We start from the raw sequence: 72,089 nt of genomic DNA, 5'->3' as shown, positions 1-72,089 counted from the left end.
GTAAGCAGGGGCCCGGGTTCAAATCCTGATCCGCAGTTAATTTTCAAGTTGCTCCATTGATATAAGTCAGTGCGCACTGGGGTATGATGTATGTAATTCTTTCGTATCTCTAAACTGTTTTATTGGTATTAAACCCTCAATCCACTTCCCCCACTCTGCTAATTAATTGGGATCAAGGAAATCTCCTCAAACCTTTGTAGCAAGAATCTGGACTTGGGACACGTACAGTAATTCTGTTGGAAGATGCCATCGCTGTCGGGGAAGACAGCAAGCATGGAAGGATGCTAGAAGACAGCAATATTGTCCACGTAGCCCACAGCTGTCTCGGTGCCTTTGAGGACTACCAAAGATCTATCGGCCTGTGTCCATGACACGGCGCATGTTTCGACCAGTTATTCACCTGGATGACGGAATATCCAGACCAGACCTTCGACCTGGTGTAACAACGGACGTGTTTCACTCGACTGGGATACACGTCCTCATAGATTCGCTATCCAAAATCGAAGATTCTGCCTCCACTATACTCGTAATTAACGTTGTGTTTTGGTAACAAAGAAATACTTAGGGGTCGTCCAGGGGGTACATTCCGGCTTATCGCTAACTGCTGTGATGTCACTGGGGAGACTCGGCGGCAAATCGGCTGGCTGCATCCACGAAGTAGTATTGGTTTCATGGACTGGTAGTGCTTTGATTTATTCTGTGTTTACTGCGTATCTACTGAATATTAAATTGCGATGGGAAAAGTAAGAGGAGGCGCAACTGTGCCATTGTTCTATCGAGCAATTCTGCGCCATCTTTGCTGATTGCGTTATCGCTATTGTTATCAACAATGGACATATATTTTTCTGACATGTTGTAAAAATATGAAAGAATAAAAATTTCACAAAAAACGTTAAAATTTCATATGTTAATTATTATATTTAATAATTGTAATTTACACGATGTCAAAGCCTGTTTTACGTCTATTAGGATGCGCAAACTATTGGTCGCAATTCCTTATGTTTTCCTGATCGCGCATATCACAGTAAAAATTCCTGTAAATTTTCCACCATAAAATTCGAGGAAGAGAATAACGAGGATAAGGTTTATACACTCCTGGAAATGGAAAAAAGAGCACATTGACACCGGTGTGTCAGACCCACCATACTTGCTCCGGACACTGCGAGAGGGCTGTACAAGCAATGATCACACGCACGACACAGCGGACACACCAGGAACCGCGGTGCTGGCCGTCGAATGGCGCTAGCTGCGTAGCATTTGTGCACCGCCGCCGTCAGTCTCAGCCAGTTTACCGTGGCATACGGAGCTCCATCGCAGTCTTTAACACTGGTAGCATGCCGCGACAGCGTGGACGTGAACCGTATGTGTAGTTGACGGACTTTGAGCGAGGGCGTATAGTGGGCATGTGGGAGGCCGGGTGGACGTACCGCCGAATTGCTCAACACGTGGGGCGTGAGGTCTCCACAGTACATCGATGTTGTCGCCAGTGGTCGGCGGAAGGTGCACGTGCCCGTCGACCTGGGACCGGACCGCAGCGACGCACGGATGCACGCCAAGACCGTAGGATCCTACGCAGTGCCGTAGGGGACCGCACCGCCACTTCCCAGCAAATTAGGGACACTGTTGCTCCTGGGGTATCGGCGAGGACCATTCGCAACCGTCTCCATGAAGCTGGGCTACGGTCCCGCACACCGTTAGGCCGTCTTCCGCTCACGCTCCAACATCGTGCAGCCCGCCTCCAGTGGTGTCGCGACAGACGTGAATGGAGGGACGAATGGAGACGTGTAGTCTTCAGCGATGAGAGTCGCTTCTGCCTTGGTGCCAATGATGGTCGTATGCGTGTTTGGCGCCGTGCAGGTGAGCGCCACAATCAGGACTGCGTACGACCGAGGCACACAGGGCGAACACCCGGCATCATGGTGTGGGGAGCGATCTCCTACACTGGCCGTACACCTCTGGTGATCGTCGAGGGGACACTGAATAGTGCACGGTACATCCAAACCGTCATCGAACCCATCGTTCTACCATTCCTAGACCGGCAAGGGAACTTGCTGTTCCAACAGGACAATGCACGTCCGCATGTATCCCGTGCCACCCAACGTGCTCTAGAAGGTGTAAGTCAACTACCCTGGCCAGCAAGATCTTCGGATCTGTCCCCCATTGAGCATGTTTGGGACTGGATGAAGCGTCGTCTCACGCGGTCTGCACGTCCAGCACGAACGCTGGTCCAACTGAGGCACCAGGTGGAAATGGCATGGCAAGCCGTTCCACAGGACTACATCCAGCATCTCTACGATCGTCTCCATGGGAGGATAGCAGCCTGCATTGCTGCGGAAGGTGGATATACACTGTACTAGTGCCGACATTGTGCATGCTCTGTTGCCTGTGTCTATGTGCCTGTGGTTCTGTCAGTGTGATCATGTGATGTATCTGACCCCAGGAATGTGTCAATAAAGTTTCCCCTTCCTGGGACAATGAATTCACGGTGTTCTTATTTCAATTTCCAGGAGTGTATCTACACCAGACGAGGCGCTACCAAGCGTAACCATGCAAGCAACTTGCGTAGCCGTCCTACCTTTGCTACACCCAACAAAACAGTTTACTATGGAAAATTTTACGTAACTTGTGTCCAAGTTTTATTCGTTTCCAAAAGTTTCTCCTCAATTTTTGCCTTTTTGCTTTACTCGCTCCCCATCGTGATTCATGTGAACAGAAAAATACAATTTTTTTTATGACTCCTAACAATGTGATACAAATTTCTTACTGTAACAATAGTTAACAAACCCTACTTACAACAGGTGCCCTGAAGTAATGGCACTCATGTCGCCAGCTGTGTTGTAATAATAAAAAAAAGATAAGAAGTATAGATATGTCAATGGAAAAAATTTGAAGGTTAGCACAATTGCGTTGTTAGAAATGTTCTGCTAGTACGAATTTACGCCATTCGGACTTCCTCTCTTACATTGCAATTGTAGAGCAGGCACCCGACTTCAACGACACCAGCGCGTATCAAAAATAAGAAAATCCTCCTTACTTGGTTCCACTTCACTTCAATAAAAATACTTAATACTGTTGTTAAGTATTGTCTTATTCCAACACACACACACACACACACACACACACACACACACACACACACACACACACACACACACACACTCAACACATTTCACACAACACATAACACACATAATACTTCATACTATAAACTGTACATCTTCATCATCCTTGTACAGGCCGAGCGGTTCTGGCGCTACAGTCTGGAACCGCGCGACCGGTACGGTCGCAGGTTAGAATCCTGCCTCGGCCATGGATGTGTGTGATGTCCTTAGGTTAGTTAGGTTTAAGTAGTTCTAAGTTCTAGGGGACTGATGACCTCAGCAGTTGAGTCCCATAGTGCTCAGAGCCATCCTTGTGCATACGAGAGAGTGAGAAACAAAACTATATACAAATAAAAGTGAATCGTCATTTTTACTGTTTTCCGTCTTATCCTTTAGTTGCTTTAAATTCGTGGAGGTATGTGCCGTCCATGCAACTAAATGAAGGCAGTTTGTTTGTTGCCATACGCGTTTCGCTTCATTTATTTGGGAAGCATCATCAGTGGCCTGAAATACATGTTTCTTTTTACATATACAATAAGCGTATTATCTGCTAGATATAATAGGTTGATATTTTACATTTTGTCGGGTTTTTTAGGTTAGAAGCAACTTTTGTAGCACAAGTTCCGTAAAATGATGTATCTTTCGTTTTACTTACGATTTCCAGCACTGCTAACACATATATGTGTTTCTGGAGATGTATTTGTTGGTCTTCATGCTCCAGTTAGCCGAATAAGGTGTTGTTTAGCCACTTGTCACATCACATTTCACTTTCACTGCCATTTGGCGATCAACATATGTGTGTTTGCAGTGCGTAGTGTTGCCAACTGTTGTTATGTGTTTGTCTTTTGTTTCTGTTGTGTTTTGTGGTTTTCATTTGTTGTATGTCTGTGTGTGTCTGTGTGCGTGTGTGTGTGCAATCTTCTTTTTTTTTTCTGTGGTTCATGTGTTTGTCTGTGAGTATGTGTGTGTGTATGGGGGGGGGGGGGGGTAGGAGGGAGAGAGAGAGAGAAGAGGGGAAGGATATTCCCAAATAAATGAAGCGAAACGCGTATGGCAACAAACAAACTGCCTTCATTTAGTTGCATAGACGGCACATACCTCCACGAAAATAAAAGTGAATGTTGATTTTTTTTTCATTTGTCCGCGCCTTACCGCACATTCTTAATTAAAGTCTCTGCCGATGCTTATGGTCGATCGCTGTTTCATTTCTTGTTTTTCATGAATTTTAACTTTTGTACATGCACACCAGGCAATAATTATAAGACACACCACCCGCACCTTGTCTCCATGACTTCTACCTCACCATTCACGACTGTTCCATCCAGCTATCTAACACATTGAAATACCTTTAACTAATCTAGACTGGAAACTAACGTGGAAACCTCACCTACTAACCATCCAACAGCAAGCCCACAGTGGACTTAAGTTACTAACCAGCCTAGTATGTGGACTGCACCCCTCCACTGTCCTTCAACATACAAGTCGCCGATACGCCCAACCTTTGTTACGCAAATATTGCATGGACAGCTGCCCCTCCCAAGTTCTACAAGTCTCTACAGATTCTCTAACGCTATGCTCTCCGCTTCGGTTCCGGCATCCACTTACCTTCCCCCATAACAATCCTTTACCAACTTATTCTCAACTCTCACTCACATTGACACCTCCGAGTAACCTAAACCGTCCATAAACTCAACAACCAATACTACTATTATGTCACCTCTCCTTTCCAGTGCTGCTGCGCCTCTACCTACATATCCTATTAACCCTCCACCTGCAGGGACTCCACGTCCTCTCCCAAAGTAATTTCAACCATCTCCCTCTCCCGGACCACGAACTCCACCCCACCATATACCAATTCGACCAACTCTGAATCACCCCTCCCTATCCACTCCCCCAAGAGTTCCCTCCTCATCCTCTCCCCAAACCACATGTCATTTATCCCTTCCTTGTCGCCCCGCACCCTCTACTCCTCTCAAATCTATTGATCCCCATACCAGATATGCCTCTCTCCTTGTCCCTCTCAGCTACCTGTGTCTCGTAATCACCTCTTACCACTCCTCAAATCTCATCACCACCACTGTCATGTTTCCTTCAATACCCAACTTTCGTTTCATCAACAATCTTCAATCCTATAATGGGTCCTTTTCCCGTTGTAATGAAAGTGCATGGTTCTCTGTTTTTAATTATCAGTGTATCTGCTGTCCTGATCAGTGTTTGATAATTTTTTTTACAAGTGTTTCTAGCTGTGCTGTCTGCCAACATTTTTATCAATTTTTTAAACAGTTCACGAAGACAGCATTACTTACATTCTTCCATTAACATCATCTTTTACAGTAACTTTAAATTCATGGTACATATGTCTCCTTGTTTGTTTGTTTTAAAGTCTCAACTAGAGACTAATTCTACTGGCTGGAAAGCGGGTTGTTCGTATCGTTGCCAGCCCATTCCACCCCACACTGGGCGAAGGAAGATGAAATAACGATTTAAAAATATTAGAAAGATAAATTCCACTGTTGAACCATGAAAGGAGGTTAGCGTACTGAAGGAAGAAGTTGAAATCACTTCTTCCTTTCAACATTTTTTTCTGATGCTGGTATCTCACATGTTAGGACATTATCGTATCCAACAAGGCACAGATTTCTAACACGATGTAATGTTCCGAAAGGACTTGATGCGAAAACCAATTGCAGGCTCTTCGCGAAATTGCAGAGGACAGGCACCAAGGAATTTTGAAAGGCACTGGAACCATACCACCGAACTGGACGAGCTTGAATCAGCGGTCTGTGCGGCATCTGAATCCATTTCAGTTGAAGCGCTATAGGATCTTACGCTGAATATCAGTGTTCGTTTGCGCCACCTCCGTACTGCTATTGCTGGACACGTCGAAAAGTCTGTGATGCGATTGCGGAACCAGCATACCTATGACGAGTTTAGCTATGCACTCTGACACTGTACGAGATGCACAGCATACAGCGCCATTCGTTAGCAGCTTTTCCGTATTTCGAAACTTCTGTATCAGTTCCGAATAAAATTCTTACAGCCTTCGCAAGAAACGTACCGTTTATTCCCCTCGCCTATTGATCTTAGTTTTCGAAATATTTAATTTCGAATCAGGGATTCCCTTACTGGTCACCCTGGAAGTATGCGTAAGCTAAATAAATTTATTAATGTGTTACCTTCTTGTCGATGTGTGGTTGTATTTATTGCCACCTCATCTACTGGTGCAAAATGCACTTCTCAAGGAAGTCTTCCCATTTTTTCGATATATTGAGTTTCCTCGGTTAGTGGTACAACTGAAGTATCTTCGTTTTATTCAACACCGTTTTCTCACTTTTCCCAGTGCGACGTAGGCGTTATTTTCACACATTGGCATAAACTTGTAGTAATATTCCGAGACGTCTCTGGAATATGAAAAGTAAATGAAACATCATCCTTAAGATAAACCTCCAGATATGGCATTGACTTCTTTGTCACGGTCATGACTTATAGCAAAACGAGTTCTTCGTCTAGCAGAAGTTTTCATGAAATTAGCAGTTACAATAACGGGTATATTTTACCTGTACTACACTGTCACGATAACCAGGGTTTGAGAAATAAATTTTATTTGTGGGCAGCAGTAGCTGCTTCCATACTTACAACATTTTTGCTCCCATGTCGCAAGCAGAAGCTGCACTGTGTAGTCCGGATTATTCCGTTTCTTTTAACTGTTCCTCCTAAGAGCTCATCAATCATTCTGTCGTCGTCGCGATAGTATACATGCTGCTTACCTGTCCCAAATAAACCGAGGGTAATCTTTATCTCAGATATCACTTCAGAAGATGTTACTTGTTCGACCACCGATATAAGGGTGGTTGTGGACTTGTGACATGTTCAAGTTTGGGTCGGTCCTGCAGGCGCCCTCGGATAGGCGAAGTGGTTAAGGCAGCGGCTCGCGATAAGCCTCAAATCCCCCTTCGAGTCGCGGTCTGGCATAAGTTTTCATGTGTCTCAAATAGCTGACGACAATTCAGATTCGCAAAGTGCTAATCATTTTCGTAATATTCACTTCTTCGAAGGTAATGTCAGATACCTCATCTAAGGTTTCAAACAGATTTACTCAAGCTCTAATTCGGATTGTTACTTCTTTTACTACTCTCAAGTCGCTTCGTTCTTCTTTGGAGCGTTCAACTGCAGGACAAATGATACTTCTGTCTCCTCAACTAATGCTATGCTATGGATAAACTGCTCTTTACTTAAGTAACTAGGAACTTGAGCAAAAAGTCCAACGCTGAGATTACGAAAATTTTGTTTCCAACCAGTCATGCGTAAACCCAGGCGCTAAGTTTGGTGAGTAAGACAAGCAATTATAAAAGAAGAAGCAAAAAGAACTACCTTCTAAATTATTGATGTCAACAGTTCAGTATGTCTCACTGAAGATGTGGCGGACAGAATTTGGCCTTGGTTCCAGATGCAACAACATAAAGTTCACCTGAAGGCAAACAGTAATTTTTTCAGTCTGCTCCAAAAAAAAAATCGTGTGATGAGACTGGATTACTGTGATTTCTAAAGAAGGTCCCACACATCAAACAGCTGATTCTCTGACTGTATTGTTACAGTTCGAAAATATTTTCGTAACTTTCCGCGGAGGGAGAATTTCCAAGTGCAAAACGGTGCAGTAAATACCTAAACATTCTCAGTACATCAAATTCAAGAAAAACCTAAAACTTGTACTTGGGGACAAGGGCTGTCATCCGGATCTTCAGTGTAAACAGGAAGAGCACATCGGTGACTATTTTAGCATTCAAGAATAAACATCTTCCACTAATATCGTTTAAACCAGTGGCTCCCAATCTTTCTTAGACCGTTACCCCTGAGTGCAATCAGAAATTAGCTAGTACCTCCACCACCTCCCCTTCCCACTTATTAGCATATTAGCATTAACTTTAGCATATAACTAAACCCTGGAATGAACGACAGTTTTTGGAACATTTTTATTTCTAAAATGACGAAAAATGTGAAAGATGAATGAATGATATTTAGTGCGTTTGTATGAGTATGTATGTGTGTGTGTGTGTGTGTGTGTGTGTGTGTGTGTGTGTGTGTCTTAGAATGAATGACGAAGGAATTCGTGGTGCTTCTTAAGTGCTACTCACATCTCCTTCTCAAATAAGAAAGCTACGTATCCACAGTGAGGGTAGACACTTGGTACAAAACATACTTCCGGCGCGTTACTCCTCTGCGTGTCGAAACTTGCTAGAGCTGCACACTGCAACGCCATTAAAATCAAAGAAGTTAAAATATATGCACTATACCTGTGGTTCGTAAATCACTTGATTGCTGAGTTCGTAACTTCTAAACTGGCAGAAATTGGGAGACTTCAGGTTGTTAATGCTTTGTGTCTGACGACAGCCATTAACAGTAGTAGTAGTAGTAGTAGTAATACTAATAATAATAATACTGTGCACAGCACTACAGTAGCCCTTCTGTAGTACCTGCTGTTAATTCGTTTATCTGTTTCGAAGCGAGTAATGAAGTCTGAGGTGCCTTGTCACGGCCCGTGCAGCTTCCCACGTCGGAGGTTCGAGTCCTCAGTCTGGCATGGGTGTGTGAGTTGTCAATAGCGTAAGTTAATTTAAGTAGTGTGTAGGCTTGCGTACCGATGATATCAGCAGTTTGGTCCCGTAAGACTTTACCACAAATTTCCAAAAATGCAGCAATTTCTGGACTACTGCAGGTACTATCTACAACTTGGAAAAGACATTTTCTTGAGATACTCAGCATTTGTCACGTATGCGTCTCACTTTTATCATCAGCGATGTAGTGCACAAAGCACAACATAGTCGTATGTGCATAGTGGGTAGATTATGTGAGCAACCCGTAGCTTCCATGGCATGAATGGTACTAATTGAGAAAAAGTAATTAATTACTGATAACATTTTATCAGTATTAGAGTCTTACAAAAGTGCGATAATAGTAATGATGTTTTGAAAATAATTTAGTTTCATGATTGAAATAGATTCGAATCGTTTGATTTTCACCTCTCAGAAAATTTCACTTTGCGTTTCACGGGGTAATTACGCTCAGGTTGGGAACCACTGCTTTAAACCAAAAGTTTTTTGCCTTATCAGATGTGATGTGAAAAAATGGTTCAAATGGCTCTGAGAAAAATATGGCTGGTTCAAATGGCTCTGAGCACTATGGGACTTAACGTCTGAGGTCATCAGTCCCCTAGAACTTAGAACTGCTTAAACCTAACTAACCTAAGGACATCACACACATCCATGCCCAAGGCAGGGAGCAAACCTGGGACCATAGCGGTCGCGCGGTTCCAGACTGTAGCGCCTAGAACCGCTCGGCCACACCGGCCGGCTGTGATGTGAAACATAACTTTGATGGAAGTGATATTCATACAGATCTAATAACTATTTTAATAATTAAATGTGAGCAACTACGTGAGATGCAACAGCTGCGTGTGTAACGTTCTGCTATTTCGAGCAGTGTAATTCCTTTTTTTAACCATGCACTGCTGTCAGTTTTACTGGTTAAAACAGTTGTTGTTTTAGAATGTAAATGTGACTGTCCAGGATTTTCACTAGAAATGACACAGAAACATCAAAGTTCGCTCTTACAGAAACGGAGATCTGGAGCCCACGGCATTGCTGTCTGCCCGGTGACGTCAGTGGGCGCTGAACAATGGCAGCGCACTAATCGTGACTACCCTATCTGTTAGATTTCAGCAATTCGCATCTTCCTGTCGACTCTTTGCCATCCACTTTTCACTTCCAGCTTTTTATCTCTCGCACCAGCTGTCATATTGTGCGAGAGTACAACTTCATTCGCAGCTCTCTATCGAAATCAATAATCCAATAACCTACCTCGCTACTGGACCGTCATACTGGTACCTGATGTGAATGGAGCTTCTACCGTGCCGCACATTCATAGTGGAATATTCAGGGAAATGTGAACTATGAAGAGTTTGTAGCGCTTAGTGAAGAGCGGTTTCTCCACAGCATAGCATTAGTTGAGGAGACAGAAGTAACCTTTCAGCAGCCGTACAAACGCTTTAAGTATGTACTGTAAAGATTTAAAAGTAGTGAGGAAATAAAAAAGAGTAAACGAGATCTTCAGTGCAATATTGTTGTAATCAGCAACTGCTCTCGGTGTAAAGAATAAACAAGTGGCAGGAACAGAACCCCTTAACTTAGACGTTAGTTACTGTTATGAGCCGCTTGTCTGCTCGCAGTTACCACACGGACTCGTCGCAGGGCCAAACACGGTTAGGCAAAATTCATTTCGAAATGATGGCGAATCAGACTAGCTGCAATTTAGAATAATTCTGTAATTGACTGTTAATACACATAGCTTTAGTATGAAAATCGCACGTGGCAATTAAAAATTCGCATGTCTGGATCGTTCTTTAACTCTTATCTAGCCCTGAATCAAGAGAAGGACAACTACGATCACTTATAGACTGTCCAGCTGGTTATTCTTGGCGGCAGTTCGACTACAGACACGGCACTGATGCCGTGTTGAAGTGCGGTGCCGTTAATACTGGGCCATACTGCATTCATGCAGATCTGATAGTGTTTCGAGTGGAGCTTTCAATCTTTTATTTTTTGTCTTTCCGTAATTAAAACACATTTTATTTGTAACTGAAAACACTGTTAAAGATATTGATTTCTTAAATTTATACCACAGAAAATTGTCTATACAAATAGTTTTTGTGAAAGACTTTTCCAGACGATGTGTAAAACGCATTAATGTTTCCAAAGTTGTGTAACTCTGTAGCTCTTAATTATAAGTCTAGTTAACGAGAATCAGACTTTTCTAAATACCTCCAGTGTTACAGCTTGATGAACTGTACAGCGATACCCGCCAAGTCAGTCGGTTCTTAGGGCAGTTTTAGTCATGTCTGCGGGAGTTTGTTTGTACTTTTAGATTTACGGTATGCAATTAGAAACATTGCCTTATTAAACTAAAGTATGACAGAGGGCAACGTACTGTTGATAGGTTTGTCAATTGATTGGGCGAAGGGGACCAGGCAGTGAGGTCTTCGGTTACATGACCTAAGGTAGCAGAAACCAAAGGCAAAACTACACAAACAGCACAGTCTACTCAAGGGAAAGGGAAAATGGGCCAAAAAAAGTGGTAAAAGGAACATCAGGACGGCAGGAAGAGCAGACAACGTGAGGGAAGTGGGGGAAGGGAACGGTCAGAGCAGGGACACAACAGAGATGCGTGTTGAGCACCAGGACCACTGATGACACTTCCCAGTCTCTACACCATACCACAGTCACGACACAACAGGGACCAGAGCAAGAAGATACAGGAAAAGGGGAAAACAAAACACAAGGCCAGACAAAATGAATGGAAAAGTGGGGCGGGAGTGGGGGAGAGAACTTGGCAGCTATGGAAGCAAGGCCAAGTTGGCCTTCATAACCAGCATCAATGCTAACTGAGGGACCCCAGTTCTAGAGGGAAGTTCAGGTACCGAAACCTGGGAGAGCAAACCACTTTCGTGAGGAAAACTGAAGACAGACATAACCATGTGAGGGTCGTTCACTAAGAACCCATGACAAGAAAAGTGGGAAGTCGCATGTAGTGCAAAGGCTCGACAGGTGGGGACATTCCATAAAAATATGGATCACTGTGAGGGAGGCCCTGCTCACACAAAGGAGTGGGGGGCTCATTGTGGAGTAAAACCCATGAGTCAACCTGGTATGACCAACATGAAGACTACAGAGGATAGATTCCCGCTGAGAGGCAAAGGAAGAACGACACAAGGTGGGATTTTATTTATTTTTTAATTGCGTGGAGTTTATTATACATGGGGTAGGAAGGCAAGAATCGGCCCACATTCGAGCAAAACGGGATTTGCCATAGGGCCACAAATCCGACCCCTCATGGATCAGGAAGCATTGAAAATGGTGGATGGGGGGGAGGGGGTAGATGGCCGCCTCCCCACCCCCACCACACAGATCGATGAGTTCATTACCTGGCCAGAAAACCCAAGGAGCGTCAACCAAACAAGCAGAAGTTCCCTGGTCAGTCAGTGGGTCGTGGATGGTAGACACCAAGCGACAGTGGGGAAAACAGCAAGTGCTAGCCTGAAGATCACTCATTGAGTCTGCATATAACAAAATTCAGGTGAGGCAGTACCGTATAACAAAGCAGAGGGCCCAGTAGTTGGACTTCAATTCTGAGGTGAAAACTACACACATGGCAGCCAAAGAATGGTGTTCTTTGCCGACAGGAGATGTGAAAGCATATCTGACTCGGTTGGTGGATTTAGAGCCATTGATATAGAAAAACATTAGCATCCTAAAATTCCTATAAGAACAGGCAGAACAAAGAACAAAACATCATTAGAGTGATGGGGCTATTGGATCCTGGAAGAGATCCATCCGAGTCTGGGGCTAAGAAACTAACTGACAGAGGCATCTAGAGAACATGGAGAAGGGAACAAGGAGGGGAAATGGAAATTGCGGCAGAGAGAAGAGAGGTGGAGACCAACTGGTAAACCCACCTAAGGAGGGTGACATCCTGAATCCGTAAGAAGAATAGAACAGGAGGGCTGAGCTGGGGAAGGAAACCAGAGGCTGGGACTGCTGGACTGAAAGGGGAATGATCCCAGTATCGACCATAGGACTATCGTCAGGGTTAATAGTCCAGACGAGGCAGAACTAATGACTGATAAAGGCAGAGAAGTGTCAAACGATATATGCCCCAAGAGATGTAGGCATGGAAGCAAAGGACACTTAATTTACAGAGCCTAATTTTGGGAAAGCGGATATGCCGCAACAAAGTAAGTTTTTTGTCAAAAAGAATACCCAAGAAATGGAATTAGCGGACCATGGTAAGACATCAGGCATCGAGGTAGAGCTCCAGATCAGGATTAATCGTCGTGTGGCGACAGAAATGCACCAGCCTCGACTTAAGTGGAGAGAACTGAAAACTGTGCGAGAGTGTCCATGTAGAAGCGCACAAAATGCCACCATGGAACTCTCACTCTGCAGAGACCATTGAGTGTGAGCTAGCCCAAATACAGACATCGTCCACATACACAGCAGACCCATTTTCAACACACAGGCACCATTAGCACGTCTGAAAACGTCTGCACACTTACTCGCTGCACCGTACTCTGACATGAAGAGGCGAGTACCTCTGATTATGTGGACTGCTGCCAGCGCCACCGTGCGACGACCACAGGTCAAATGCACCTCGTGGTCATACCTCGAGGTGATTTAAACCCACGAACCACCCACCACAATGTTGTTTCACCTTGTATCAGCATTGTCGTGTGAGGAGAGTAATGGCATGTTGAGGAAAGTGCAACATTTATTCTCAACTTCAACATTCTGTAATTATCCGAATATATTCTTACAGGCTGTATCCGTCATACGGTTCGAGTGTTTGTTCCCAACCCAGTCCTACGCTTTAAAACACAAATATTTCATCATACGTCTATGGCATGTACTGGGAGGGCTCTGCGTCGAAGTTGCAGAGCCGAACTCACGAATCAGGCGAACCTTGAACACGTCCCCCGAAACTTATAAACTGCTCTGGGGATCACGTAATATGGAATAGTAAGTGCGTGGTCTGTAACGAGAAAAAGTAAAATTCGGAAGTTGAAAGTTATGAGACTCACATACTATGGCAAAGCTAAGAAGCTTCCAGAGCTATGCTTCCTACGGCGTTTGCTACTCGTTCTGCTTCGGCCCTCATGAAGCCAGACGCCAAATGTGATGCTTGCAGACAAATTCCGAACATGGACTCAAGCAGATGTGCGGCGGAAACAGCTGCACTTGAATCCGAAACCATTCAGAAGTCGTCAACGACAGGCTTGTAACCTCAGCCACATTCCTCTGCATACTATCAGAGGCTAACTAAACTTTCCCATCGGCTCGTACCACAAATGAGAAAAATAGTCAAACAGAAACTCATTCGAAATCGAAGAAATTGGCAGCTAAACCATAGGATCAGAGATCACTCTACCTTCCTGACGGTGATAGTGTTGTCGAGGATATTGATATCCACATGGAGACCCAAAGAGCCGGACACTGTCTTAGGTTGGCCCCTGACCTCTCAGGTACATCAAGACCGCTGAGTGAGAAGGATAAGATCAACCCTTGCCAGTCAGTGGCTGCAATAAAGACTTCTGCGTTGCAGTGGAACTTCAGCGGATACCGACAGCATTTGGAAGAAGTGCATCTCCTGATTCATGAGAGACCGATCTGCATCTGCTTACAAGTAACTCCTTTAAAAGCCACAGATACAACCAAAGTTAGTGGGCGACCACCCCTACAGGATGGTCGACCTAACTCGAGTGAGGACTAATGGTGAGGTGCTCGCTTTCCGTGATAACAGATGTACACCGCCCCCCCCCCCCCCCCCCCTCTGTCCCGAGTCTTTTACCGTTGCCGCATGAGCAGCTGCAATGGAAGTTTTCACAACGGTTGAAAAGCGCAATGTGTGCCTTCGTTCTCATGATCCGTTGGCTGCAGATGCACTGTGAGCTCTTACTCATCCGCCCTTACCTCCTCGTGCGTGACTTCAGTGCACACAATATGCTACGGTGTTCGGCTACCAATGCTCCAGGAATCAAACTATCGAGTGCCTCGTCCATTTACACAGTATCTGTCTTTTGAACTCTGGTCATATAACACGGTTTTCTACAACTACAGGGTCATCTTGAGCCACTAACTTTTGTTCTTACCCACCATTCTCACAGACTTCGTTCTGCTAAATACACTCCTGGAAATTGAAATAAGAACACCATGAATTCATTGTCCCAGGAAGGGGAAACTTTATTGACACATTCCTGGGGTCAGATACATCACATGATCACACTGACAGAACCACAGGCACATAGACACAGGCAACAGAGCATGCACAATGTCGGCACTAGTACAGTGTATATCCACCTTTCGCAGCAATGCAGGCTGCTATTCTCCCATGGAGACGATCGTAGAGATGCTGGATGTAGTCCTGTGGAACGGCTTGCCATGCCATTTCCACCTGGCGCCTCAGTTGGACCAGCGTTCGTGCTGGATGTGCAGACCGCGTGAGACGACGCTTCATCCAGTCCCAAACATGCTCAATGGGGGACAGATCCGGAGATCTTGCTGTCAGGGTAGTTGACTTACACCTTCTAGAGCACGTTGGGTGGCACGGGATACATGCGGATGTGCATTGTCCTGTTGGAACAGCAAGTTCCCTTGCCGGTCTAGGAATGGTAGAACGATGGGTTCGATGACGGTTTGGATGTACCGTGCACTATTCAGTGTCCCCTCGACGATCACCAGAGGTGTACGGCCAGTGTAGGAGATCACTCCCCACACCATGATGCCGGGTGTTGGCCCTGTGTGCTTCGGTCGTATGGAGTCCTGATTGTGGCGCTCACATGCACGGCGCCAAACACGCATACGACCATCACAGGCACCAAGGGAGAAGCGACTCTCATCGCTGAAGACGACACGTCTCCATTCGTCCCTCCATTCACGCCTGTCGCGACACCACTGGAGGCGGGCTGCACGATGTTGGGGCGTGAGCGGAAGACGGCCTAACGGTGTGCGGGACCGTAGCCCAGCTTCATGGAGACGGTTGCGAATGGTCCTCGCCGATACCCCAGGAGCAACAGTGTCCCTAATTTCCTGGGAAGTGGCGGTGCGGTCCCCTACGGCACTGCGTAGGATCCTACGGTCTTGGCGTGCATCCGTGCGTCGCTGCGGTCCGGTCCCAGGTCGACCGGCACGTGCACCTTCCGCCGACCACTGGCGACAACATCGATGTACTGTGGAGACCTCACGCCGCACGTGTTGAGCAATTCGGCGGTACGTCCACCCGGCCTCCCGCATGCCCACTATACGCCCTCGCTCAAAGTCTGTCAGCTGCACATACGGTTCACGTCCACGCTGTCGCGGCATGCTACCAGTGTTAAAGACTGCGATGGAGCTCCGTATGCCACGGCAAACTGGCTGACACTGACGGCGGCGGTGTACAAATGCTGCGCATCTAGCGCCATTCGACGGCCAACACCGCGGTTCCTGGTGTGTCCGCTGTGCCGTGCGTGTGATCATTGCTTGTACAGCCCTCTCGCAGTGTCCGGAGCAAGTATGGTGGGTCTGACACGCCGGTGTCAATGTGTTCTTTTTTCCATTTCCAGGAGTGTAATTATTGAGACGTTCCTTGGTGAGAAGGGTGTGTATGATTTAATATGTGACTGCGGTAAATCAAGATTATGGTGAAAAGTGAACTACGTTCTAAAAGATATTAGCAAAAAGCATCATTTAGAAACAGTATACGATGGTGGTTTGAAAAGTATCGAAACGGAATAGAAAAGAAGTACTTCCATCACTGAAACGTTATTTATTTTTCAATGTACTCTCCTTGTAGATTTATGCACTGGGCCCAATGATGTTCCCATGCCTTGATCCCATTTCGAAGATGAGTTTCCTTCAGGCCTGTAAAATAGTTGTCAGCTCCAGCTATCAGTTCTTCGTTTGAAGTGAATCTTCGTGCACCAAGAAAAATCTTCAGTTTTGGAAAGAGATGGAAGTCTGATGGAACCATATCAGGTAGCTAAGGCGGGTGTGGCAATAATTCGTACCTTAGTCCGTGTAACTGTGGCATGGCGACGGCACATGTGTGCGGGCGCGCACTGTCTTGATAGAAGACGACTTTCTTCTTTGCTAAATCTGGTCTTCTTTTGCGTATCTTTCGTTGCAATTTGTCCACGATGTTAGCATAGCATTCTCCAGTAATTGTTTGCCCAGTGGGGAGATAAACTACAAACACAATCCCCTTCTCATCCCAGAACGCTATGCTATGACCTTTCCCGCCAATGGAATTGTCTTTGCTTTCTTTGATAGTCGAGAATCAGCATGTTCTACTGCTTTGAGTGTTGTTTTATCTCTTGGGTATGGTAGTGCACCCAAATTTCACCTGTGGTCACAAACCGGTGCAAAAAATCTTGTTGGTTTCTCCTAAAACGGGCTAAACATTGTTCCGATATGTCCATTCTCGTGCGTTTTTGAGTCGCGGCACCCATTTTGCATATAATTTTTTCATTTCTAATTCTTCAGTTAATATGTTACATGCCCTTTCAACGACATCTGGCAAGTATGAACAATTTAACACACTTACAATCGGCGATCGTCCATAACCATTTTGAGCACTTTTGCAATGGTTTCTGGAACAGTGACACATCTTGGCCGACCATTGCGCGTACTATCATCTACGTTCTCCCGACCAAATTTAAATTCATTTGTCCACTTCGCAATAGTTGAATATGAAGGATCAGAGTGTATTCTGAAATCGATGTGAATGTCCTTTGCTTCCATCGCTTTCTTTACGGAGTACTTAACCACTGCTCGAATCTCTATGTTTTCCATCTTCGCAAATCACTACACGGGAACAGCAACAGAGACACGTCACCACCACAGCTCTCTTCCAAGTGCACTGACGTGGCAAGTTTTTACAGGCAATAGTCCAATGAATATCATATCAACAAACCGTTGCGCTAGCGCTGGCCTCTCATGTTGATTCCGAAACTTTTCAAACCACCATCGAAGAAAGGTAAGGGACATTATAACTGGCTCCCTGTTGAAAGGCTGGTCAGGTTTGGTCCCTATAAGTAACAGGTGTTTAGAGTCCACGCATTGCGGCCACTGCATATGTGTTATACAAGTGCACGACACATCTTGAATCGTTTTACTACTGTATGAGGTCTGCCAGACATACGTGCTCCAACAGCATCGAATGGTGACATGAATTCTAGAAGTCGAGAACAAAACAAATCCTTGTTTTACGCTCCACAATTTTAGTTACTAGACGAAAGAAATTGTGTGCCTCATCGGTGACTGCAAGCAAGGTGTTCTTTCCGTCCGACAGTTGCAATAGCCGGAAATTGCAGCAACTGCAGTGGCGTCGGTTTGCCTCACACTCCACTCCTCACCCCTCTTCAGAGCTGTTGTTGATGCAGGAAGTCGGAAACTAACTCTGCTCTAGCAGACTTCTCTCTCCAGGAAATTCAAAGTTCTGCCAAACTCGTAGAGCTGCTTTAAGTTAATGAGTCTTTCCCTAGTTTAACGCAGCAAGCACTTGCAAATTAAAAGCTCATTTTCTGCAGTAACTACGTACCCGTACACTTTTTTCCGATCTTCGCCTTTTCATTGTTAATTCCCAAAGTGCTCAGAGTCTTCTCTCCTGCTCAATCTTCAAGAAAAAATAATTGTACTATACATTTTGTTATCGTACCTGTTTTCTCTCGTTGCACTTATTATTTTTCTTTAACAACTTCAGCCCACTGGTTCGTTTGCAGTAACCCTATCCCACTGTTCTCATCTGTAGCGCGTATCCTCAAATGGTTACGTCAGGAACCTTCATTCATTTGTTCAACGTATTCCTACCTAAATCTTCTCCTACAGTTTTCTCCCATCACTGTACCCTTCAAAATTATTTTCACTATACTTCCATGTAATAAAATGCGGTATTTTCAAGCTACTTACCACACTGTATTCTGCAGGTGTATTTGTGTTCCGATGCAACACATTACACTTTCGACAAAAATACCTTCAAAATTGAACGATAGCATCGCAAGGCTAAAATTATTCTCCTTTATTTCTCCGGATGTTTTCTGATAACTCAAGATGTTGGAACATAAATTTGTAAGTTCTCATAACCGCAAGTTAAGATACCTTCCAGAACCACGAAACGTAAAAGTGATAACGTATGCGTTAAATTATGCTCCGTAAACATTGTGGCATGAAATGTACAGCGAGGGTACGAGGTATTCGGAGAACGGGCTATGAGTCATGGGTGACAATTATTGTGTGAGCTTTCCACAGCTACCGGAATGCAGAACCTCCAGTCTTTGGTTCATCGTTTGAGATGGGTTCGTATTTATCTGAAATTCGCAAGTTCTGATTGGTATCTGAGAAATGTATAAAACTTGTTTCGACATCAAAATGCATAAACCTCAGTGCACAGTAAAAAAAACTGTGAAAAAACTTATTTTGAGTGGAAATATATGAAGCACGCACTACACGATGCGAAATCATATGCTAGCCGGTACATTGAACAACTCGTCTGCGAGAAAGTAATCCGTTTTCAATGTTTTTCGTATATTATGTCTCTACGAAAACAATACGATTCAGATTAAAGATGTTGGTCCTGATTATAGCTAATATTTATCTTAGTCTTGTAAACAATAGCTGTACCTGAATTGTTTTGTAATTACAGAGCAAATGAACATAAAAATTTAACGCATCTAACTTATAAAACTGTCTGAAAATTCACAAGACACCAGTTTACTGCGCTCTTACCCTGGTATTAATCCTCCTCTGAACAGATATACTATTTTTACAAATAACAGTCTAATAATCACTCTGCCTTAGAATGGACGTGAACAATGATGGTAATTAAATTATTTGGCGTACCTGTATGCACGCAGCGCTCATCTGTTACTATTACGATAATGATGAGACTGACAAAAATTAAATTTCATTTGCTGTTCTTACTTGCAATGTGCAATGCAAGACAATATCTTACCAATTTTTACAAAATACTTCTCAGTACACAACTCGCGATTTGCAGTGCGAGTATATAAACACAGTCATGAGAGTAAGGAATCAAAAATGAGAAATTTAACTTAACGACTGATAAATGGGAGCTAAGACTCCAAGTACAAAACAATGGTTCAAGTGGCTCTGAGCACTATGGGACTTGACATCTGTGGTCATCAGTCCCCTAGAACTTAGAACTACTTAAACCTAACTAACCTAAGGCCATCACACACATCCATGCCCGAGGCAGGATTCGAACCTGCGACCGTAGCGGTCACGCGGTTCCAGACTGTAGCGCCTAGAACCGCACGGCCACACAGGCAGGCTCGAAGTACAACTATGCTTCATTAAGCCATGATAACGATACAAGTTTTCATAAAGTTTACGCACCTACAAATCTTAGCAAAATACACTCCTGGAAATGGAAAAAAGAACACATTGACACCGGTGTGTCAGACCCACCATACTTGCTCCGGACACTGCGAGAGGGCTGTACAAGCAATGATCACACGCACGGCACAGCGGACACACCAGGAACCGCGGTGTTGGCCGTCGAATGGCGCTAGCTGCTCAGCATTTGTGCACCGCCGCCGTCAGTGTCAGCCAGTTTGCCGTGGCATACGGAGCTCCATCGCAGTCTTTAAGACTGGTAGCATGCCGCGACAGCGTGGACGTAAACCGTACGTGCAGTTGACGGTCTTTGAGCGAGGGCGTATAGTGGGCATGCGGGAGGCCAGGTGGACGTACCGCCGAATTGCTCAACACGTGGGGCGTGAGGTCTCCACAGTACATCGATGTTGTCGCCAGTGGTCGGCGGAAGGTGCACGTGCCCGTCGACCTGGGACCGGACCGCAGCGACGCACGGATGCACGCCAAGACCGTAGGATCCTACGCAGTGCCGTAGGGGACCGCACCGCCACTTCCCAGCAAAATTAGGGACACTGTTGCTCCTGGGGTATCGGCGAGGACCATTTGCAACCGTCTCCATGAAGCTGGGCTACGGTCCCGCACACCGTTAGGCCGTCTTCCGCTCACGCCCCAACATTGTGCAGCCCTCCTCCAGTGGTGTCGCGACAGGCGTGAATGGAGGGACGAATGGAGACGTGTCGTCTTCAGTGATGAGAGTCGCTTCTGCCTTGGTGCCAATGATGGTCGTATGCGTGTTTGGCGCCGTGCAGGTGAGCGCCACAATCAGGACTGCATACGACCGAGGCACACAGGGCCCACACCCGGCATCATGGTGTGGGGAGCGATCTCCTACACTGGCCGTACACCTCTGGTGATCGTCGAAGGGACACTGAATAGTGCACGGTACATCCAAACCGTCATCGAACCCATCGTTCTACCATTCCTAGACCGGCAAGGGAACTTGCTGTTCCAACAGGACAATGCACGTCCGCATGTATCCCGTGCCACCCAACGTGCTCTAGAAGGTGTAAGTCAACTACCCTGGCCAGCAAGATCTCCGGATCTGTCCCCCATTGAGCATGTTTGGGACTGGATGAAGCGTCGTCTCACGCGATCTGCACGTCCAGCACGAACGCTGGTCCAACTGAGGCGCCAGGTGGAAATGGCATGGCAAGCCGTTCCACAGGACTACATCCAGCATCTCTACGATCGTCTCCATGGGAGAATAGCAGCCTGCATTGCTGCGAAAGGTGGATATACACTGTACTAGTGGCGACATTGTGCATGCTCTGTTGCCTGTGTCTATGTGCCAGTGGTTCTGTCAGTGTGATCATGAGATGTATCTGACCCCAGGAATGTGTCAATAAAGTTTCCCCTTCCTGGGACAATGAATTCACGGTGTTCTTATTTCAATTTCCAGGAGTGTATTTCTTAATAACTATCCCATGCACAGTTACCTTCCTTGACACTTGTATGTACTATAGAACAAAACTAAATGTTGCATTATAAAATTTCTGCTCCAGACTTCAGCCATATGCCATGTTCTAACAATAACAAAATGTGCAGTTATTAAAATATTTAAAACAAATATGGAATACCTTAAAATTGCACTTTTCGAATTCTTCTATTCACATGATCTCGTTCTATTTCCTCAAAATGTATTAGCACAAAATCCCTTTTAAGTAATGCTGCCTCCACTACATGGCATCCCAGCTTCTATCCTTTTCAAACTTAGTACATCGACTGCTACTCCTACTGTCTTGAAAGGGAGTAAACTCACTGACCAACATTTGTGGTCCCTAGAACAGAATTAAAAAGAATATCCAAAGAATATCGTTATATCGGTCCACAAAGGTTGAGTTCATTTATCAAATTCAAAACTTCCTTTAGATTTATAGTCGAAAACTTCTTGAGATTCGTAACGGAAATAAGACAGCTACCTTTCACGTTCCCACGTAGCGATATAGGATACACTACGACTGACCATAGAATGAATCAGGCTTTCCGTCACGGCTTGCGAGACTGACTTACATTCGTGAATAAGTGGCCTCTGGAGACGAACAGTGGTAAACGATGGCGGTTTTGGAACATAGTCCTTCAACCTAAAGTGCTACATCCATATTCAGACTGAAGTCTCAGTTTGTTGAAGTTACGCATTACAGGAAAGGAGCGCACACACACAGCTGCAGAGAGTAATCGTTACTCAACGGAATCGGTGCAGTAACTGCAACCAAATGATGCAGCACCAGAAGATAGCACTCTTGCTGCCACAAAGCCTGCATGTGAAACTGTATGAAGTTTGGACCACTTAATCCGATAGTGCTGTGTTTCGTCACTTGCTTTAGCTTTCCCTTACTGCTACCGGACGTTTTCTCCGTCCTGCAGTCTTTTTCACGATCATAACGTGGTATTCAGCTTCAGCCAACCTCACACTGACTGTTTCTGACCTTTAATCTGCCAATTATTTGGCCACACATAGTATAATTCAAATTTTTTCGTCGTGCCGTCTTATTTCCCTGCGACGTGAATACTGCTTGTCAACACTCATAATAACCGTCAATGTCAATAAAATCCACCAATAGCCGTATACTTTAACGTATTTTTAATTTTATTCTGAAAGCAACCAGTTTCGGAATTTCATTATACCATCTTTAGGCCCCTACATCATAAAAGAGTACACATGTAGTATATAAGGGTGTACAAAGGAAGCTTACAAAAAGTGAAGGGTAATCGTAAAATCACTTAAGCTTAAAATGAAAGTAGTGACGTTATATCAAATCTTTGTGTGCATCCAAAACAAAAGACTACAACATGTGTGCACATTGGTTAGTAGCGTTAAGCCAAATCTCTGTGTACATCCAGCACAATATACTAAAATATGTGTACATATTTATTAGTCATAGAACTATTTCAAACCACAGATTTACAAAGAAACATGTAAATACAATACATTAAAAAGATCAGCACTGGACAGTATACAATCAAGAGCATATATAATCCTATGAAATTCTTATAGATGAGGAAGCGCCTAGTATATATGAGGATCAATCTTCATTTAAAGTAAAATGTCATACACTAGCTAGGAAATACGACAGTATGCATATTTACAACATACACTATTGTACCTCATAGCTTACTGCATGACATTTTACTTTAAATGAAAAAAAAATGCTCTGGCTGGTTCAAATGGCTCTGAGCACTATGGGACTCAACTTCTGAGGTCATCAGTCCCCTAGAACTTAGAACTACTTAAACCTAACTAACCTAAGGACATCACACACATCCATGCCGGAGGCAGGATTCGAACCTGCGACCGTAGCGCCTAGAACCGCTCCAGCCGGCCTTTAAATAAAGATTGGTCCTCGTGTATACTAGCTGCTTCGTCATCTATGAGAATTTTATATATATATATATATATATATATATATATATATATATATATATATATATATATATACTACTAACCCATGTGTACACATGTTGTACTCTATTGTTTTGGATGCACACAAAGATTTGATATAACGTCACTACTTTCATTTTTAAGCTTAAGTGATTTTACGATTACCCTTCCCTTTTTCTAAGCTTCCTTTGTACACCCTTATATAATACATGTGTACTCTTTTATAATGAAGGGGCCTAAAGATGGTATAATGAAATTGCGAAACTGGTTGCTTTCAGAATAAAATAAAAAATACGTTAAAGTATACGGCTATTGGTGGATTTTATTGGCATTGACGATTATTATGTGTGTTTGACAAGCAGTATTCAGGTCGCAGGGAAATAAGACGGTACTACGAAAAAAATTGAATTATACTATGTGTGGCCAAATAATTGGCAGATTAAAGGTCAGAAACAGTCAGTGTGAGGTTGGCTGAAGCTGAATACTACGTTATGATCGTGAAAAAGACTGCAGGATTGAGAAAACGTGCCAACCCCCTGTCTCCAGCGAACGAAAATGTGGCCATCATTTTCAACCAAGAGACCTGGATTCATCTGAAAACACTATTTGATGCCATTCCTGTCCCCAGTGACGTCATTCCGTTCACCATTGCCACCTTGCATGTTTCTGCACTTTCGTCAAAGGTAGACGGAGAAGTGGACGACGCGCCCTAACCCTTAAGTGATGTGTGATGACGGATTGTCTCCCCTGATAGTGTTCCACTCTTGTGCCAGAGCCGAGGAGGAAGCATATCTGTCCTGCATTGCCTTTCGGATGAGGTGTCGATCATCTCTGGATGGTGCGAACTGATCCATCTCGTTGTGTTCTTACGGTCTTCCGTGAACCATTCAGCACGTACCTGTTGCACTGACGAAACACTTCGTCCCACATGAACAGAAATTTCCCGGACGTATGTATCACATTCTCCCATGCCAATAGTGCGCTCGCTCTCTTTCAAACTCAGTGATTGGACGGTACAGTTCGCATATACGTCTTCGAGGCATCCTGCACGTTTGAACAAGTCACAGTGATCCATTACCTTCCAGTTACAGCTACAACGAGAGCCGCAGGCAAATTTTACAGGTAATTGGTGTTACGCTGCGATATCGATGTCGACCGTGAACCGTTGAGCAGACGTAGTTCAAAGTTAATCATTTCTGCAGAACACAACAATGTACCTGTCCTGTGAATATGAACTTCCTATCGATAGCCGTGCAAGGTGTTTTGTTTTCGTTTCTACTCGTAAATTTCGAACTGGCCCCAGGAGAGACACGTGGAGAAGATCTCATAGAAGAAATAATTTGGACACTTAATGCGGGAATACAACTTTGAGAAACATAAATATGTTTTCTAAAACATTTGATTTTGTTTCCTTTTGAAGGCTCGCGTAAAAGTATTTGAGTATGCGGCCGTTGGTTTCACAGATTCTCGATTGTATTTCAATCCGGGGAGTTTGGTGACCAAGGGAGTAAGTACAGTAAACTCACCCTCGTGCTCTTCGAACCACGCATGTACTCTGCGGGCTGTGTGACACGTTCCTGCTGGCAGATGCCGTCGTGCCGAGGAAAAACGAACTGCGTTTTAAGGGTAGACATGGTTCACGAGGATAGGTGCATATTTAAACCGGTTCATTGTATGTTTAAGAATGACGTGATCACCCACGGAACCGTATGAAAACATTCCCCTGGCATGCTACGGCATGCTACGGCCTAGATCCTTTCGACGATTGTTGAAGGGAGTTTTCTTTCAAACATTTCAAGTCTACACGTCAACGATCATCTGTCCGTTAGAGCATAACATTGGTCTGAAAGGGCCTCTTTTCGTCACTCAGTGGAAATGCAAAGCGGTACTGGCGTGAAAATTACATCCTTCCTCAACGATGTACAGCTGACAGCGTGGGTGAATTAACCAAGTGTCTACTGCAGAGGGCCATACGCAGCAACGATAAGTGACCGGTCGTTGAGGAGACACTGTTGGCAGTCACTTGGTTCATTTGGCCGGTCAGTTGCTCAACTTTTGCACGTCTATTCGCTCGTACACATTGCTGCACCCATGGTTCATCCCTGCCATCTATGACCACAGCTATCGTCTATGACCACAGCTACCTCGGCGCCGGTTTTTGACAGCGTCATTTTGTCATGCACGGTATATTTTAAACATAGCGGCACGCGAGCAGTTTAAAAACTTATCCGTTTCGAAAATTCTTCCACCGTTGGCCCGAAAGGCAACGATCATGTCCGTTTGGAAATCAGATAAATCGCTCCGTTTCCGCGTTACGACAACACCTGCATTCTTCTCTGCGTACCGCCTACAAGCTTTATATACCCTTCGCTATTAGTGCTGCCGCCTGTGAATTGTTAGTGAGTGTTGACGTCGAACACAGTCGGTGTCACATTAATGTGACTGGACAGTATATATATTGTAATTATCTGAAACCTACAGCAAATGGCTTATCAACGTTTATGTAACTAGAGGATCTGAATGTCTCACATCTGTTAATAACTTCATGAAAAATCAACTTCGCATCAAACTGAAACATTTCGTTGTCATTCTATTAGATTTTCTTGCTAGAAATATGCCTCCAAGGGTACAACACTCCATTATCAGGATTCCCAGAACAAATCAAATTAATGATTCTCATGTAGTCCACATGCATTATATCCTACAAAGTGGCACAGAAGTTTTATAAAAGGGTAGGTGGTTCTTGTGTCTTTGCCATGGAGGGAGGAAGATGCATCGAGGTGGAGACCATAGGCATCATAATTTTAGCAACTCTGCCACAAGCGGTGGTGACTATCCCATGTGACCACTGACGACGCAAGTTGAACTGCTGGGGAATTAAGAAGTTAGCAGCATAACCGGCCGCATAACTGGAGGGTGTCAGTTCTCTTTGGGCTGCCACCTCAATCCGACCTCTGCCAACACCACTGGGCCGCCACCGTCTCCGGCACGCCGCTAGACCCTGATAAGGAGTCCATAAAGAAGAAAAGAAGAAAAAACTTGGAAAATGATCAAGAAGATGGTATACAGTATGGTGCAGTGTGCTTCTGAGAGACTAAAAATAAAAAATAAGCATATATTAAGTGAGTTACAGTCTTTTGAAACTTTAGAAGCCGTTCCTGAAAATTTACATTTTCTGTTGCATTTTTCCATAAATCTCAGAAACCACTTCCAGTATTCAAATTTTCAGGGAGTCCTAACACACATATCCTAAGCCTGCTGAACTAAAAGAAGAATGACAGACGGAAAGTCAACGTTTTGTCCAATAGTATTCGCTTCCAGAAAATTGGTGCGTTGCGAAAGGTCGTACATTACGACAGAACAGGGAGCGCTGGCAACATCTGGGATCTCCGGAAGTTTAATTTCGATCTCTTTGGAGCCTGGACAATGGTCTATTGTGACCACCAAGCTCTGACGAACCTGTAATTTATAAATTAATGCATTCCAGGTTGGCAAGATGGATTTTGGCACTGAAAGAATACAATTTTAAAATCGTATATACGCCATGTAATCAAAAGTATCCGGACACCTGGCTGAAAACGACTTACAAGTTCGTGGCGCCCTCCATCGGTAATGCTGGAATTCAATATGGTGTTTGCCAACCCTTGCCCTTGACAAGCTTCCACTCTCGCTTGCATACGTTCAATCAGGTGTAGGAAGGTTTCTTGAGGAATGACAGGCCATTCTTCACGGAGTGCTGCACTGAGGACAGGTATCGATAGCGGTAGGTGAGGCCTGGTGCGAAATCGGCTTTCCAAATAATCCCAAAGGTGTTCTATAGGACTTAAGTCAGGACTCTGTGCCGGCCAGTCCATTATAGGGATGTTATTTTCGTGTAACCACTCCGCTTTAGGCCCTTCATTACGAACAGGTGCTCGATCGTGTTAAAAGGTGCAATCGCCATCCCCGAAGTGCACTACAACAGTGGGAAGAAAAAAAACATGCTTAAAACATCAATGCCACGCAAAACAAGGACGGCAAGCCCTCTCCGTGAAAGACACGACCACACCATAACACCACTGCCTCCGAATTTTACAGTTGGCACTACATGCGCTCGGCAGACGATGTTCACCGGGCATTCGCCATACCCACACCCTGACATCGGATCGCCACATTGTGTACCGTGATTCGTCGCTCCACACAACGTTTTTCCACTGTTCAATCGTCCAGCGTTTCCGCTCCTTACACCAAGTGAGGCGTCGTTGGCGTTTACCAATGTGATGTGTCCTTATCAGCAGCCGCTCGACCATGAAATCCAAGTTTTCTCACCTCCCGTCTAACTCTCATATTACTTGCAATGGATCCTGATGCAATCTGGAATTCCTGTATGATGTTCTAGGTAGTGTCTCCCTATTACACATTACGTCCCCTCTTCAAGTGTCGGCGGTCTCTATCAAACAACAGACGAGGTCCGTCTGTACACTTCTCTGCTGTACGTGCACCTTCAAGTTCCCACTTCACTATAACATCGGAGACATTGGAACTAGAGATGTTTAGGAGTGTGGAAATCTCGCGTACAGACGTATGACACAAGTGACACCCAGTCACCTGACCACGTTCGAAGTCTGTGATTTTCATAAACCTCAGAAACCACTTCCAGTATTCAAATTTTCAGGGAGTCCTAACACACATATCCTAAGTCTACTCTCGCGATTTCTAATTACTACTGAGGTCGCTGATATGGAGTACCTGATAGTATGTGGCAGCACAATGCACCTAATATGAAAAACTATGTTTTTGGAGGTGTCTGGATACTTTTGATCACATATTGTATAACTGTAATGGAGAATATAGTAGCGGATGCCTTACAGAGACTACCCGAAGGATTAAATCTCGAAAAAGCTGCAGATTAACAGATGGGCGTTATAGCTCGCTTGTTGATACAGGATCAGGTAAACTGAAACTTTTCTGGAATATGGCTGTCGGTCGGAGTGGCCGTGTGGTTCTCGGCGCTACAGTCTGGAACCGCGCGACCGCTATGGTCGCAAGTTCGAATCCTGCCTCGGGCATGGATGTGTGTGATGTCCTCAGCTTAGTTAGCTTTAAGTAGTTTTAAGTTCTAGGGGACTGATGACCTCAGTAGTTGAGTCCCATAGTGCTCAGAGCCATTTGAACAATTTTGGAATATGGCTGCCGGGTTCATGAAGTGACAAGAGGCCAGGAAAGCTGCTAGACATGAGTGTGTCATTAAGAATACTAGAGCGCTGTATCGACTTCTATTATGTCAGATTTCGCAACAGTAACATGGTGTATCTTTATTCGGCTCGATGTAGGTCAAATGCTACTCCTGAGCCATGTTTTGCACTAGGTTGTATTCCACGTACGTCTGTTGGCGAAGGCTTGTTCGGTTTGTTTGTAGTGTGCGATCTACGTCATATTATGTTTCAGTGCAGTAAATGTGTTGATGTGAAGTGAAGTGGAAGCCTAATTCTCCACAGTACAAGAATGTAAGGCCCAAATAAATTTAAGATTTCATGCAATCACATAATAACATCTAAATTGGTAAAGTGATATAAATTCCCGCTCCATGTTTAAGCGAAATTTGAAACTTTATCAGCTCAACTCTTTAAGATCATCCGTACAAGTGAAGAGTTCTTCGTCTCTACACGTCGAACATTCGACACGGAGCTGCAGATAGGATAACTAATTCATTAATTTGTGGTAAGGTCTTATGGGGCCAGACTGCAGTAGTCATCGGTCCCTAAGCCTGTACACTACTTAATCTAACGTAAACTACGACGAAATAAATCTCGGGTGAACAGCCTCGTATGTGTGTGCATAGGACACAATATTTCGGCAATCGACCACGTTGCCATCATCAGGTTCACTGACGATGGCAACTTGGTCGATTGCCGAAATATTGCGTTCTATGCACGCTCATAGAGATTTATTTCGTCATAAAATACGTCTGGAGAAATTGAAGAATCACATAGTGTAAACTATCTTACACTAAGGACAACACACACTCACACGTGCCCGAGGGAGAATTCGAACCTCCAACGGGGGAAGCCGCACGGACCGTGACAAGAAGGCCTAGACCGCGCTGCTATCCCGCGCGGCTGCAGATAGGGAAACTAGATTACAGATGTCCATTTAACAGCTGCTAAGGTGAGACGAAAGAAACTTCTTGCAATTATGTTTTACGTATCTCTCACATCATTTGATAAAGGTTATAGTTTATAACAAAATGTCTGACATAAGGTACATTTTGTGCAACACCAGGGTTCTAAGACCCGTGCGCCGTTCTGTCGGACAGTAACACTGCCCGTATAGTGGAGCTCGATAGTGGGAGTATGCGCGCAGGATTTAAATGTGCCTTAAAAATGCGTGTGTTTTGCACTTGCAGGATTCTAAATTGCGCATGACCCCTGTAAACGAAATAATACGAAAGCACTTCAAAATAATTATGGCTACTATCTGTTTGCGAAAAGATGACTGAGAATACACGACCATTTTTCTTTCTTTTTAACCCTCCTAGTACCACTGGAATCAGTATGACCCATGACCCCATAAGCACATTGGAAATATAGATCTCCTTTGTTTTCAGAACTACCATTATCAAAATCTATGACATTCTCCCACAGAGTCAGTTGTGTCCGATGATGTTTCGTGCATTTTTGTATTTGCAACAAATTAAAATTAATTAACTTTTTGTGACTCCAAGTTTCTTTTTGTTTCTTGAACGTTATATTTATAAAAATCGAACCATTACTGTTACGTTGAACAACTGTAATCTATTTTTTATGTTAGTTCATTAAAATTCTGTGAATATATAGACTTGAGGTCTATATAACCGCAGTGAAATTCGGTGAGCCTGAAATATCGTCGTACTAACGGAGATAAATAGTGCAATGGAGAAACCTGCGAGAGTTTTCATCTTATACACCATGTGATCAAAAGTATCCAGATACCTCCAAAAACAACCGTTTTTCATATTAGATGCATTGTGCTGCCACCTACTGAAAGGTAATCCATATCAGCGTCATTAGACATCGTGAGAGAGCAGAATGGGGCGCTCTGCGGAACTTACGGACTTCGAACGTGGTCAGGTGGTTGGATGTGACTTGCATCATACGCCTGCAGGTGACATTTCCACACTCCTAAACATTCCTAGGTCCAATGTTTCCTATGTGATAGTGAAGTGGAAACTTGAAGGGACACGTGCAGAACATAAGGGTACAGGCCGACCTCGTTTATTAACTGACTGAGACCGCCGACACTTGAAGAGGGGACATAATGTGTAATAGGCAGACATATATCGAAAACATCACACAGGAATTCCAGATTGCATCAGGATGAATTTCAAGTAATATGAGAGTTAGACGGGAGGTGAGAAAACAGATTTCATGGTCGAGCGGCTGTTCATAAGTCACACATCACGCAGGTAAATGCCAAACGACGCCTTGCTTGGTGTGAGGAGCGTAAACATTGGACGATTGAACAATGGAAAAACCTTGTGTGGAGTGTCGGACCACAGTACACAATGTGACGATCCGACGGCAGAGGATAGGTATGGCGAATGTCCGGTGAACGTCATCTGCTGGTGTGTGTAGTGCCAGCAGTAAAATTCGAAGGCTGTGTTGTTATGGGGTGGTGGTGTTTTTTTATGGAGGGGCTTGCACTACTTGTTTTGCGTGACCTATCACAGCACAGGCCTACATTGGTGTTTTAATCTCCTTCTTGCTTCTGTTGAAGACCAATTCGGGGATGGATATTGCACCTTTCAGCACGATCGAGCATCTGCTCATAATGCACGGCCTGTGGCGGAGTACTTATGCGACAGTAACATCCATGAAATGGACTGGCCTGCACAGAGTCCTGACCTGAATCCTATAGAACACCTTTCGGATGTTTTGGAACGCCGACTTCGTGCCAGGCCTCACCGATCGACATCGATACCTCTCCTCAGTGCAGCACTCAGTGAAGAATGGGCTGCCAATCCCCAAGAAACCTTTCGGCACCTGATTGAACGTATGCCTGCGAAAGTGGAAGCTGTCATCAAGGCTAAGGGTGGCCCAACACCGTACTAAATTCCAGCTATACCGATGGAGGACGCCACGAACTTTTAAGTTATCTATAGTCAGGTGTCCGGATATTTTTGATCACATAGTGTGAAGTGAGCAGTCGCTTACGATACCCGTGCCTCTGCATTATTTGCAATACAGTTACGCCTGCATCACTCGTTTCTTTGGCGCACGGTCACTAGTCTGTTCCTCTGAAAAACAATTAATTCTTCTGTTATAACAACAAAGGCACGGCCGTAAACGCTAAATCTTGTGAGTAGACAATAGTAGTAGATTAAAAGAAAGAAGCTATTCCTAAAACGCAGAAGTTTGTCTAGAATTACATTTTTTAACAACTGTGTTACACGCTTATAGAAGATGCTTTCAACATGAAGAGAGCCATGACAAGTGATGAGACAGACTTCACAAGGCGCCGAAACATTTGGGCAGTCTAATAGACCTGTCAGATCACAGTTCACAAGGACTGATCAGAGCAGTACTTTCTATTTACTAGCAGCATCACTTACAACGGAGTACTTAACGTTTATGGTATCCTGATTGAAACTATACAGAAAACGTGTTTTAATTGCTTGAGTTTTTTTTAATTTCTTTAGTTCTTATACCTCTTAAAGCTAACCTCACTGGTGAATTTAATCAATAGGTATAACTCGAAGATGCAGACCTTTTTAGGAGGAAAAAATATATTTTGGTTAACACACGAAAGGCTAGCCCCCATACGTCGGTCGAATAGTTGCTGTGTTCGACCGATAACTAGACACAGCCAGCTAATCTTGTTTCTCTTGATCGATCAATGGCCCCTCGCCATAAGTGTCGGGGGTGAGCTGCAGCAAACAACTGTGCAAAGAAAGTGAACCATCAGGTGTGCATGTGGAGGATGAATGATGTGGCAAAACAGCTGTCTATCGCTGGAGCACCTGCTACACCTGTTGTCTTAGGTTTGTCCAGCGCACTGCACTGAGGGCTGCTTGCGGTACATCAGTGGATCCCACGTCAAAAAGCCAAACACTCAAAGGTTTTCAGGTGTTCTGTTTGGCTATAGTCACATTCGGCCAAGGTATCTCGTGTAAATCATTGATCCCAGCATAAAAGGTAACTTTCTTTTTCTTCTCAATTCATGCGGCCCGCCACGAATTTCTCTCTTGTGCCAACTTCTTCATCTTAGAGTAGCACTTGCATCCTACATTCGCAGTTATTTGTTTGATATATTCCAATTTCTGTTGTTGTCTCCAGTTTTTACCCTATATAGCACCCTCTAGTACCATGGAAGTTATTCCGTGAAATCTTAACAGATGTCCTACCGTGCTGTCTCTTCTTCTTTTCCGTGTTTTCTATAAGTTCGTTTCCTCGCCGTTTCTGCTGAGAACCACCATTTTTGTTAGCTTGTTAATGTACCTAATTTTCAACATTCTTCTGTAGCACCACATTTCAAATGCCTCGATCCTCTTGTGTCCCGTTTTTCCCACATTCAGATGTTTCACTACCAAACAATGCTATTCTCGAAAATAATTACACTAGCAGAAAAAAATGTACAGACCCGTGCGCTTATGTGACTGTCATTTATGTTAAAGTCTCCGTCGTTAAGGATTATAGTTACGAACACGACAAGCTACGCAATGACAATGGCGTCCATGGTTTCTTCAGCGGTAGGTCGTGTGAGGGTTTTAATACGCGTATGTTCTTGAAGCAAACCTCGTTGACATTATTACTGTTGGCGTCCCTTTCCTTTCGCTTTAACATTCTCAGTCAGAAACGAACTGGACAAATGCAACATCAAGAAATGATGGAAGCAGTCACATCAGGAATGTAAGACACACTGCAAGTTAGTCAGAAACAGTCTGAAGAGCTTGTAAAGGGGTTGCAGGTGAGACTGTGCTGAGAAATAAGTGTTAAGTAAAAAATTCGTTAGGTTGCGCCATTTCGGAGTTATTGAGCACTGAAGTCAGTCAATCAACTCAAGCACGCGCTAAAATGCGGTAATCCACAAACCATTCGTGGATGCGTGAGTTGCTATTTGTTCAAATCTTCATTAACAGTTAAACGTGCTTTTTCGAAGGAGACGAATTTAAGCTAGGTCATGAAAGCTCCATTTGTTCAGTTTGAGGAAACCAAACGAAGAACAAATCTGGCAACACTGTTTCTGGCAAACTGCTTGAATTTGCACATGCAACGATCAGATTCGCTAACTTCAGTGGTAAACAACTCGGAAGCTGGTTCAAGTGGTTCAAATGGCTCTGAGCACTATGGGACTTAACTTCTGAGGTCATCAGTCGCCTAACTAACCTAAGTACATTACACACATCCATGCCCGAGGAAGGATTCGAACCTGCGACCGTAGCGGTCGCTCGTTTCCAGACGGTAGCGCCTAGAAGTGCACGGCCACTCCGGCCTGCAACTCGGAAGCGGCGCAAGGTAAAGATTTTTTTCTTAACAATAGTTTCTCACCGTAAGATGTCCTGGAACACGCTTACAAACTTTTCAGATTGTTTCTGGCCGTGGTGTATAATGATTCCGCTGTCAGGCTATAGTAGTCCTTTTGATATTTCCCTTCTTATTACGTCCTATTTTTATTTCTTTTCCTATTTTCTTTGTGCCACATGAATTTATGTGACTATTAACCATGTAGCCTCTGACTTAGGACTAGGAATACATAACAAATAATTCATTTGACAGTCGTCTGTGATAATGGTTTTCATTAATTATAGACAGATGACACTGTAATGACTTTCCTGCTAATCTACTTATTGTCCTTGGAGCACGGGCGTATTCCTAGTATGCACGGCTAATAATATGAGATACATTTCGTTCTCCGATATAAATCTTCAGTACGTCACATCATATTACTGTCTATATTAATATTACATTGTCGAGACACATTAACGTGGCCATCTGTCAGAAGCCTGAGTAACCACCTTTTGCAGAGCAGACCACTGCGACACGCGGAGAAATAGAGTCAGTGAGATTCTGAATAGTACCAACAGGGATGTGCAGCCACATCGACTCCAATGCCACGGACAGCTGAGGTGTGTTTCTCGGTTGAGGGTTTACAGCTCGGAGAACCCGATGGAGGTCTCGATTGGGTCTAAATCCTGAGAGTCTGGTAGCCTGGGAACGTAAGCAGCTCGTGGTCCTGCGGTAGCGTTCTCGCTTCCCGCGCCCGGGTTCCCGGGTTCGATTCCCGGCGGGGTCAGGGATTTTCTCTGCCTTGTGATGACTGGGTGTTGTGTGATGTCCTTAGGTTAGGTAGGTTTAAGCAGTCCTAAGTTCTAGGGGACTGATGACCATAGTGCTCAGAGCCAGCCAGCCAGTACGGTGAACTCATCCTGGTGCTCTTCGAACCGCTCACGTACACTGCAGGCTGTGTGATACGTTGCGTTGTCCTGCTGGTAGATGCCATCGTGCAGGGGAAAACAAACAGCATTTAGGAGCGGACATGGCCCCAAGGACAGATGCATACTTGTGTAGATCCAATGTGGGTTCCAAAATGACGAGTTCACCCAGGGAATAACGCCTGTGTTTGCTCACAGACGTTTCATACCATACATGACAACCACCATGCGTCCGATGGAGCATAAAACGTTATTCATACGAAAATGGTACTTGTAGCCAGTCAGTGGACGTCCATTAGCGGCACTGGTGTGTAAATTCCAGGCTTCGTCACCGACGAACAGCATACAGCAGTTATTCTTTTTAATCAGAGCCTTCTGTGCAGGTTCACAAGCAGGTCGTTGGGCAGACACTGCTGGTAACCACCTGCTCCAGCTGGGCAGTCTGTTGCTCAACAGTTGCACATCTATTCGCATGTACACAACTCCACGTATACATCTCTGCAACAGTTGTTCACCCTTGTCACATATGGCTCCTGGTGTACCACAGTTGCACCGACGTCATCTTGCGTGGCGTTACTTTGCCATGCGTGGTACACTTTTGCCACAGCGGCAGTTTACAGGTTTAGACGTTTCGGAGACGCTCCACAATTGTCCAGAAAGGCAAAGATTATGCCCATTGGAACGCCAGGTAAATCGCTCCGTTTCCACATTACCGCGACAACTGCAATGTTGTCAGCAACCTCCACACCCCCACCCACACGCTTTTTATGTCCTCCACTGTTAGTGCTGCCACGTGCCGTCTGCGAGTGGTTATTGCACTCTGACGTCGAACATAGGTGGTGGCTACATTCATGGGACTCGACCGTTTATATTAATAATTACGCCACATGTAATAGTTGACAAAAGGGTAACAGCGGTCCGGTTATAAAAGAAAAAGTCATTCTGCTCTCAACTACGGACTAGAGCTAATTTCTCTGCTCTCATCTCACTCTTCGAAAAGAAGGAGACAAAAGAATGCATACATAGTAATGTCAATCTTTGCGTTACTTTACCGTAGTTGTGAAACTTCCCCATTGAATGTAAAGAAAGACTGTGCTGGTTAACTTCTACGTTATTTGATACTGAAATAGCTGAGTACAACTGAACGTACTCACACAGTTTTCTCTTTACTTATTCTGATCATTTCTAAACTGACACCCAACATTTTAGAGCAACGCAATCTGATTTTTAATAATCCCTAAAAAAGATTAGCCCTGACTAACAATAACCTATCCTTAATGAATCGCTTACCTCACCAAAATCTTCGTTACTAGAACTACTGCAATACAGCGGGCGCCAATACTGCGAGCTGAATAAAAGATTCTAAGTACTGAAGGCACTAACTACTGATAGGCACATAGATAGCAAATGAAAGATTTTGATGGAGAACAAACAATGTAGTTACCTTAACAGTGTTCAGAAGTCATATATATATACCCACGGTTGCTTCGTCAGGAAAGAGGGAATGAGAGGAAAAGATGAAAGGATATGGGTTTTAAGGGAGAGGGTAAGGAGTCATTCCAATCCCGGGAGCGGAAAGACTTACCTTAGTGGGAAAAAAGGACAGGTATACACTCGCACACACACACATATCCATCCACACATCTCCCTCCCCACAACCACCACTGCTGGTGGCTCACCTCCAACTGCTCAACTTACGCGCTGGTCACATCCAACTGCCAAATACAACACTAACGAATAATCCAGCAATGAGCCCAACCAGACTACACACAGGGCAGTCAGCGATTTCAATACAGAGAGCTACGTGGCGTCACCAACATAAAAACCTAAACAGCCTACTTACAGTTGGTAAAATTTATTCAGTATTTTGATGTGAATCTGACTTGTTTTTACGCTTGGGGCAGTAAAAAAAAGAACGGAGGTGCTACAAGCCTCATAGTGCCATGCCATGTTGACTGGACGCCGTGTCATCCTCCGCTATTCGGACTCTGTACGGAATGCATGCGTCCAATACATGGCTTCCGAAGTCGTCGTCACCTTTCCAGACCTCGGTGCAGCCACTTCTTCACGTAGTACATCAGTCGGTTTCATTACTTTTCATTACGTTCCATTCCCTCCCCCCCCCCCCCTCCCAAGGAATAATCCCTGTCAGTACCGCAAACTGAAGTCGGGTTCTTCGCATGGCAGTCAGGCGCGCTGGTCAATAAGCTAAGGAAGAGGCCGCAGATAGTTGCGCGTTAAATAAATCCCTCGCATCTATTGAGCGTGGATTTTAAGCTCACTAGTACCCAAGACTCCATTCTATAAAAAATCTCACAAATGACATAGAAACGAGAATTTCGCAAAACTCCATCTGCCCAGCGTATATGTGGATTTACCATCTGATGACGCATCAATGACGTAAATTAGAATCGTCTGCGACGATACCTAATGATTACTGCTGAGTACCTGTTCAGCCTAACAGCATCACATACGAGCAAACCAGCTGAGTCCTTACCTGTAGTTACTCGTACACCAGGTACTTGGGCTACGCGCGGCTCTGATTAAAAAGAATAACTCGATGTAGTCTTCGGGTCAAGCCGCACAAGCGCACAAGTCTGCTTTCATGGACGACAACTAATTCGATGCAAACATTAATCTGTTGCTGTGACACTGCAGTCAAATAGTTTATGCATTGGCTGGAGTTGCTAGTTAACAAAATGCACAGAAATATAAAACAAAAGATAAACAAATAATTTAATGAAAATGGTTGTACTCTAACGTCTACAATGGATGTTTACGACAGAGAAATATGCTAAACGATCGTGTTAGAGAGGAAAGGTCAAATAAACGCTAAGTCTTCCTACGACATTCAGATAAAATACAGGCAGAAAACACCCTTATGAAATGCAGTGAAGCTACGTTGACAGCGTTACGAGAATTGTATCAAATTCCCCAAACTAAATAGTCACCAGATACACGAAAATTAAGTCCATTTCGTAATTACAATACACGAAACATGAAACCGGCTCACAACGGTTTAGAGTTTAACATTATTCACAAATTGACACATGCTATACAAAGAACAGTTACTCATACTGTGTCTATCCTGAGTTCCTTACCGCGAGCGCACTAAGTTAGAGTAATATTCTGGAGCACATTCAGACCGCTCTAAATACAAAGCCCCTTCAGAAGTGAAGGTATGGTAGCGGCCGTTCACCGCCCAAATTGAAGTGTCTGTACGACCGAATCACGCACGTTACCTCAGGTAGGTCTCCGTTCTTAAGGAACTCGACATAAAAGTGCCCAGAACCACTCCCTTGAGCTCTTCATTCGGAGAGTCCGTCTCAACTTCACTCCTGTCGTGTTCCGCTGCCACACCTATGCTTTTCCATTGCCTGAAGGCCTTCCCCACAAAAAACAAAAATAGAACGAAAAAACTTTCTTAAGCTCTATGGACACAAAATGAACCATCATGACCACTTCCCCAAACTTAACTAGTATATTACAAAAATAATTTACAATATTTATAATTAAAAGTTTGTCTGTAAAAAAATAAGCCAGTATATTTGCGCAAGTGCTCTCACTTTAAATGAAAACGGATTGTTGCTAATTATTATTTAATCAATTATTTATGCTTTCTGGACAAAATCCTGACTTTTTCTCTTTTGAATTATGGGCTCTTCTAACACATGCAGTTGATCACCTTTAAATTAGACAGTTTTTAAAAGCACTTTCAATCAACATTGTAGTGGAGTTACTGACAAAAAAAATGAACTGTTCATTAGATAAAAACACAAGTTTGACAAAATATGAGGTATTGGTACTGTGTTCATTTACTGCAGAATTGTGACTGACACGATATTCTGACAACCATTTGCATAATAAAATAGATATAATATACGTCGTAAATAAACGCTACCATATGATACACCGTTTGTTGAAATCGCATCAAGCGATTAAGAGTTGTTAATTCAGACGTTCATTCTGTAAATGTTTATAAATGTTTATTCATTCTGAAACATTAGATTTAAGGATATTGAAAAATTGTTAAGTCATTGAATGCATCTCGTTTACCTGAAATCGTCGATGTATTCAGATTTGCGTTTACACTGTACTATGAGTTACTGTCAAATCTCGAAGAGATCTTTAAGACTGTGTGACACTCCGCCATTTCTTGGAACATCTCCTCTATAAAGGACACGCGAGTAACAGCCGGTCCAAATTTCCAGCTTCGGAATTTTCCCGTCTTTGTACCTGGACTCGTTCTTATCGGCCACCTTGCTGGAAGCCGGAAATCCCGTGGCGCGCCCTCTGGGGTTCAGCCATACAACAAATTCATATTACCTCGTACCAGTACTGTGTGGCCGATTAGCTCTCCTAATTAGGCGAAACGTTACACGTTCAACAGTGATTTCAACCCCAAATCCTCCCACATGGTAGTTCAGTGTACGAGGTAACGAGATGGGTACAGTTTGCAGTAAAACTATAATCTCAGATTTGTTTTGATCGGACTAAGCTTTTCGTAGCGCTGGTGCATGACGCTAGGAAAAATGGAGGGGGGAAGAGGCGGGGGGGGGGGGGGGGGGGGAGAGATAGGGGGTGTTGCATATGTTGACCAGAGAAAGCTGGGCCACCACATTCCAAAAACGAAGAGATGTTTTTTCCTCGAAGCAGCCGTTGGAGAACGGGCTTCACTCTTTCCCCTCGTCCTTGATAGGATGGAGGCCTTCAGTGAACAGAGAAACTCTGGGAATAGAGTATATCATGAAATGACGAATACACTGCCACAAATTATTAGCAGACTGAACGACCTGATGTAATAAGAGCCGCGCGTTGTAGCCGAGCGGTTTAGGGCGTGTTGTTACGGTCTTTGCAGCTGCCCCCCTCGCTGGTTCGAGTCCTCCCGCGGTTCAGGGTACGTTTGTGTTGTCGATACCGTAAGTTAGATTTAGTGTGTAAGCTTAGGGACCGATGACCACAGCAGTTTGGTCCCATAAGATCTTACCACAAATTTATAAAATTCGTTATAAGAATTTTCAAAAACAAAGACTTCTGTTAAAGAGTAGGGTATATTTTATAAATGATATACAGAGTGTTAGGAGTATAAGTGCAGATATTTTTATTGTTGACTGAATAACATTACATCAGTATTTACTTCATTTGCTTACCAGTAATTACAGCTATTACGAACAGGATGTTTTTAGTTTGGTTAGTAAATCTGACTACATTTGGCAAGAGCAAGCCGTTAATGCCTACTTTTCCCTGAGCAACGGGCCAACTGTTGAAGTGCTGACTCGTATTGTCAAAACGGTTAGAATGTACTGAAAAGTGTAGTTAGATTATTGGTGCATTTACGGCCATGCAGAGGACGTCCGGTAGTAAATTACGTGACATGTTTGCAGGAAAGACTGTTAGACGCAGTGAAGGATAACAAACACACTGAATTGGGTATATACACTACTGGCCATTACAATTGCTACACCACGAAGAAATGCGGTTGATAAACGGTTATTCATTGGACAAATATATTATACTAGAACTGACATGTGATTACATTTTTACGCATGTTGGGCGCATAGGTCCTGAGAAATCAGTATCCAGAACAATCACCTCTGGCCGTAATTACGGCCTTGATACGCCTGGGCATTGAGTCAAACAGAACTTGGATGGTGTGTACAGGTACAGCTGCCCATGTACCTTCAACACGATACCACAGTTCATGAAGAGTAGTGACTGCTGTATTGTGACGAGCCAGTTGCTCGGCCACCATTGACCAGACGTTTTCAATTGGTGAGAGATCTGGAGAATGTGCTGGCCATGGCAGCAGTCGAACATTTTCTGTATCCAGAAAGCCCCGTACAGGACATGCAACATGCGGTCGTGCATTGTCCTGCTGAAATATAGGATTTCTCAGGGATGGAATGTAGGGTAGAGCCACGGGTCGTAATACATCTGAAATGTAACGTCCACTCTTCAAAGTGCCGTTAATGCGAACAAGAAGTGACAGAGACGTGTAACCAATGGCACCCCATACCATCACGCCGGGTGATACGCCAGTATGGCGATGACGAATACACACTTCCAATGTGCATTCACCGCGATGTCGCAGGTGCGACCATCATGGTGCTGTAAACAGAACCTGGATTCATATGAAAAAATAACGTTTTGCCATTCGTGCGCCCAGGTTCGTCGTTGAGTACACCACCGCAGGCGCTCCTGTCTGTGATGCAACGTCAAGGGTAACCGCAGCCATGGTCTCAGAGCGGATAGTTCATGCTGCTGCAAACGTCATCAAACTTCACCTCGACTCCTAGTGATACGAGGCCGTTGGGATCCAGCACGGCGTTCCGTATTACCATCCTGAACTCACCGATTCCATATTCTGTTAACAGTCATTGGATCTCAACCAACGCGAGCAGCAACGTCGCGATACGATAAACCGCAATCACGATAGGCTACAATCCGACCTTTATCAAAGTCGAAAACGTGATGGTACGCATTTCTCCTTCTTACACGAGGCATCACAACAACGTTTCACCAGGCAACGCCGGTCAGCTGCTGTTTGTGTATGAGAAATCGGTTGGAAGCTTTCCTCATGTCAACACGTTGTAGGTGTCGCCACCGGAGCCAACATTTGCGAATGCTCTGAAAAGCTAGTCATTTGCATATCACAGCATCTTCTTCCTGTCGGTTAAATTTCGCTTCTGTAGCACGTCATCTTCGTGGTGTATCAATTTTAATGGCCATTAGTGTATTAAGGTACCAATGACCACAATATCTACGTTTATACTCTTAAGACTCTGTATACTAAATCAATACTTGCAACAAGATGAGACCGCTTGACTTCTAATAAGGAACCACGTGAATGTAGATTGGTTCATTTCAAAATGTGTAAAGCTTTCATACGTCTTCTGGTATTATAAATTATTCAAATGCACTAATAGTGAATAAGGTCCTTGAATCCGTGTTTAGTTTTATCTACACTCCTGGAAATGGAAAAAAGAACACATTGACACCAGTGTGTCAGACCCACCATACATGCTCCGGACACTGCGAGAGGGCTGTACAAGCAATGATCACACGCACGGCACAGCGGACACACCAGGAACCGCGGTGTTGACGGCGAATGGCGCTAGATGCGCAGCATTTGTGCACCGCCGCCGTCAGTGTCAGCCAATTTGCCGTGGCATACGGAGCTCCATCGCAGTCTTTAACACTGGTAGCATGCCGCGACAGCGCGGACGTGAACCGTATGTGCAGTTGACGGACTTTGAGCGAGGGCGTATAGAGGGCATGAGGGAGGCCGGGTGGACGTACCGCCGAATTGGTCAACACGTGGGGCGTGAGGTCTCCACAGTACATCGATGTTGTCGCCAGTGGTCGGTGGAAGGTGCACGTGCCCGTCGACCTGGGACCGGACCGCAGCGACCCACGGATGCACGCCAAGACCGTAGGATCCTACGCAGTGCCGTAGGGGACTGCACCGCCACTTCCCAGCAAATTAGGGACACTGTTGCTCCTTGGGTATCGGCGAGGACCATTCGCAACCGTCTCCATGAAGCTGGGCTACGGTCCCGCACACCGTTAGCCCGTCTTCCACTCACGCCCCAACATCGTGCAGCCCGCCTCCAGTGGTGTCGCGACAGGCGTGAATGGAGGGACGAATGGAGACGTGTCATCTTCAGCGATGAGAGTCGCTTCTGCCTTGGTGCCAATGATGGTCGTATGCGTGTTTGGCGCCGTGCAGGTGAGCGCCACAATCAGGTCTGCATACGACCGAGGCACACAGGGCCAACACCCGGCATCATGGTGTGGGGAGCGATCTCCTACACTGGCCGTACACCTCTGGTGATCGTCGAGGGGATACTGAATAGTGCACGGTATATCCAAACAGTCATCGAACCCATCGTTCTACCATTCCTAGACCGGCAAGGGAACTTGCTGTTCCAACAGGACAATGCACGTCCGCATGTATCCCGTGCCACCCAACGTGCTCTAGAAGGTGTAAGTCAACTACCCTGGCCAGCAAGATCTCCGGATCTGTCCCCCATTGAGCATGTTTGTGACTGGATGAAGCGTCGTCTCACGCGGTCTGCACGTCCAGCACGAACGCTGGTCCAACTGAGGCGCCAGGTGGAAATGGCATGGCAAACCGTTCCACAGGACTACATCCAGCATCTCTACGACCGTCTCCATGGGAGAATAGCAGCCTGCATTGCTGCGAAAGGTGGATATACACTGTACTAGTGCCGACATTGTGCATGCTCTGTTGCCTGTGTCTATGTGCCTGTGGTTCTGTCAGTGTGATCATGTGATGTATCTGACCCCAGGAATGTGTCAATAAAGTTTCCCCTTCCTGTGACAATGAATTCACGGTATTCTTATTTCAATTTCCAGGAGTGTATGTTTCTATTGTTCGATTATCAGTTGTGCAATACCAGAGCATTCTTGTATAAAGTATGGTAGCGAGCAGTTGCATTTATCAGAGAATGAGATCTATTATTTGTGAATCTGGGAGAAACTTTATTATGCACATGCAAACTTATTTAAAAAGCTATTACGTTCTTTATATTAACGGAGAAAAATTTTGGACGAATTTTTAAAGGTAAGGTATGGATGAGCAAGAATAAGAGGTTGTTTGTCTGAACTATCAATTATAGGAAACCTTTGTCCCTCAGATAACTAATAAACATTATGATTAGTGTTAATTTAATGTCTTTGTTTTCATTATATCACAAATTATGCAGTGGTTAAGATGGCTTTAATTATTGTAATGAGATAATTGCCCAAATGTTAGTCATCTTAGGCTTACAGTGAAGTAGCAGGGAGTTGGGTTTAAGGGTGAAATTTTCATATCAAATTGATATGCAAATTAATTAAATTGATACACTTAATCACCCCCAAGCACGCATAACAACGCCTCCAGCCATACCCAACATCTGTTTTTCTCAACCTACACGTGGGTCCCAGTATCTCAGTATCCCTCAGAAAGCAGTGATAAATGAGAGCTATCCTGACGGAGGGCTATTTGTCTGAAGGGAGAGCCGCGGCCTCTTAGAAAAGTCGCCTACACGCCGGTCCAAGCACTGGACTATTTAACATAAATGTGACGCCAATAATAAAGCAACTCTTAAAAAAAGGAAAACACAACCGCAATAATAAATGGCGTCTTTCCACGAAAATAGGCAAATTCCATTGAATTTTACTTTTATGAGCAAAATCGGCATAGTTTATATGTTCGACTGCAGGATAGAATTCTCATCTCATTATTTTATGACATACAATGAAGTGCACAGCCACCGACCACAAATGATGAGCAGAGACATGTCCAACATGTGTAAAATCAGGAAAAAAACCTCGACTATTTTACTGAGAAAAGTATTGATCACCACAGAATGTCCTCGTTATCTCGAAACCATCATGGGAGTAAAGAAAAAGCGAGAATTTAAACTCTAAACTACAAAAAAAAACATCTATATTAAGCAATTTCTTTCCGCTTGATGGACAAATTACATAGTCTGAGAGTGTCTCTCGTGTTCAGTGTCTGTAAATAAACTGCCATGCACGTGTGTATTACAAACATTTCAGACAATCTTACACGCCATTGGGTCTACGTTCGACGACAACTTATAATTCAAGAGAATGTAGCTGTTTTGTGCACTACAACAGGTCCCCTTTTATCAATGTGATGCTGTATCATACCAGCATTTACGAAACATATTGTGAGAGCCTGTCTCGCCCTGTGTAGGTGGAGACTGAAATTTAGTTAAAAGATATCGCCACAACGAAAAAAGAAAAGAAACGCCTGTCGAAAATCATTCTGCGGCGCCCTAGCCACTTCTTCACTCACCAGGTGGTATGTCATTGATATTAGGTTGATAGGTTAAGTAATTAAACTGATCATGAGGGTCAGTTGGCATGACGAGTGTTCTTTTTTTTTTTTTTTGTCACTAGTATGAATTCACTAACCAGGTAGGTCAAATGATATTCTGTGGAGGCAAGACGATGTTCTTCGTGAGGAACACTATTGAGAACCGACATTTGAAGCTGATCGCAGAGATATTCTACAGCCCAAACCATACATTTCGCATAATAACTGCTCTATTAAAAACACGGTCATAGCGACTATGTTATCGCCACCCCACATAAAAAGCGGAGTCTACAGGCACACACATGAGTCGCTGATAGTGTTATGCTTTGGGGTAGAAATACTGTCTGCAATTCGGAATCAAGTCTGTCCATTCTACCACGTACTTGCGTTGGGTCCAGTAGAGACGTCTTTTAATGATTACAGCCACTAGTGAATCAGATTCATGCCACTCTCATGTCTCGAAATGAGTCACATTTTTCGAACCTATCTGCTAAGGATCCCATACAAGTAAAACACCGTCATAGTTTTTTTTATACAGTTCCTCTGAATCTTGGTCATTATCGAGGTCAATTGCACCGGCTGGTGTAAAGTATCATCACCTGTACTGTAGCATGACCATATCCAACAGGCAATCAATCACAAGAGAGGATTCCTGTATTGTTCCAGTTTAATACATTGTTTTTTCTGTTACTATGGGTTATCTAACTTGAGCTGTCTGCAGTCTGATTAAAAAGAATTACACCAGACGCATTTCGCTTTTATATACTAAGCATCCCCTGTGGTTATTCTGCACATTGGATACACACGAGACTTCCACTCTGCAAAAAAATGGTTCAAATGCCTCTGAGCACTATGGGACTTAACTTCTGGGGTCATCAGTCCCTTAGAACTACTTAAACCTAACTAACCTAAGGACATCACACACATTCATGCCCAAGGCAGTATTCGAACCTGCGACCGTAGCGATCGCACTGTTCCAGACTGTAGCGCCTACAACCGTTCGGCCACCCCGGCCGGCCTTCCATTCTGCAGCGCGGAGTGTGTGCTGATATGAAACTTCCTGGCAGCTTAAAACTGTGTGGTGCACCGAGACGCGAGACCTTTGCCTTTCGCGGGCAAGTGCTCTACCATCTCTCTCTCCCGAATACGCTGAGCCACCGTGCCGGCTTTTACATCGGTAAACTGGCTGTTCTTTTAATATAAGATTCAGGGAGCATTTGCAGGCACATAACAAAACTGCATTGGGAATGCATTTGGCAGAAATCGGCCACACTGTAGGCATTATTGACAGTTGTATGCATATTCTACACTTGGCAGAGAAGGGTCATGCTCTCGACTTGTTGGAGGAGTTGGAGATTTACAAGGCCAAAAAGCATGAGCCCACTAGGTTACTCAATGGGCAAAGCGATTTTGTGCCCAACGCTTACTTTACTTTGTTTGATAACGTACTACCTGCCATCTGAAATACCCAAGCTCAACTCACGACCCTGCTACACAGCTTCAATTCTGCCAGTTTCTCGTCTCCTACCTTCCAAACTCCACAGAAGCTCTCCTGCGAACCTTGCAGAACTAGCACTCCTGGAAGAAAGGATATTGCGCAGACATGGCTTAGCCACAGCCTGGGGGATGTTTCCTACTGGAACAATGGAAACATCACCCAGCCTGTGGCTGATCCATGTCTCCGCAACATCCTTTCTTCCAGGAGTGCTAGTTCTGCAAGGTTGCAGGAGAGCTTCTGTGAAGTTCCGAAGGCAGGACACGAGATACTGGCAGAATTGAGGTTGTGAGGAAGGGTCAGGAGTCGTGCCTGGGTAGCACAAATGGTGGATTCCCGCTTCGCTCGTCGGGCGCCTAGGTAGTGCTGTTAGTTACGGCTCTACCGTAGCGCTGCGTGTTTTCCTCGTGTCCATTTAGTGTCGTGTAGGTGTCCGTGCGCGTCGCATCGCTGGTTGTCGGCTAGTGTTTGGTGTTCGTAGTGCCCTTCCTGTCACGGCGTCGTCTCGCGCCGTGATGTCCAGCATGGTTCCCACGAAAATTCCGCGTGCAGGTACTGTCAGCTTCACCTTCGGCAAATCCACGCTTCACGTCCAGTCCGGTTCTTTGGAGATATATGACTGGTTAGTCGATACAATTAAATTCACTACTGATTAGGTGGATACTACGTATTTTGACAGCCAATTATATGTGTGTTTTGTTAAGTTTCTTGATCCGCTCCAGGCTGATAGGATACTTTCTCATCAGGTTCTCAGGTACCCTTTAGGCACCGTGATGGTTTTACTAGTACGGTTCTCTTGGCAAATGGAGAAGTGATACAAACGAAAGTCCGGATGTTTAACCATCCGACCGAGGTAGATGACTGTTTTCTGAGACCCGTTATGCTTCGTTATTGGGAAATACGTCATTGAAAGGAACGCTAGACTGGTCAGCACTGCTTATAGGTCTACAGTGGTATTCCGTCGGTGGTAATGGAGGTCAAAAAACATATTCCTTCTCATCTACAGGTATGTGCTTATATGGCCCATATTACGTACGGTGGCCAATGTTATTACTGTAATCAAACCGGTCATTTCCGTGCTAATTGCCTGCAGCGTGTGGTGGTATTAAAACCTACATACGAACAGCGAAAAAAATTGACTTTAGCTGGTCTTCTCCTGCAGGGATCTCAGACAGAATCGCTCCCTGTTACTAGGGGATGTTGACGACGTTAGGTCCGAGGTGCCCGCCATGATTTCTCATAACAAGCGTCGCCGAACACAAGATGATGCGGCTGATGAACCTTCTCTACTGCCTCGGCCTTCCGATGGGCCTCCAGTAAAGGATCTTCTCTCTCAGTCTGAAATCGTGGATGAGGACGCCACAGGCGTTTTCACACCAGTGCAGGAGATCCCTGACACCTTATCTGGCGTTGTTCCTGTTGTTCAAAAATGGCTCTGAGCACTATGGGACTTAACTTCTGCAGTCATCAGTCCCCTAGAACTTAGAACTACTTAAACCTAAGTAACCTAAGGACACCACACACATCCATGTCCGATCCAAAATTCGAACCTGCGACCGTAGCGGTCGCGCGGTTCCAGACTGTAGCGCCTAGAACCGCTCGGCCACCCATGCCGGCGTTCCTGTTGCCGCGGCAGCCCCTTCGGAGATGCCCGTGAAGGAACCTGCTTCCGGTCCCCACGTGTCTTCTCCGGTTCTCTCGTACACTTCTCCTGTCGACTCTGTTTCCCGTCCCCCCTCTGCCACTTCTGTCACCCACTCTGGGTGACAGCCTATTCCCATGAAACAACTGATTCTCAAGAGCCAGTGGATACCGAGGCCTCTACATCGTACTCGTCCGCAGACATGGCTTACGGTTGATGCATAACAACGGGAGTATCCCACACTTGTGCGACATACATATTTTACTCCCACATTACCAGTCGCCTCGATTGCTTTTACCTTTCCGATTCCTTGTGTGGGCAACTCCTGGATGTTGATGTAATACCATCCTGTTTTACTGGTCATTATGCAGTAGCCGTCACGTTTGATTACGAGCACCAACCAGTAAAATTGTTTCCTCCTCCCTGGATGTTCAGTATAGCCTATTTGCAAGATACTTCTTTTGGTGTCGTCGTGGATGACGTATGGGTTCGTTGTTCTCGTACTATGGACCGCTACTCGTCTATTGTGGCATGTTGCACTGCATACTATACCAGAAATCCGTAGGGCCCTCACGCGTTTTGGAGCTGCGAAGGTGACAGACGGTGAACGAACGCAATAATTTTATTACTCAGTCTTACGGCAACTGCACGATTGTGCTACGCATGCTACCCTACGGGTTACTGATATACAGCGCATCAAAGCCAAATTACTGCAACTCAAACGCATTCAAATGGAACGATTGCGGATGAGGTCTCAACCCCGTTCGCTTTTACAAGACGAATTGACGTCACTATACCATCCAGTCCGTTTACGGGCGCGCCCGAATCGTGTGTGCCTTGCCTCCCTCACAACCGCTGCCGGCCTCATGTTGACCTCTCACCGTGACATTTCCGACTTTATTTACACCTATTTTACTGATCTGTGCGATACCCATGTCCCAGACGACTTTACATCCTTGCTGCATCGCGTCGTCACTCCTCAATTAAATGACGCCTTTCTGCGTCCCTTTCACAATGATGATATATATGATGATGTTACAGGCTCTCACTCCCCACAAGTAACCTGAATTAGACGGTATTCCTAAGGAGTTTTATGTTCAATTTTGGCCACTCATTGGCGACACCTTAACGTCAATGGTAAATGATGTGATGCGGGGAGACTCACTTCCTGCTCCTTTTCAGGAAGGTAAACTGGTCCTCCTCCCGAGATCCACGGGTCGCCGTGCGATTGATTCCCTCGGTCCCATTACGCTCCTCAACTTCGATTATAAAATTGTCGCTTGAGCAATTAATGTCCGTCTCTCTAAGCTGCTGAATACCATTATTGCGCCCACCAAAGCTATGAGCCTGGACGCACGATACTGACTTCTGTTCTCGAATGTCGCGATGTAATTTCGTGGCGGCTGGCTAACATCGTGTCAGCCATGATTGTGCTCACCCCTATCGGCTTTAATAATGGTGCTCGACAGGTCTTAACTCGCCTTATACCGGTGTCAGTGTCTCGGTGATAGTGAACGGTCACATACCCCCCGGATATCGATCACACGGGGTGTACCCCAGGGAAGCCCGTTATCCATGACCCTTTTTTGTCTTGTTCTTAGAGCCCTTACTTCGCCGCCTCGCCATACAATTAAGTGGCTGGACTATATTGGGGGGACTTTTCTCGGCCGGTGCATACGCCGATGACGTAATGGTTTTAGTAAGACATGTCTAGAACATACCGAGAGTTAAGATACCTTGGATTCATTTTGTCGTCTTCCTGGTGCTTGCATTAATGATCGTAAATGCACGTTCCTGCAATTGAGAGGCTTCGATCATGTCGTCATTCATTGGGCGATGGTCGTCAATCGCCGTAAGACCTTAGGGATCTTAGTGGATCGCAATCCGATCAAAATGGAGACACCAAATTGGCGTGAGGTTACGAGTCATGCTCACGGGGCGATCCTTGAACATGAATGTCGTGCCCTTAGCCTCCTTCGCAAGGTACGGGATTTAGAGACCTATGTCTCTATTACGTTGCGCAGGTCTTCACGCTTCCCGCGATGATGGCCCGCACACTGAAACAGCTGTCTGATCGATTCCCGTGGCGCCGCCATATCTTTCGTGTCCGGTATGAAGTAGTGGCCAGGCCTGGAAACCTTGGAGGATTGGGTCTCTGCGATATCAAAGTGAAGACACCTTATTTTCCCTCCGCACTGTTTTAACCTGCACGCGGGGTCCGCATTCAGTTACCTCTCGTTTCCTTCCCCGCCTCCCGCCGGTCTGTCTGAACCCTCCTGTTGATGTTGGGCGGATTAATCCTAAATTGTGGCACATTCGTGAATACTTTCTAATTATCGGTATCCTAGGTTCTGATATACTTTCTATCACGCACATTACTACCAACATGCTATAACCCCGTTGGGGTGTACCATTGCCGCTATCTTCTGTTGAACTTGCTTCCCCGTCAACGTCTTGGAAAACAGTCTGGCTGTTGGAGTTTGTTTCAAGTGGTATAAGGTCATTCACCGTTTGATACCTACTGGTGATTGTTTTTTTTTTTCATATTGGCCTTCGTCTGTCAAACTGACACCTTACTTCAAAGGCTTGTTGCTTGCGGACGGGATCCTTGGCTCTGGGTCCGCCGTCAATTAGCTTTCCTTACTCGAGGGCCTGAAACCGCTTTCCCAGACGACATTCTCCTACATCCAGACATATCCTTTTTTCCTCAGATGAAAACGAACACGATTGTCTGGCTCTTAGGTTACTATGTTTACCATGTCGTTGAAGGCGGAAATGACCCAGATCCCTGCGTTTTTCACCATTATCTGACAACTGCGCATTGGAAATGGCAGCGATTGCCGCGATACCGAACACTTTTTGCCAATATACTTTTTCTTGTGTTTAACCGTCAGCGTGTTTTTTAAGTTCCCCCGTGATCCCTGTTTCTTCCCTGAGCTTGAGTCTCGTCCCTTGTAGCTTCGTTTCGTCAGTTTTTCTCTCCAACATGTATATCAACAACTACAAAAACAACAAGAAATTGACAAGAGCGGTGGGATAATGGGTTAGTTTCCCCGTTCAGAATTTAATAATTATTTGTGCTTGAACTAATTTGTTGATTTTCTTTTTGCAGCAGATATTAAATGATGATTTGACTATGGTTGTCTGAGTTTCATGAAAATCTGATGATAAAAAAAAGGTGATAGGGCACTTGCCCCCGAAAGGCAAAGGTCTCGAGTTCGAGTCTCGGTCCGACACACAGTTTTAATCTCCCAGGAAGTTGGATACACATGTTTGTACATTTTTACCAACTTTATAAAGAAAATACTGTTTTTAACCTAAAACAATCGAAAAATGTATAAACGTGTGTTTCCAATTTACAGAATGGCCACAGCTTTGTAAATAAAATCGAAACGTTTCTGGCGTAATTCTTTTTAATCAGATTGCAGTCAGCTCAAGACATACAACATGTAGTAACAGATGTTAACACTGCTGCAGAAGATGGACAGGCAAACAAACGTATCATTGTTTATCGGTTGTAACAGGTACACTGCCATACTCTTTGTTTTTTCTACCATGACTTAGAGATTTGTGTCAGCTTCTGGTAAAACCACATTAACACGTATCGATCCTCTGGCTCTCACAGAAGGCTGAACATTGTATGGCTTAAACTGTACAGCTATCACAACGCAGGCTGGCAGAAATAAAGCACAGAGGCGAAGTTTCTCGTTGACTAAAACGTAGAAAACATCTCAACATATGGAAACTGGAAGTGTCTGCGGTATCGCAGAGTGCTTCCAATAGCTATTTGAAGGTGATGACCGGGACAGTTAATCTCATCTTCCCCATCGACAGGATAGCGGAAGGCTCTATATTCCATTTCGAAAAGCATTGTTCCTTCATTTTGCAGTCATGTACATGATTACTGTTCCAGTGTTGACCATGGTCGGAAGGTGCTGTTCACAACATCGGTGGGGTATTACATATAAAAAGAGGTACAACAATCTTATTGGTGAATAAAAATAAAATCATATGGAGGGTATCACAGTATATGGAAATAAGACCAGTCTGTAGCATTGACGAATGCTATCAAACAAATGTATTACATTTAATCCCATGCTCCACAGCGACAAGTAGCAGATATCCGGTGTTTCGTCAAAGCCGCCTGCATCTCAATCGAGTGGTGTCAGTCAATCTTTATGTGGTAATCATCAACACACCCAGTGGACAGTCGAGATGGGAAAGACACAGTTGATGTGGAACGATGTACCGTAATACACACCGCAGTTGATAGCGAGATCAATTTTACCCAGAAGTAAGAGAGAAATATAACATTCTGCGACCTGTGTAGAGAGTGAGTTGAGTTAATGCTTGGGTCTGGCCGAGGAGCGTGCTCGCATAGCGCAACAGTAACGCGACCGCTCGCGATAAGCGAGGAATCCGGGTTCCAGTCCAGATCTGGCAAGAATTTCCATTGTCGTAATTCCTTTATACAGCTGATGGCTGTCCATTTTCGCAACTGTGAACACATTTCATGCCTTTGACAGATGGATGGTTCTTACTCCCACAACGATGATTCTCCGGCAGTAAGTGATACATACACCAAGTTTGATCGAAATCGGTCCACTGGTGTAGGAGGAGTTGTGGAACAAAAATACATACATACATACATACATATACAGCACACAGGGTGACACTTATTGAATTATATTTTAAAAAAGCGTAAATTAGTTACACACTAAAACACACACTTCATTCAGTATGTAAACGTTACTAAAGATATTCGGATTTAGCTTATGACTTGTTCGATATGCCTGCCATTATTGGCGATGATGTAGTACAGACGGATACCGAAATACTGTGAAATTCGCTGAAGTGTAGGTACATCGATGCTGTTGATGACCTGCTGAGTGGCTGTTTTCAACTCAGTAGTGGTTTTGGGATTATTGTCTTGGATCTTGTCTGATATAGCACCAATAAAGGAGTCACAAGTGTTCAGATGCAGAGAGTATGGGGGCCTATCGATACCCATGCCAGTAACCTCTGGGTATCCCAGAGCGATAATACGGTCCCCTCCAGGACATAAATTGGTTCAACGCTAGGTGTTTCCTTTGATTTAACCAAGGCTTTTGACTGTGTTGACCACAAAATATTACTGCAGAAGTTGGAGTAGCTTACAATTGGTTCGCCTCTTACTTTAAGAACAGAAAGCATAAGGTAATTCTCCGCAATATTGTGAGTGGTAGTGATGTTCAGTCCCAATGGGGCACTGTTAAGTGGGGCGTTCCCCAAGGGTCGGTGCTGGGGCCACTGCTGTTACTTATTTTTATAAATGACATGCCTTCTAGTATTACAAGTGATTCAAAAATATTTCTGTTTGCTGATGACACCAGCTTGGTTGTGAAGGATCTTGTGTGTAATATTGAAACAGTATCAAGTAATGTAGTTCATGAAATAAGTTCGTGGCTTGTGGAAAATAATTTAATGCTAAATTACAGTAAGACTCAGTTTTTACAGTTTCTAACTCACAATTCAACAAGAACCGATATTTTGAACAGACAGAATGGGCATATTATAAGCGAGACGAAACAGTTCAAGTTCCTAGGCGTTCGGATAGATATTAAGCTGCTGTGGAAAGCCCATGTCCAGGATCTTGTTCAGAAACTAAATGCTGCTTTATTTACCATTAGAACAGTATCTGAAATAAGTGACACTTCAACACGAAAAGTAGTCTACTTCGCATATTTTCATACGCTTATGTCGTATGGCATGATCTTTTGGGATAATTCTTCTGATTCAGAAAGGGTATTTTTGGCTCAAAAACGGGCTGTTCGAGTTATATGTGATGTAAGTTGGAGGACCTCTTGTCGACCCCTATTCAATAGTCTGCGAATTCTGACATTGCCCTCACAGTGTATATTTTCTTTAATGTCTTTTGTTGTTAGCAATATTAGCCTATTCCCAAGAGTTAGCAGCTTTCACTCAGTTAATACTAGGCAGAAATCAAATCTGCATGTGGAATGCACTTCCTTGACTCTTGTTCATAAAGGAATGCAGTATTCTGCTGCATCCATTTTCAATAAGCTACCACAAGAACTCAAAAATCTTAGCAGTAGCCCAAACTCTTTTAAGTCTAAACTGAAGAGTTTCCTCATGGCTCACTCCTTCTATTCTGTTGAGGAGCTCCTGGAAGAGCTAAATAATTAAGCAAATTCCAGTGTTACTATGTTGATTATCTTTATTTAAACTTACGACTTGTCGCCTGAATATGTTTCTTATATTTCATTTTATCTGTTTTTACTATCGTGTGATAATTTCATGTATTGACTCGTTCCATGACCATGGAGACTTCTCCTTAATTTGGTCCCATGGAGCAATAAATAAATAAAAGAAATTGCTCTGAGCACTGTGGGACTTAACATCTGAGGTCACCAGACCCCTAGACTTAGAACTACTTAAACCTAACTAAGTACACACATCCGTGCCCGAGGCAGGATTCGAACCTGCGACTGTAGCAGCAGCGCCGTTCCGGATTGAAGCGCCTAGAAGCGCTCGACCACAGAGGGGGCCTCCAGGACATCAAGCACTCTCCTGCTTCGATGGAGGCGATCGCCGTCTTGCAGGAACCACATCTTGTCGAAAAGAAGGCCACTTTCGATAATGGGGATGAAATCCAAGGAATATTGCAACGATTATTCCGTGACTGGACATTACACGTCTCACAGTCACCCGCTGAGGATGGGGATTCTCAGTCCCCCAAAATGCTACAATTTTCCTTATGGGCGATGATGTAGATTTGTGGGGCGTTCAACATCGTGCACATTAGCGCTCGTACAAGTTCCAATCTTTCCATTTTCAGTCTCGCCACATGATGATATGATGAGGACAACACAAACACCCAGTCCCCGGGCCGAGCAAACCACCAACCCGACCGGGAATCCAACCCGTGAACCCGTGATCAAGAGGCAGCAATGTTAGCCGCTGGACCACGAGCCGTAGACTTCCTTATTAACGAACCCATCCCAATGAAAGTGGGCTTCGTCGCTAAAGCAAACCAAGCGCATGCGCATAACAATTCGCATCATGCCCCGTGGCCAACAGTGCAGTTTGAACGTCCTGACGCAAACCGTTCAGAAGCTTTAGTTCAATACTTGTCACCCTGTCCACACATACGTACATTTTTGTAATATCTATGAATTAGCACGAGGTCATCGACATTGCAGATAAGAAGAGACTGAGTGTCTCGTCTTCATCCGCAGTATAGCTAAGTGTCGAAGAAGGCGGGTGGGCTGAAGGCTCGACGCGTAGAGGCGCTGCCACAGCCAGCCCGGGGCGCGCCGCTCCAGTCGCTGCTAATGGGGTCCGCTGTCGCAGGAAGTCCGCTGCGCTGCCCCACAGAGACCGTGGCCTGCGGACTCGTGGCCGCATCGGCCACGGGGCTCCGTCTAGGCAGGCATCTCATTTAAGTCTTCCTGAGCTCCAGCTGAATACTCCAAGAAGCAGACCGCCCGCCTACAGAGGCACGAGCGTCCGGAGACTGTAATTACAACAACGTCGAGGGAACCTGACAAAACGTGCCCTAAATGCGTGTTACTCGTGACAAAGGCCGTCGTACAACCAAATTAAACTCCGCGAGAAACTGGTGTTCACGCTTTGACGAGCGACGGCTGTGGCATCCTTGTGTCCGTGACTTAGTTTGGACGTTAGTACGAAGGGTAGTATTGGTAACTCTCTGTAATACTCAGTCTCATCAACGCTAGCTTTTTGCTTTAATATCTTTATAGAGTGGTTGTAATAGGATCGGACAATGAGGGCTGTCGTTTACAATAATAAATCACGGCTAACAAACTCCGCGCTTGTTTTTTTTTCTCGTTTGTTTCACGAACACTAACGATGCAATTGCATAGAGTCTTAAATCGCCCGTATGCTACAGTTTCCTGTAAATGTTTTCTTAGTGAATCTGCAACTCAGCCAAATTTCCTGCCACGACTAAGTTCAAAAATGTTCAAATGTGTGTGAAACCTTATGGGACTTCACTGCTAAGGTCATCAGTCCCTAAGCTTAGACACTACTTAACCTAAATTATCCTAAGGACAAGCACACACACCCACGCCAGAGGGAGGACTCGAACCTCCGCCGGGACCAGCCGCATAGTCCATGATTGCAGCGCCTTTGACCGCCACGACTAAGTAATCCATATGGATCGCCCACACCCGAGTTGGAAACGTCTACTGTTTTCGTCAGAACGGAGACTTGAAACGAGCCCCTTAGTAAAATTATGAATGACTGTGCTGGTAAACTGCTACGTTATTTCATACAGAGACAGCTGAGTAAAACTGAACGTACTCATACACATCTCCATTTACTTATTCTGATCGTCACTAAACTGATACACAGTACTTTTAACGCAACGCAATCAATCCCTACAAAAGAATGGCGCTGACTAACAATAATCTATACCTTTCATGAATCCCTTACCTCACAAAAATCTTCGTTACTCGAACTACTGCATTACAGTGAGCGCCAATACCGGCAGCTAAATAAAAGATTCTAACTGCTGAAGGCACTAACTAGTGATAGGCATAGTTAGCAAATCAAAGTTTTTCATAGAGAACAAACAATTTATTTACCTTAATAATGTTTTATATAACTCATGACCTCCATCTTTACAAATTTCCTTTTTCTGGCGGACATACGTCCAGATCGTCCGTTGATAGTAACCTCCCAGAACTCTGACTTCTCTCTCTTCACATCCACCATTGCTAGCGGCTCACCTCCAACTGCCCAACGCTACGTGCTGTTCACATCCCACTGCCCAACACTACACAAGCGAATATTCCAACAATGAGTCCAGCCAACCACAGACTGCACACAGCACAGTCAGTGATTTTCATACAGAGTGTTACGTGGCGTTACCAACATAAAAACCTAAACAGCCTACTTACAGTCCGAGGAATCTGGGTGGCGTTGTCAGAGCAAAGATTTCACTTCTTTTATTCGTCAGAATACATCTTGTTGTCATGTCTTTCGTCGACTTGAATGTATTGAATCCAGAGGCGGACTTAGGTCTGCCGAAGATTGCTGCATCAACCCCGAATGCAGGCCGGGGACTTTGTGTGGTGGGTTGACAACCAGTTCAGAAGGTGCTTTCCATCGGACGAAGCCGTGACTGCAGCTCGTCTGTGTTTGGCTCACATGGTGTCCTGAGAGTACTCTGCCCTTCAAAGGTCACTGTCCGTATAGTCCCATTAGATGGATCACAATGTTGGATGCTGCGTTGTCATGTTGAATGCTGATCCTGACTCTCTGGTTCAGCAAGTCATCTCAAATGAACGGGGCGATGCTGAACTTTCAGAGCAGTTGCTGCTTAGAACTGTAACGGTGTTGGTACGCTTGTGGACTACCTATCATTAGCAGCTTCAGTACTGGATGCTAGTTTGTAGTCTTGCCCAACTATGGGTCAGTGGCTATCAGAACAGTCAGCAAAGACATGATGAACACTAACACTCCCACACAAGATATTAAAATATAATGATCAGAGAATTGAGTGTGAACGGCGCAAACACTGTAGATCCTGCTGGCTGCCTCGAAGCTAGTGGTACGGAGTACGGCACTGAGGAGTGGCTTTGCTGTACAATGTCATTTGCATTGACTGAAGATGTCCCACTCATTACGAATCGTCGGCGATCTTCAGTTTTGTTTTACCACGCTAATCTATGTGTTTCAGTTTCATAACTGCATCGTAAAACCATTGATTAGTGTTGTTGCGTGCTACCTGGTGCTTCTTACGCAAGGTCACAAGAGTAACGGATGCAGGTTCGTCTGCACTTGTCTTACACTTGCTCGCACTCCCACGCGGAAGTGCTGATGATGTCACTATCTTGGTGATTGACTAACCGTTTCGAAATTTTTCACTCAGTAGCTGACCGGTGTTGATACTTCTGTGTGCTTGAGAAGTGTTGGGCTGTAGAGACTTACTAACGAAACAGGAGATAGAACATTTTTCTATCCTGGTGTGTAACAGATCTAATACTTAATATCCCATATGAAAGAATAATATGAGCCACTAAATTTTAAAAGTTCTATCACACGATTTCTCAATAACAGGTGTTTCAGGATTAGTTTGTAGTGCTGATTCTGATTTTGTTCTAGAGTCACAGCATTTTTTTACAAATCAAGATCTCATATTTTAAAGATTTAAGTATTTTAAGGATTTTTGACATAAACTAATTAGTTCTCTTCGCAATATTGTCAGTACTCTGCTACATTTAATTTTGAAATTTTTCTGCCCTTCATCTTCACCACCCCTCTTCAACAACCTGCAATAATCTGAGGCCATACTTCTCTTCCTTGTCTACTGGCACTAATTTTCCATCTTCTCAGTCACCCGTTGGATGCATTCTCATAGCTATTCGGGGAAGTAATTTATTATGTTATGACTAACATGCTAATAGCAAATTTTGATTATTGTTGGTCATGATGGCTAGTCAATGGATACTTTGAAGTGACTCTTTGGTTATTTATTTGAGTCCCCTTTTTAGAAATAATGGTGTTTTATTCCCACCCAGAGAACAAGGGTTGGATTATTGATGTTTTAAAGAATTTTTATTTATTGAGACTAATTGAATGGAGTATTATTAGCTTTGTGAACGTATTTGAGAAGATACCGAAACGAAAACTAGAGGAGTCGACATGAAATACCTGGAGTTGTAAATATTGGCAATCTCTGGCATTTGTTAATTGACTTAAATTCTTTCGCCTGGCTGAATGTATCTTGATGAATCGACAATAGAACAGTTGGTTAAGCGGGCGCAGAATTCGGATGACATCTTTGCCTATGCGCCTGACTCAGTTAACATCGTACGTTCCTGTCGCACGTTATTAGTCTGCAGTTTGCTAAAATCTGGGATCGTCGATACGTCTATTGTGGCACGTTATACCGCTAGTTACGCCAGTCCTTAATGTATTAGGTAATCCAATATTTTTCGTGTGTCCCAAGTACAAAACGTCTCTGATTTGGCCAAACTTTTACACTCCCACACATTGTTTTGCCCAGCTATCATAGTAACGTTACGGAAAGAAAGAATGAAAGAAGATTAGGGTTTAACGCCCCATTGACAACTACAGGGTGTTTAAAAAATGACCGGTATATTTGAAACGGCAATAAAAACTAAACGAGCAGCGGTAGAAACACACCGTTTGTTGCAATATGCTTGGGACAACAGTACATTTTCAGGCGGACAAACTTTCGAAATTACAGTAGTTACAATTTTCATCAACAGATGGCGCTGCAAGTGATGTGAAAGAGAGAGAAGACAACGCAGTCTGTGAGTGCGCCATTCTATACGTCGTCTTTCTGCTGTAAGCGTGTGCTGTTCACAACATGCAAGTGTGCTGTGGACAACATGGTTTATTCCTTAGAACAGAGGATTTTTCTGGTGTTGGAATTCCAACGCCTAGAACACAGTGTTGTTGCAACAAGACGAAGTTTTCAACGGAGGTTTAATGTAACCAAAGGACCGAAAAGCGATACAATAAAGGATCTGTTTGAAAAATTTCAACGGCCTGGGAATGTGATGGATGAACGTGCTGGAAAGGTAGGGCGACCGCGTACGGCAACCACAGAGGGCAACGCGCAGCTAGTGCAGCAGGTGATCCAACAGCGGCCTCGGGTTTCCGTTCACCGTGTTGCAGCTGCGGTCCAAATGACCTCTATCCATAGAAAATTCAAACGCCGCAACCCCTCAGCGCCGCTACCATTGCTGCATGAGAGACATTCGCTAACGATATAGTGCACAGGACTGATGATGGCGATATGCATGTGGACAGCATTTGGTTTACTGACGAAGCTTATTTTTACCTGGACGGCTTCGTCAATAAACAGAACTGGCGCATATGGGGAACCGAAAAGCCCCATGTTGCAGTCCCATCGTCCCTGCATCCTCAAAAAGTACTGGTCTGGGCCACCATTTCTTCCAAAGGAATCATTGGCCCATTTTTCAGATCCGAAACGATTACTGCATCACGCTATCTGGACATTCTTCGTGAATTTGTGGCGGTACAGACTGCCTTAGACGACACTGCGAACACCTCATGGTGCCCGGCCACATCGCACGGCTGACGTCTTTAATTTCCTGAATGAATATTTCGATGATTGTGTAATTGCTTTGGGCTATCCGAAACATACAGGAGGCGGCGTGGATTGGTCTCCCTATTCGCCAGACATGAACCCCTGTGACTTCTTTCTGTGGCGACACTTGAAAGACCAGGTATACCGCCAGAATCCAGAAACATTTGAACAGCTGAAGCAGTACATCTCATTTGCATGTGAAGCCATTCCGCCAGACACGTTGTCAAAGGTTTCGGGTAACTTCATTCAGAGACTAAGCCATATTATTGCGACGCATGGTGGATATGTGGAAAATATCGTACTATAGAGTTTCCCAGACCGCAGCGCCATGTGTTGTTGACAATTGTAATTACTGTAATTTCGAAAGTTTGTCTGCCTGAAAATGTACTGTTGTCCCAAGCATATTGCAACAAACGGTGTATTTCTATTGCAGCTCGTTTAGTTGTATTGCCGTTTCAAATATACCGGTCATTTTTTAAACGCCCTGTATGTCATTAGAGATGGAGCATAAGCCCGGATTTTTTCAAGGGTGTGGAAAGAAATCGGCCATATTCTTTAGAGGGAACCGTCCTGGTATTTTCCTGAAGCGATTTAGGAAAATCGCAGAAAACCTAAACACGTATGGTCGATGTGGATTTGAACCATCGTCCTTCCAAATGCAAAGCCAGTGTGCTAACCACTGTGCCATCTTGTTAAATACCCTTACACAAAAAGTAAGGCATTTTCGTGTTCCGAGCTTGTCTCGTAATAACATTCGTACAACTAAAAGATATATATGCTTCATTCCATTACAAATTACTGTGATACACAAAACTAAGAACAGTTTTAAATTCAGCTCAAAAGTGTTAGTTAAGAATATGTATTTATCTGCAGTCACTTGATACATTAAGGACTGGCGTAACTAACGGTATAACTTGCCACAATGGACGTATCGACGATCCCATATTTTAGCAAACTGCAGACTAATAACGTGCGACTGGAACATACGATGTTAACTGAGTCAGGCGCATAGGCAAAGATGTCATCCGAATTCTGCGCCCGCTTAACCAACTGTTCTATTGTCGATACTATCAAGATACGTTCAGCCAGACGAAATAATTTAGTCAATTAACAAATGCCAATAGATAGCCAATATTTACGACTCCAGGCATTTCATGTCGTCTCCTTTATTTTTCGTTTCGGTATCGTCTCAAATACGTTCACAAAGCTAATAATACCCCATTCAATTAGTCTCAATAAATAAAAATTCTTTAAAACATCAATAATCCAACCTTTGCTCTCCGGGTTGGAATAAAACATCATTATTTCTGAAAAGGTGAAGCAAATAAACAACCAAAGAGTCACTTCAAAGTATCCACTGACTAGCCATCATGACTAGCAATAATCAAAATTTGCTATTAGTATATTAGTCATAACATAGTAAATTAAAGAGACGAATATAACACTGACCATTGTTGGTCGTTATATGGTTACTTTTTTTCATACAGGATATTAACCAGTTTAGTGAATGATAGATGAGAGATCAAAGCATATGGGAATGGAGCTAGTTGACGTCTTCGACAACTACCGATATTTCAGCAGGTGCACACCATGTCATTTTGAAGGGAGAAATGCAATGAGAGAGTGCTATGCAAAGGAATTAAAACCTGTGTCTCTCTGTCTAAAGAAAATATCCCAAAATATAACACACACACACACACACACACGTGCCAAAGGCGACCAACATCAGAATTCATCGACAGAGGATATTTTTAAAAGCTGTGGTGCAAATAGGATCAATTTTTGTCTGTCTGTTTTTTCACCAGGGAGAGAACAGGATTCCACTCAGATTTTAAGCGTAGAACTGCATCTCAGTCTTCCTTAATAACACTATCCAAATAGCTGGCAATGAATGCCAAAGCCCCCATGTTGTTTCAATTCCGTAGGACGGCCAGTGGCAAGGCAATATCACATATTTTTCTCGGCATGAGTGACGCTTATGCTCGTGCTGGGACTCCACGATGTTGGTAGTCTGTCCAATATCAGACAAGCCACAACTGCAAGAAATACGATAGACACCCGCCTTACATAAACCAAGATCATCTTTTACGAATTCTAAAAGAGCCCTAATCGTAGATACCTGAATAACGATACTTAAAACCAACAGCTGTATTGTAATCCAACGTCGTTTGTTCATAACATGCTATGAGCTTTGGCCCCAAAAAGCGTCATATTGAGGCCCCAAGCGTAATCTACCATCAGTGTACGAACCGCAAAGACGATCAACAGAGTCTTCAAATGGAAACAGTAGAGCTTATTAAGCGTGTGCGCCAGCAGGTGCAACCAAGAAAGTCGAGTGCAGTGGGGACAAAATCCACTGGATTCCGTATCTTAGTAGCAGTAAAAAGTCGAATTACTAACTCACGCCGGCGGCGGTGGCCGAGCGGTTCTAGGCAATTCAGTCCGGAACCGCGCGACTGCTAAGGTCGCAGGTTCGAATCTTGGCTCGGGCATGGATGTGTGTAATGTCCTTAGGTTAGTTAGGTTTAAGTAGTTCTAAGTTCTAGGGGACTGATGACCTCAGATGTTAAGTCCCATAGTGCTCAGAGCCATTTGAACCATTTGAACTAACTCACGTGAGAAACGTTCTGGGTCTGAGATGACATCGTCAACCAAGATACAAAGTATCCCTTCACACTGAACCGAATCGTGACAACAATCAGATTGTACATGAACTATCAGTATGAGTTGGGTATCTACAAACCGCATGTCACAAGGTATCATCACCCTTCCTCCCGCCTGACACATATAGAAAGAAAAGGCTTCCATCCTTTTCCACCTCTATCATGAAGCGAATATTAAGTTAGACTGAATTTACATGTTCTAAAATTACTGTTCAAATACTCACTTCTCTGAAGTCAAATAATAGAAGTATCGTCTACGTATCTGAAGAAACGAAAGATGTCAGAACCGCGTATTCGGTACGTTTATTGAAATATTCCATACACTATTGGGAATAACAGAAGACAACAGATTCCCAGTCTGCAACTCCACCTGCCTGCCCATATTATTTGTCGGTCAATAGAAGATAAGTCAACAGATGTTGAAAACCTAATCTCGATCAGCTGTTGCAAATCAGACAGAGGAACGCAAGTGAGGAGAGCGACCATATCAAAACTCTCTGTCAGTAATTGAAAGGCATTTCCTCTAATCGTCGTAAAAAAATGAGCCACGTTCTTAAAGTGATGCACATACCGACCTGCTGGGCAGAAAAGCGTTTTGCTAGACGGTATGTCGGAGCGCCAGTGTTACTGTCAATCGGCCTAGGAGGAACCCTTTCCTTCTGTATCTTCGGATCGCTGTATAATCTAGGGAGCACAGCAAACTAAAAATTAAGACGTCCTTTTCTTCAGGAGGTATTTATTCTTTCAACATCTTTTGTTGGGTCAGCACTGACTCTGAGATACATTACATATGATAGTAAACAGCGCAGTTTCTGAACATAATTGTCTTTTTCCAACACAACTCTAGTACTGCCCTTGCCTTTGAGAAAGACAACTGGAACGTGCTATTTACGTCCAATAATACGACAGGAAACAGAAGGGCCATAATTACCAAACATACACTGCTTGTGTTAAACAATGTTTATTGCGTGGCGCAACTTAAATGCAGTAAAACAGATAGAGTTAACAACCTGACAGGAGCACAATAAAAATCCTTCTTGTATCTCTGTTAAAATCTCCATAACATATGCATAAAACATTAACAAAATTTCTGTTGGTGTAAATGCTTAATACTATCAAAACTTGTCAAAATTTCAACGTCGTGTACAATAACTTCTCTTTTTCAACATGAATTCATACCGAGGTATAACATTAACGCATAACATAAGCCACACAATTAATAATAGGGCAACTTCTAAAACTTCGACGCTCGACAAAGAAGACACTGGGCACACTAACTTCTGACTAAGGAATAATCCAGTTGATGGCAGTACAGGGAGGCTGTAATTGAATAATAAAAAAACAGTTCCTCATCATCTAAACATTCCCAAGTAACATAAGCACTTGAAACCCCCCTTTAGAAAAATTAAACTTCACAATCAGCACAAAAGGTACAAATATAATAAACAAACGGCTGATAAGGGAATACAGAATTAATAAGGCGGAACCTCTAGTAATATGATTAGGGCACTAATTGCAGAGTGAAACCCAGTTTTACAGGTTTAAATTCATATTTAGAGCGAAAGGTGCATTCGCCAAAGTGGCAGAGGAACGCGCTACAAAGTTTACGACCTGACAGAGCCAGGGACGAAGAGAACCACAATACTCAACTTAGAGACCGAGACACAAGGCCAGCAGCAGGGAACCGGGCCTAACAAATCGCAGTTCCACTGGCAACGGCCAAGTTGTCAAGCCTCAGTGCCATGCCCCACAATGCCAGACGAAATACGCTGCGCTCCGCACGACTGAAACATAAATCAGCTATTACAGCACACTTGTAATTGCACATTCGTGTTACATAAAATAACAGAATGTAACATTAAAAGAGGAAACTTCACCAAAAAAAAATCTTTAACTCAACACTTCGGAATTCATTTAAACACTACAGTACACACGTAAATAACATTGTTCCTTCAAATGTGGTAGTATCAGCTGAGTATTACTTTAAACAGGCAAGATCCTCACCAGAAATACACTTTCATGGAATCTGATGCAGTTCTGCGAGACTGAATACCTGAGAGGTTCGATGCCCTCTTTTGCATGTCGCCTCTCATTTTCATCAATTTTATTAATGTTTTACGTCATCGCACGGTGGTAACAGGCCGAATAAGGGTATCTTAATGAGAATATTTGTACTGAGAGCTCAAAATACTTTGCACTTGATTCCTGTGCATATTGGATTACTTCCCTGGGTGCCCTGTGCGAGGTGAGCACCGGATGACGCGCCACACTGCGTTCCCGGTTGTGGGCTGCACTTCTCCGAATACTGACAGGGTCATACAACAATGGGCTTCAGCACCTGGTGGAACGACTGACGTCAGTGGAGTTTCGCCTATTGTATGCAGGGAGAAACGACCTGCGATACAGTTTACGTCTTTACCATCCCAGCACGTCCGGATCGAAGACTGCTGGCACCGACCGACTGCATTGTCCTCATGATTCTGAGAATAGTTGTGGACCGTGACCTGCTGCGCGCGACTGTCTGGTACCGGATGGCCGGTGGTCTAGGCATGTTGTTTTTCTAGCCTGTCAAATGGCAAGCTCAGTGCCCTCAGCTAAATATCAGAGGCATGATTGGTCAACTTAAACTGAGGCTAGTTGACGCCATAAATCCCTGCTCGAAATTGGAGTGAACGGACGGTATTGGTGCGAATGATGTTCTGAGACAGTGTGAAGGAATTTTGGAATCAGCGCTGAATGCTGATTTGAGGTTTTCGAGGATAGTAGGGAGTTCAGAAATGTTGGCTTCGCTCTTGTGTTGTGCAAGCGCAGGGCATTCGGGATCTGATCGTCAGAGTCGGACGGTCTTGCGACTTAATCGCACTTTCCCGGCAGAACTTAGAATTCTCGGACAACCTTCGAGGCCAGGGGTTGAAATAGAGTTGCTGCACAGCAGAAATCGGCGCCTACATCATTAGAACGCTGCGTACCGACGACGTGCTGCAGATTTCAGGTCTGGTACAGTATTTTGCGGCTTCGGCATTGTAGGTCCTATCATTTCTATACTGAATCCCTCAGCAACAAGCACACTCGCTTTGCTACAAGTCCACCTTGATTGTTTTTCCATATGATCCTATTTGAGCTCTCACTACTAATTGCAATATTGCAATATAGTCGGGAGAGTAATATTTGATTCAAGAGGACCTCCAGTCATTATCGTCAATCTTTTGCATCACATAGAGTAGGATCCCCTTCTTTTCGATCCAACTCTTATTCTCAGAATAGTTCAATACACCCTATCCTTTAAACTACTGTTTCTATCGATAATCATGTGCCTTTATGTTCTGATGTATAATAAATCTCATTGTTATTTTTAATTCGCATACCATTTCGTAGATATATGCAGAATCCCATTTCCTCTTGTTTATTATGATAAAGTTATCTTTCTTATCACGAAACAGATTACGATTCTTATTAAATTATAGCGAGTGTGTACACCTTATTTTACCAACTAGCAGGGTCCATCATCATTTTCTTTCGTTACCACTGTGCACAAAATTAATTAGGTGGTAGGTAAGGAGGGAGTCGAGTGCATGTCAAGTTCTCATGCAAAATTCGTCAGAATTAAAGAGGTACAAACTCTTTTCCACCCCGGCACCTAGCATAGTATTCTGTTACTCATAAACTAAGGTGAAAATTTGGCACTTAATCACCAAGATTACAACAACTTTATATATACCATCTCTCAATAGTGAGCAGCTCACCGGGCTTCCTCACATATACCTGTAGATCCTTCATCAATATTAGTTACCCATCAACAAATGTACAGGGTGTTTCACTAAATGTGTTTGACTCTGTAAGTTACGAAATAATAGGCGACGGAAATATTTATTGCGTTAGATCACCATAAGAAACGTTACACTGTATGCGGAAAAAAAAATTGGTTCAAATGGCTCTGAGCACTATGGGACTTAACTGCTGTGGTCATTAGTCCCCTAGAACTTAGAACTACTTAAACCTAACTAACCTAAACTAAACGTCAAGATTGATGGTCACGAAGCAGATGAAGTTAAGAAATTCTGCTGCCTACCAATGACGGAAGAAACAAAGAGGACATCAAAATGAGACTAGCACTTCCAAAAAGGGCATTCCTGGTCAAGAGAAGTCCACGAGTATCAAACATAGGTCTTATTTCGAGGAACAAATTTCTGAGAATGTACGTCTGTAGCACAGCATTGTATGGTAGTTAAACATGGACTTTTGGAAAACCGGAACAGAAGACAACTTAACCATTTGAGATGTGGTGCTACAGACGAATGTTGAAAATAAAGTGGACTGATAAGGTAAGGATTGAGGAGGTTCTCCGCAGAATCGGAAAGGAAAGGAATATGTGGAAAACACTGATAAGGAGAAGGGACAGGATGATAGGACATCTTGTAAGACATGAGCAATGACTTTCATGGTACGAGAGAAGGCAAAAACTGTAGAGGAAGACAGAGATTGGAATACATCCAGCAAGTAATTGATAATGTAGATTGCTAGTGGTACTCTGAGATGGGGAGGCTGGTACAGGAGAGGTATTTGAAGCGAGTCGCTTGAAAGCAGTCAGAAGACTGATGACCCAAAAAAAGAGCAGTACTGTCTCAGATGTTTCCATCCATTAAAAATTTCGCACGGATACCATTTTCCACATTTTGCACTTTTGGGCCCTTATCACAAACTTGAACGTCGATTTTCAAATCGATTTATGTGGAAACTACTTCTTGTTCTCGCTTATGCAGAACCTGTAAGACAATGTATAACGTAAAACTTTGCAGTTTGTTTCAGAATCTTAATCATTTTGGGTTCTATGAGTAATATAGGTGGCATTTTTGGGAGCTCTTTCAAAATGTTATTGCACTGTTTATTTGCCAGGCTACTCTAAACTCCAATAAATAATCAAAAATAGCATTTTAATTTGTTTCTCCTCTTAAGAGTTAGTTATGCAGTGCACAACATAATATCAACAAGCAACTGATACCAACTTAACGCTATTAGTTTGTATTAATTTTGCAAGATTCTCAATTATGAGTCCTCCTACACTCTTACATTGGTTCATCATAATATTAACAAAATTATCTGAATTTTTAGCTACATATTTGTGCCATTCGTAATACATACTGGTGTGCATTTTTATAGATTCGAGAAATGTCTTGAAATTGGTGAGTGGAGGGCTCATGTATGCTCCATTTCGGCTGCAATGCGTTGCGGATGGCCAGAAAAGTACACACATCTTAGTACGGACAACATTAACCGCTTTAGAAGAAATCAACCATCGATATAATGACAGCCAGTCCAATCGAAATTTATTCTCCATGGCATCTACATCATTCTTGAAGTTATATTTTTGCCTTAGATAGAATAAAATTTTATATTTTATGGAATCATCAGTCTCCTTTTCTTTTTTTTTCAGCCTAATTTTCAGCATTGGAAATGCTGACCGGGAGACTACTATGCTTTCTCTGAAAGTGCTTAAAGCCAGGTCTACATTTTCTGCGTCATTATAACTACTGATAGTTTTAAAAGAGATATTCGAGTTTGACTCACCCATTTCTTGTGATATTTCTTTGCAAGTAGCATATTTTTCGATTCCCTCACTTTCATTTTCGATTGTCATGCGATTATGAAGTACATAAAACACAAATGTCGGTAATTTTTTCACTCTATTTGTTGTGTACCTCTTTGTACACAACAGTGAGGAGAAGTAGGCTACAAAGTGGTGCAGCAAATGTCGTTTTAGGCAACCTGGACTGTAGCAGAAATGATTAGCCAACAAGTTAACAGAGTAAACAGAATGTTTATGTAACTCGTATTTCTCCAAGCATGTGAAGACTCATACATATAATGCATCAAGAAAAGCGTCTGTATAGCGTCACATAGCAAAGTGGCTCTGAGTGCGAGAGGGCTGTGTGGCTACCACTGGCCGTCCTGTACTGCAGTGGCAGCGGGCGCTCGCAGTCCAGAGTCGGTGGAGGTGTGGATCAGTGGGCGCGCACCATTGGATCCGCCAGGTTACGTGTGTCCACGACCGACGTCTGATGGGAACTTATAATTCCATTGCCACATTTATGACGTCGGTAGGGTGGTACCGATATGTCAAACCACAGAGCTACAGGGCAAGGTGCTTACATGACGAAATTGAAAAAAGTAAAAGACGAAAGCCAACAGCCAGGCATCTCTTTGCTGCCCTCAAAAAAACTAAAGGCAGTGGCTTCGTTAACATTGAAATGTGGTTCTTAGGTAAAGCAGGAAAAGGTGTGGAAGGGGGCTAATCAGTTACCGTTGGTTGCACGGTAAACACGTACACTTTATTTAAGGAAATAATTTTTTAAAAACAATCATTTAAAACAAATGACTAACATAAGCTACACTGACGGCTGAAGGCCTTATTACGAAAGAATTCAAAATTATTTGTCGGCGGAAGGCCACAAGCAATACTTCAAAACAATTAGCGTCTGAAGGCCCGAATTACAAGTGAGAAAGACAATTACACGTTAAAAATACCAAAATAATTTTTAAAACAACCAAATAAAAAAGGGTGACTGTAACACGAGCTACACTGACGACTGAAGACCTTACTTAGAAGAATTCGAATTATTTGTCGGCTGAAGTCCACAAGCAATAGGAATAATTTCAGCAAAATATTATTTTTTTAAAAATTTCCACTATCAGACCAAATACAGAAGGGAGTGATCCACAGACAGTGCTCCAAGGATCGACATGGGAAAGTCCCTCAAATGTAAGTAAGGTGAGACAGGCAGCCCAGTGTTATACTCACTTAACAGGAAGGCAACTCAAACCAGTCACAGTTAAACGCAAGACCAACACTCTCGCAAAATCTACCTTACGTTCGATGCCCAATACACGATAGAAAAACCCATGCAAGGCAGACGGGCGGACTACACTCTTCACACCATAAAACGACAAACATTATACAGGGGAACATGTTCAAACGCAATAATAATCCGAGGTAATCACAACAAGTTGCCTCCACGAATCCAGTAGGCAGATAGCGTTAAAATGACTGCTCATTCAAAATCACACTACATACAAACGGATCCGCTAAACAATTCCACAAACAACTCAAACAATACTAAAACCCGTCACTGTGGAGCAACAGGACGAATTACAAGTCGACACAAACACAGAGCAGCCAGAAGCGTTCGGAAAACCCAATACACGTTGTCCGCTGAGACAACCACCGAACGACCAACCAACGCTCGTTCCCGCTCGAGTCAGACAGCGAAAAGTCCCAGTGTCAATCGTCGACTGACGACTTGTGGCCATGAGGTCACTTCGACGGACACACACACACACACACACACACACACACACACCAGTGAAGGTTGCACTACAGGAATACAACAATCCATTCAACTTAAACTCGCTGAATCCGGGTTTGGTGTGGTCGTGCACTCTCACGACCACATCCTTCCGTCGGGCAGTGCATGTACGGCGCCAGCGGTCGGGCGAGTACTGGCTGTGCGGACTTCACTGCTGCTCCGTCCCCTCCCCCTCCCAACCCCGCCGCTGCTGCCACTCACGGACAGACGAAGTGAGCAAACGTAGTGGCGCCAGTGAACGCACTAAGAAAACGAGAGGTCACAATCCGAATACACGGCGCAGACCTGTCAATGGCACAAACGCGAGCCGGAGCACGGCTCAAACATAACGACTCTTTGGTCCCAATCTTTACACAGAATTCCACATTTTTCAGAAAGAGGTATTACAACATCTTCCAAGAATGAGTTGTGTCAAATAAACCAATATTGTCAAAATATCCACGGGTGTACTGCCGGTCTACAGTGTCCAACGGGCACAATATATCGGCGATCATACATGTCGCCATCATCAGGTGAACTGACGGACTGAGCTCCTGTTAACGTGCCGGCACGGAGATCCGTACGCTATAGCTGCTCAGGGGGAACTGGGTCCGGTCGCTGACGCTGACGCTGTAAAGACGAGCCGATCCTTGGCTCGAGAATGGTGCAGTCTAGACAGATTTGTCATTCCTGCGGTTCCTGTGGAAGAGGAAAGAAAAATACATTAACACACTTGTCGAATTTTCCATGCTGGTGTGACCTGTAAGAGACAAATAACACACTCTGCTGGGTCCGGTCGCCGCGGCGGCCGGTTTAAATACCCTTCGCCCGCGGCGCGCTCCCTCCTCCGTCCGCGCCCCGCGCCACGGTCGCGCGGTGGAACAGATTGCGATGGTGTCTGAGATGACGTCGGTGTGTTGGCTCTGTCCGCCGTGGTCGTCACAACTATACGTTCCATCGATTTACTCTTGATTAACCCAATCGCTGGTTCTCAAGCCTTACTAAGATTATAGCCACAGTCACGATTTATGTGGCTAAAATCTTAGCAAGGCTTTTATTTTAATTACTTTTAATCTTAATTTATTTTATTTATCATTTATTTATTTATTATTATTATTTTATCAAAAGGTGAATGAATGAGTGTGAGAATGTGTTAACTGTAATATGTGTGTGTGAGTACAATGTATATATTGTGTGAATGTGTGAGTGAATGGGAAAAAAAACTTAAAAATTAAAATATATATATATATATCAACCAAAAAGCTATTGTTTTAATGTCAATTTTTATTATTGAAGCCGTAGCCGCATTGGTTGAACTTCTATTCTCAGACTGGGCAATCCTTGATGCCCCAATATATTCTGCAGCGCGCGACCGAACCAAGTTCCCCCTGAGCAGCCATAGCGTACGTATTTCGGTGCCGGCACGTTCACAGGAGCTCAGTCCGTCAGTTCACCTGATGATGGCGACATGTATGATCGCCGAAATATTGTGCCCGTTGGACACTGTAGACCGGCAGTACACCCGTGGATATTCTGATTAACAAATGCGCCAGGAGAAACTCATCAAACCAATATTGATTTTAAATTAATTATCCTTTTTGTCATTTCAGTTTCAACCTCCTATGAGATTTTTAATTAATATATTTTATAATTCAATTTAAACATGTTTAATATAATTTTTACGTCATGTTATCGATATTTGCAGCTCATTTTAGTTTTAACTTACCAGGTATTTTACGTCCTAAAAATCCTGACCCTGTGGTCACAAGTAATTTTTTTTATATTTGTAAACTAAATGAATTCCCACTTGGGGCAACTACCCCCACGCCACCACGCCACCTGTCCCCTCCCGCATGTGCCCGTGCTACTATCTCTCACTTTTCTGTACAGCCAAATACGTAACGAACTAGACACACTTCCGCAGTGAGCAGGATAAAAATATACACGCGCCGCTGGTATCATCCTCGCGTATACAGCATCCCAGGACCACATGCCATGGATCCGACAGCAGGGCGAGAAGCAGTTTCCCTCCGGGCTAATCTAATCTGTCGGCTGTAACGCGAGTCGGCGGCACGGTGGGCACCGTTGTTGTGCTTTCGGACTTGATCTGGAGGCCAATTAATGTGAGTAGAGCAGACAGATCGG

The sequence above is a fragment of the Schistocerca gregaria genome, chromosome 1, assembly GCF_023897955.1.
Source record: "Schistocerca gregaria isolate iqSchGreg1 chromosome 1, iqSchGreg1.2, whole genome shotgun sequence".
Taxonomy (NCBI): Eukaryota; Metazoa; Arthropoda; class Insecta; order Orthoptera; family Acrididae; genus Schistocerca; species Schistocerca gregaria.
The sequence above is the reverse complement of the archived record's forward strand: the minus strand, read 5'-3'. Positions refer to the sequence as shown.